Source organism: Hibiscus syriacus, unplaced genomic scaffold (genome assembly GCF_006381635.1).
Source record: "Hibiscus syriacus cultivar Baekdansim isolate YM2019G1 unplaced genomic scaffold, ASM638163v2 tig00110260_pilon, whole genome shotgun sequence".
NCBI classification, from domain to species: Eukaryota; Viridiplantae; Streptophyta; class Magnoliopsida; order Malvales; family Malvaceae; genus Hibiscus; species Hibiscus syriacus.
The window spans coordinates 1181070-1253158 of NW_024062651.1; the positions used below are offsets into that span (position 1 = coordinate 1181070).

The 72089-nt window shown below is 35.6% G+C and overlaps 1 long non-coding RNA gene and 3 pseudogenes across 1 annotated transcript; 1 reads left to right on the forward strand and 3 right to left on the reverse strand.

The window, feature by feature from the left end:
• Positions 1–1393: 1393 nt before the first annotated feature.
• Positions 1394–3379, reverse strand: LOC120115238 (annotated as a pseudogene).
• Positions 3380–29806: 26427 nt separating this feature from the next.
• On the reverse strand, positions 29807–47397 carry LOC120115289. The gene is made up of 3 exons (XR_005515465.1): positions 47387–47397; positions 33056–33060; positions 29807–29942 (listed from the first exon to the last, which is right to left on the reverse strand). It is a non-coding gene; the product is annotated as an uncharacterized LOC120115289 (long non-coding RNA).
• LOC120115287 lies at positions 44905–46987 on the forward strand (annotated as a pseudogene).
• Positions 47398–47759: 362 nt separating the features above from the next.
• On the reverse strand, positions 47760–51488 carry LOC120115288 (annotated as a pseudogene).
• Positions 51489–72089: the final 20601 nt, after the last annotated feature.

Genomic DNA, 72089 nt, shown 5'->3' on the forward strand with positions numbered 1-72089 from the left:
TACCGTGTTATTCATATCAAAACTCAACCGTCAGGCGACGACGATGATGACTGGAGATGGTCGAGTGGGTTAGAAAATTGAAATTGTGAATTATGGATTTAGATATTGGTGGATTTAGATATTGGTGGCTTTAGATTAAGGAATTTTGGGTGACAGTAAGGACGACGATTGATCAATAGGTGGTCGGTGGTGACGTGTGGGTGACCGTTCGACGATGACAATGGTGACTGGAGATGGTCAGCAACGGTTAACAACGGGATTGAAATGAGAGATTTTAGTTTTTAGGGTCTCTTTTATAATTTCAATGGAAATTTGAGATTTTTTATAAATAAATTAAATCTTTTTTTATTTCTTTAATTAAAACTAATATTGTTATTATTAAACAATTTAAAAATAAACGGTAGACACTTAAAAATATAACTAAAAAAACTTTAAACCTCTATTTTTAACGAAAAAATTCTTCAGATATTAAAACGTATTTCGAGGTAAAATTTTAACACTTATTTTTGTATTAATCCTTTTCTTAACTATCCAAGTCACTCGATAAATTTAAACTACTATTACGTGTATCAAAATAATAACATTATTGTATTAATATCAAGTTTTATTATCAGACTATCTATCAGCATAACCAAGGGTGGACCTTCATGAGGGTTAAAAGGAGCATTAGCCCCACTAATTATTTTCTTAAATATTAATTAATATTAAAAATATATTTTTTAAAAAATAAATTAAAAAATTTATTTGACCCCTCAATAAAAAATAATTACATTTGTAAAAAAATAAGACATTTTAATCCTACTAATAATAAATTTCTAATTTCTAATTTCTAATTCCATCCTTGAACGTACCAATTTTTTTATAAATTGTAGCATATTCTCTAATATTACCGACATAACGGGTAACAAGTTGGCTCGACGGAGCGTTTCATAATATTTATTTATTAATCTAAAGTGTTTATAAGTGGTAGTATTTATTTTAGGGACTCTTAAATAATTTAATAATGAACGTTTAAATATCAAATAGTCTTTGATGCTCAAACTTAATTTTTTTTTAAAAATAACAATTATTCTTTTAACTATTAAGATAACTTGATTCGTGTTATAACTATTTTTAACGAGGGTTGGTTAAATTATTTTTCTAATTTCGTCCCTGGTAACCTAAATTTTTCAATATTTGGCTTATCATTCATAAGCCACAATTACAAGTCGCATGTTCTTTTGCGACGTGGTCAAAAGAAGAGGAAGACCATGGCCACCCCAAACGTAGTAATGCGACGGGGTCAAAGGAAGAGAAAATAGAGGATCCGACAAGAATTCAGATACAAATCTATATCTAAAATTCACTTGGAACTTATGTTAACCGTTTTCATACATATATTTGGACATTAAGATCATTGCTCTTTTGCCCTCTTCCGTGCCAGAAAACGTTCTCTAGCTGCTGCAACTGCATCTTCACCTCTTTTATGATGGTTGCTTTTTGGTTGATCGGCAGACGGTTGCTTCTCGGAAGTGGTTTCTTGTATTGCAGTGTCTGGAAGTATATCTTTGGTTATTGGCTTCGAATCTCGAGACTCAAATGTTTCTCGAGATCCTGTTTCATCTCGAGTCTGGCTAGCCCCAGCAGAAGACTCGGGAGCAGCTGATTCAGGCAACGATTGAACTCTGTTGGATGCATCTTTCTCCTTCTCCTTCTCAGGTTTACCTAATTCATGCTTTCTTGAATCTGATTCACTTGACCCAAATGCAACATTTTTACCAAGATTGAAGTAAAAATCACTCAGGTCACTCTTCTTGGTAACCTTTACAACAGAAAAATGGTCATCAATTAGTCAAGGAAAACTAATCACTTATAGAAATGAGACAGAAGAGAATTGGGGAATTAAATGACAAACAAGAACAAACACCGTAATTATTCCACAACTAACAAATAAAAAATAAATGTAAATTATGTATTCCAACTTCATTTATTGTATTTAGCTAACTCTAATAACAATGTGAATGCAATTTTATTTTAAAAAAAAATTACCTTTTCATAAATGTTTATTTATCCCAGGTGACTAAATTTGAGACATAATGTTTCTAAACGCGCACACACAAATTAAAGATAAAATATAAAAAGATCAACTAAATGCAATGGTCCTAGCAGAGAGAGCAATATGAAGAATATGATGCTTTATGGCACTGAACCTATACCTCCTGCTACAGTATTTTCAATATATAATTCACCTTCCAGCAATGCTTCAAAATTTCCCGTCCAAGCAGATAAAAACAAAATTGATTTGTTCATTTAGGACACTCAAATCAACATATTAAGAACAACAACAGCATGCTAACCACCCTAGGAATTAGTAGCAATTCATTCAATCATAAATGTTGTAACATACAATAAAAGTAAAAAACCAAAATCATAAACAAAGGAGTCGAAAACAAACACAAGAAGCTGCAGAAAAGGCTACACTTACATCCTCTTTCTCCTCTCGGAGTTGTCGTAGGCGTTCCTCCTCCATCCATTTTGCCTGCTCAGCAAGCTTTTTCTTGTAAGCACTTGTCACAAATTTATCCTTGTCTGCATAAAGGTGATCCTCTTTACTTCTCTCTTTCACAAGCTTCCTCTCGTATACTATCTCCTGTTCCCATTTCCTTTGCTCTGCTTTTTTTATTAAATTATGAATATATTTTTGGCTGCTCAAAACAGTTAACATTATCACAAGTCAAATTGATAATTAATTTCAAGTTAGTTTTAAGTAATTGTTGATTTTTTTTAAAGTTCATTAGAAATTGTTAAGTGAATTTATACCTGCTGAATTGTATATACAGATTTATTTATTTTGATTTTGTTTTTTTGGGAAGGTGGACAGACAAAGGGGAATAATTAAGCTAATAACAAGCAAATAATCCTAGAAACCACAAAAAATGAAAAAAAAACCTTAAAATTATTAGAGAAAATATACCTTTCGCTCTTCGCGATCTTGAAGACGGGGGCGAACAACCTTCTCTTTCATCTCGTCGTAAACTCCATCGTAATCAAACACTGAAGGATCTTCCTTTAAAGCTTTCTTATGTTGCTCCTCTACCTTCGAAAAAGAAAATAAAACAGATAAATTTCAATTAAGTTTTTTTTTTTTAAAAAAAATGCTCGAAAGAAAGAGGAAAGGAAATCAATGTGAATCTTACATCCTTGAGAGCTTTGTTCTTGTGAGCTTGGCGGGAAATCTCTCTCTCTCCACATCATCGTCGTCGTCTTCCTGGAAGCCGTGAGGAGGAGGTAGCGGGGGTCTTGTCGCCGGCTTTTTCTGTTGGGGCGGCAGAACCCTAAGCTGTAAACCGTACTTCTTCATCTTTCTTAAGAACAATATTTTGATCCGATTCCTTGGCAATACTTTATCGAAGCGTTAGCCAATACAAGGGTATTTCAGTCTCTGTAGTCCTAATAAAATAAGATTCCATTCCCCACCCCAATTTGGAGGGTTTTTTTCATAAATATATAAGAAAACGACTGTGTTTCGTAGTCTACTATTTAAGGAATTTTATTCCGTTGATACCAACTAGGAGTAAATGGATGTTTTTTTTTCGAAAAATCACCGGTGATCGGTATATTTATCGATTTAATACCGGTCAAATTATATTTTCCGATCTAACATCCTTTGCAGTAAAACGTGCCCCTGTTTCGCGCTATATGTTGATTTGGCGCTACATGGGGTAAGGTGCTCCCCTGAACCGCGCTATATGCTGACATAGAATACACGTGGGTATAGCGCGGCCCCTGGAGCGCGCCTTACGCCATGTAGGGTATAGTATGGGTCAGGGCCGCGCCTTACCTTTAATTCTATGATATAATTATATATAGCGCGGGACAGTGGTCGCGCCATACCTTTAACGGATATAATTATATATAAGGCGCGGTGCAGGTATCACGCCTTGTATAATTATAGCAACTTTTCTCGGCTATAAATACCCTTCTCTCTGGTTAAGTTCCTCACATCTCTCCTCTCAACTTATAAATTAATACAACAATTCCGTCAACGAGTCAATAATTCTGACAATTGTCTCATATTTGATTCAGAAGTTCATGCGATTTTTTCGTTAAAAGATAATTTTGTGATAAATTTTTTATTATACTTATTGTTTATTACAATTATTTGAAAAAATATTATACTAATTGTTGTCAATTAATTTCCGTGTTTGTAAAATTAGAAAGCGAGAATATACGCCGAAATAGTTTTACGGTACAGGTAATAATATAAAATTATATTATTTAAATTATTTATGTTTATGTGTAAAAAATTTATTCTGTTATATTTTCGTTCATATATTATTTATTTAATCAACATTGTTTCAGTTGTTTTTTTTTTGCAGATATAATATTGCCGCACTTTTAAACTCAAAGAATGGTGCGACTTTCAGCTATTGTTTATTATGATGGTGAAATTCGAGAAGATGAAACTGACGTTGTAGTCGTATCAAATGAGCGTGTTAAAATATCATTGAAGAGAAACATAACTCTTGAGGAGCTGATAACGAATATTTCGAGGAAGATTCATGTTGGAAGTAGTAGAAGAATGTCGTCGTTGCAGTACAGATTTTCAACATCATTGTTGTCATTAACTTATACAGCGTTCGAACTTTTGAACAATGATAATGTTGAAATGATGGTTTGAAGCTCAAAGTAATTATTCAGACGCCGATATTGAGATGTATGCAAATTTTATTTAAGTGCGTACCGTTCGGGGTCAATCATTAAGCTCACACTATGGGCTGGCTGAACAAGTTGATCAAGTTGACAGCCTGATGACAATTATGTGTAATGATTTTAATGCCATAATAGGGAGACATTCATCCGCAACTCCTTACGATATGTACTGAGGTGGGTCGACGAACAATCTGTATGGAAACATCGCGTCCAGTTCAAGGGAAAGACATTCATCTGCAAATCCGTTTGACCTTAATATGGAGATGCCATCGACGCAACCATCTGTGCAGTTTCCATTTGACACGATGACTTCAAGCTCTAGGGGGAGGCATTCGACTGATAGCTTTTTCGATCTCAATTTCTGTTGAGTTAATCGATTGATGGAATCGACCAAGAGGGGGGTGAATTGGTAATTAAAATTTTGGTGGAAGCTTTTGCAGAAAATTGAAAGTAATTGCACGGCGATTTAGAGTGGTTCGACTTTATCAACCAAAGTCTACGTCCACTACCTTAGCTATCCACACTAAGGATTTTCCAACAAATTCACTAATTTGTTCTTTCTTTTGAGGAAAAAGAGTAACCTTACAACTCCATCAAGAATTATACCCCAAATTCTAGAGCACACTCTTGTTCAAAGAGAAATACACAAATTTGCAAACTTACAAGGAAAACCTCACAAGGTAAGATGTTTGCACAATTCTAGAACAAGAAAAGAACACTCACAAATAATTACAAATGAGCACAAATGGTGTTCTTTGAAAGCAAAATGAATATTGAAAGGAAAATTGACTTGATTTGCACAAACTTGGTGTTTGATGTTTTCTCTCTTGTTTCTCTATGATTTCTTATCGATCAAAGGCTTCAGAACTTGTTTAAATACACCTTGAATCACTTCTGAATGTTGGGGATGATTAGTGAAGATCATATAGCCGTTTTAGTGTGAAAACAATTAATAAAACAGCTTGGAGCGTGGGGGGAATCGGTACCCCCTATGGGGAATTGGTTCCCTAAGTGTAAAATTCAAATATTTCGACCGTTATACAAGGGGGAATCGGTACCCCCTGGGGGGGAATCTGTTCTCTCCGAGCATACTAGAATTCTCGGAGCCAAACCATTCAGGGGGAATCGGTTCCCTATGAGCAATCTGGAATTTTTGGCTTTGAAATGGTTTGAAATACTTTGTAAAATTATTTTGAGATTGTTTTAAGATTAAAACTTAATTTTACACTTGAGTAAGGATTAAAAATGATTTTTTGAAAGATTTGGAGTAATGTTTTGATATTCGAATAGTTATATCGAATATACTTAGAAAATCATTTACAAAATCTTAAAATTCATTTAACTTAATTTGTTATATCGAAATATCAAAATGTTTTCAACAATCTCCCCCTTTTTGATATAACAAAATTTTTTAGTAATTTTAAGATTTTGAAATCAAGTTTTGAAATTACTCCCCCTTACTTTAACACTTCTCCCATTTATCATTTAAATTTAAAACACATTTAACACTTCTCCCCCTTTTGTTAAATCAAAAAGACATTTTAAAGAATTTAAACAAGGTTTTGAATCATTTAGCCAATTGATTATATAATATAAGCTGCTAAGATCACAAGCAAGAGAAACGTTAGCCATTAGTTTCATAATCAATATTCATAATTAATGTGATATGGCAAAATTGGTCATATATCTAACATGAAGTAAATGATGCAATAATGAATAAATTTAATCACACCAAATAGATAAGTTTTCACCATTCATAAATCCAAACAAATTCAAAATCAATCAATCCACAAATTCAAACATTCCAAAATATTCAAAATGTTAAAACAATAAGTTTGGAGTTCAAAGCAAAACATAGAATCACATATCAGGATCAGGAGGAGGAAAACAAGCTCGCATAGCAGCCATTTCGTGAGTGAGTTCATTAATAAGTGTGTTGGTTGCTTCGTTGTTTGCACGCATCTCCCGAAGAATTTCTAATTGTTGAGCTCCCATTGTTGATAAATGAGACTCTATAGAAGTAAAGCGCGAATCCATGGTAGCATATCGGAAATCAAATGTCTCCATAAAGGATTAAAAATATAGAGGCATTTGATGCGTTTGTTGTGCTTGCTCCTCGGGCTGCTCCTCGGGCTGCTCAGGCTCATCTTCGGCTTCATCGATGTCTCGCATTAATTGCTCAAGCTCGAGATCGTCATCAGCTTCTGGTGGAGCTCGTGAAGAACTAGCTCCCGAAGTATTTGCATAGGATCGAATCCATTCACCGGTTTCCTTAATCCATCCCACTCTTCTTAAGGAAATAAGATTAATTTGTTTCTTAAGGGGAAAACGGCATCTAGACCGACTCTAAGCCCAGCTTTGGAAAACAGATTACTCAAAATGCAACCGTAAACTAGAGATGAACATAGTTTCTTGTTAGGAACAAGATTTACGGTTTCAACAATTTCAGCAAAAATAATCTGAGGTAGGTTTATTTTAATATTGTTTTCGAAACAATGTAACCACCAAAGATCTAAGGCTCTAAGAGTAGAATAACAACCTCCGGATGGTCGAAACCACCAAGAAATCATTAGATGATGAAAACATTCATGAAGGTCTAAGACACTTGCACTATCCCTTCTTTTATAACGAGATCTTAAGATTTGTTTTTCATTTGAAATACCATCATTATCTAATCCGAATGTATTGGCTATGTAAGCCGAGTCAATATATAAGAATTGTCCTAGGAGGTAGGAACGAATTCCTATGGTTTCGGTTTTAGTTTGGTTTTTAACACAAACGACATTAGAATAGAAAATATGAACAATTTGATGGTAGACAATGGGTTCAAGATCAAAAGTTTGTCAAATTTCCACTCTTGTAAAAGAGGAAGATATTTAAAATTAATATCTAACATAGCTTGACGAGAAGGAATGCGTTCTTCTCTAATTTTGTAAGAGTTGAAATATTGATAATACCAAAAACAATGATTTCTAGGACCAGGATGATTGAAGCACGAATTTTGGATAGTCAAATTAGGATCAATGGGATTAGGATTAAGAATTGGATTTTGAGGATTTGGAGGTGGATTTGGTTGACGGTGTGAGCTACTAGATGATGACCTAGCACATTTAGGATTGGACATGGTTTAGGAAATCGGAATAGAATGGATAACCTGCAATTTAGAAAACACATGTATGCAATTCAATCAATCCCAAAACTCAATTGAGTCCTCAATATTTCAAGGTTCTCTAAATCAATACTAATGGGCAAAGTTTTTGAAAACTTTTGAAAAATACGGTTTTGAGAAACAATATATGTATAGTTTTCATAACAACAACATAATTCAATCAAAACACAATTAATTTGAAAATCAACATTTTTTTATTTCAAAAATTTAAAAATTTTTGGAAAATTCTTGTGTTTTTGATGAAATTAGTTGTGATGTCTAGTTTCTAATCACTAAACACTCAATGCCCGATCTAAAGTTCATCCTAGAACTAATTAAAACTAGTTCTATGTTCATAAATTGATGAAATATAAGTTTTGGAAAAATACCTTGAAGGATTTCGGATTTGAGTGAGATTAGATGAAGTTTGCACGTTTTTGATGATTCCAACAGGTTTAGAAGATATTTGAAGTGAATTCCGATTAAGAACGTTGATTTGAGGCAAGAATGGAGATTTGAGAGAGTAGAGGAGTGATAGGCGGCAAGGAAAAAAAGAGAAGAGGGTTTAAAGTTTTTGAAGGGTTCTGCCCGTGTATATCCAGAACCCCAGGGGGGTATCGATTCCCCTGTGGGGGGAATCGGTTCCCCTTCAAATGGGGAATCGGTTACCTCATGGGGGGATCGATTCCCTCTGCACCAAAATGCTAAAATCCGATTTTAAACACCCAAAATGCTAAATTAATTTCCTCTAGTGGTATTAGAAACTCATATATTGAAAATTAATCATGTTCAAACAATTAAATTAATCTTTAAACGATATTTGAACATAAAATTAAATTTTCATCAAGAATCATAAACTCCCCCTAACTAATAGCAATGAATGCAATAAAAAATAAGCATTTTTCATTTATTCTTAAAAGTGCTAAAATTATTTTAAACACTAAGTGAAGATAGGTTGGTCAAACCTAATTCTCTCCTAAGTGTCCAAAATCTTTCCTTGTCTAAAGGTTTTGTGAAGATATCCGCTAATTGGTGCAAAGTATCAACAAATTCTAGAACTACATCTTCCTTAGTGACATGGTCTCTAATGAAGTGATGTCTTATTTCAATGTGCTTAGTTCTAGAGTGTTGGATGGGATTTTTAGTAAGACAAATATCACTAGTATTGTCACACATGATAGGAATGGTACCAACTTCAATTCCATAATCAAAAAGTTGTTGTTTCATCCATAAAACCTTGTGCACAACAACTACCAGCTGAAATGTATTCGGCTTCAGTAGTAGATAATGCAACACAATTTTGTTTCTTTGAAAACCAAGAAATCAACATATTTCCAAGGAATTGGCAAGTACCGGAGGTGCTTTTCCTATCTAATTTGCATCCTCCATAATCTGCATCAGAAAAAGCATGGAAGCTAAAGCTAGAGTCTCTAGGATACCAAAGTCCTAAACTAGGAGTGTCTTTAAGGTATCTAAAGATTCTCTTAACAGCTAGTAAATGTGATTCCTTAGGACATGATTGAAATCTAGCACATAAGCAAACACTAAACATAATGTCCAGTCTACTTGGCAAAGAACATTATTAGTAGAACCCATCTAGTACCTACAGTAGATTTATTACTAGGCCTTTCAACTAATGTCCATACTTTACTTCTCTCAAATTGATTTAACTCTTTTTGCATAGCCATAATCCAATGTTCATCATGTAATGCTTCTTTAATATTCTTAGGCTCTATGCATGAGATAAATGCAACATAATTACAAATATTTCTAAGAGAAGATCGAGTTGTTACCCCTTTGGATAGATCACCTATAATTTCACCATCCTTGACATAGTTGTACTCTCTTGGATAAGATACTTCCCTTTCTTCAATGGTTATATTCTCAAAAGGATCATGAGTTTCTCATTTTTTTGTTTCTTCATTTGATGATGGTTCTCCAACGTCATGTCTAACGTCATTTATATTTATAACACCTACATCATCATTCATACAAGAGTCCTTTCTCGGAAGGGGATTATCATCGAAAACAACATGTATAGACTCTTCTACAACTAAAGTTCTTTTATTAAATACTCGATAAGCTTTAGAATTTAAGGAATAACCCAGAAAAATTCCTTCATCACTTTTAGCATCAAATTTGCCAAGGTTCTCTTTACCATTGTTTAAAACAAAACATTTACATCCAAAATGATGAAAATAGCTAATGTTAGGCTTTTTATTTTTGAAAATTTCATATGGAGTTTTCTTTAAATTTTGCCTAATCATTACTCGATTTATAACATAACAAGCGGTATTTGTGGCTTCCGCCCAAAAATATTTTGGCAAATTATTTTCACAAAGCATGGTTCTAGCCATTTCTTAAAGTCGATTTTTCCTCTCACAACTCCATTTTGTTGAGGGGTTCTAGGTGCTGAAAAATTATGGCTAATACCGTTAGAGTTACAAAATTCAGTAAATCCAAGATTTTCAAATTCAGTTCCATGATCACTCCAACACTAGTTATAGAGTAACCTTTTCATTTTGGATTACTTTTGAAAACGTGATGAATTGTTCTAATGCTTCATCTTTAGTACTTAAAAATATAACCCAAGTATATCTAGAATAGTCATCTACCAAGACAAATGCATATTGTTTTCCACCCAAGCTAGTAGTCCTAGTTGGCCCAAAAAGATCTATATGGATCAATTGTAATACTCTACTAGTTGATACGTCATTAATGGATTTAAAAGAAATTCGCTTTTGTTTTCCTTTAGCACAAACATCACAGATTTTATCATTATCAAATTTAAGCTTAGGCAACCCTCGAACTAAATCACCTTGAATTAGCCGTTGCAAAACACTCATACTAGCATGTCCTAGTCTCCTATGCCATAACCAACTATCATATTCATCCTTAGCTACTAGGCACAAATTAGTCATATCAATAGAATCTAAATGCACCATGTATATGTTTCCTATTCTATGACCAACAAGCATAATCTGATTAGATGCAATGTCAATAACTTTACAACCATTAATATCAAACATGACATTGAATCCTTTATCACAAAATTGACTAATACTCAATAGATTATGCTTTAATCCACTCAAATATAAAACATTCTTAATTTGTTTGGAAGAAGTATTACCGATAGTACCAATACCTTCAATATGACCTTTTGAATCATCACCAAAAGTCACTTCTCCTCCATTTTTGGCGTTAAGCTTAATGAACCGGCTTTTGTCTCCGGTCATGTGTCTCGAGCATCCACTATCAAGGTACCATGAGTTTGAATTTGTTTCTCGTGCCTTGTAGCAATGCTTCTTTTCCTACAAACATAGATTAATTTCTAATTTTTGGTACCCAAATTCTTTTGGGTCCATATTCATTAGTTTACAAAATCCTAGTCCCCTTAGGTATCCATTTGTGTAGGATATCCTTATCTTTAGTAGTAATGAGCTCCTTAGGAACCCATATACTTCTAACGATTTTTCCATTAGAGGTTCTTTGGGGACCTCTATGATTGTAGTTTTTAAAACTTTTTCTAACAAAGTTGGATTTTGAATTTTCTCCACTTTCAAAATGTTTTGTTCCAACTTTATCAAAAGAAGCTTTAAGATCATCAATTTTCTTTTGATGATCATCATTGACCTTTGAAAGTAAATTTTGCAAATCTAAATTTTTCTTTTCAAACTCTTCCAGTTTGATTTGCAAATCTTTGATTTTACTTTCAAGATCATTGTTGGTTTTGGATATGAGTTTATTTTCATTTTTCAATTTTGAAACATCATTTTATATTTTAAAAACAAATTCTCATAATCCGAAGCCAACCCATTATATTACTCTAATAGCTCATCATAGGATAAATCATCAAAATCAGATGAGTTAGAGGTTACCTTAGAATCTTCCCCGAATGCCATCAAGCACAAGTTTGCTACTTCTTGTTCCTGTTCATCCGAACCTTCTTCATCAGTCCATGTAGCCACATAAGCCTTGTGCTTATTCTTTGATTGACCCTTCCTCTTTAATTGTGGGCAATCATATTTGACATGCCCTGGCTTTTTGTATTCATAGCAAATAATCGGGTCCTTTTCTTTTGATTCATTTTTGAGGCCTTCATTTCGTTTGAATTTTCTTCCTCGGTAAGGTCTCATCATTTTTCTGAACCATTTGGAAAATAATGCCATTTCCTCATCATCGTCATCTTTATCCGAATCACTCTCATTTTTTGTGGATTTGAGAGCAACTCCAATATTTTTCTTCTTCTCCTTCTCCTTTGGTGTCTCTTCAATCTTATCAAGGTCTACCTCATCTTCAAGCATCATTTCATGAGTGAGGAGTGAACCGATTAGCTCTTCAAGAGTTAAGGATGTTAGATCCTTAGACTCGATGATTGCCGTCTTCTTTGATTACCACGATTTTGGGAGGGAGTAGACTAACTTCCTCACAAGCTTTTCATTTGAAATGATCTCTCCATATGATTTGAGACCATTGATAATCGTTGAAAATATATCCGTCATAGCTTTGATATCTTCATTTGGTTTCATCCTGAAATTTTCATAGCTATGCGTTAGAATACTAATTTTAGATTTCTTTACCTCATCGGTACCTTCATGAGTGACTTGAAGTTTGTCCCATATTTCTTTGGCGGTTGTACAAGATGAAACTATTCCGTATTTATCTGGTCCAAGAGCACAAAATATGATATGGATGGCTTTGGAGTTGAGCTGGAATATTTTTGTCTCTCCTTCACTCCATAATCTTGGATGAGTGAGAGGCTTGAAATATCCTTCTTCTACGACATTCCATGCTCCTATGTCACTTGCTTGAATGAATTACATCATTCTATTCTTCCAATAGGCATAGTTAGCCCCATTGAAGAAAGAAGGCTTATTGACGGGCATCGAATCGAGACCGGAGTCGAAGTTTGAAGCGGAGGCCATTGATGACTTTGATTATCGATATAACTCTTCCCGAATCGACTCAAGAGGCGATTAAACCTTCAAATGAGTTAGGCTCTGATGCCAATTGTTGAGTTAATCGATTGACAGAACCGGCCAAGAGGGAGGTGAATTGGAAATTAAAATTTTGGTGGAAGCTTTTGCAGAAAATTGGAAGTAATTGCACAGCGATTTAGAGTGGTTCGACTTTATCAACCAAAGTCTACGTCCACTACCTTAGCTATCCACACTAAGGATTTTCCAACAAATTCACTAATTTGTTCTTTCTTTTGAGGAAAAAGAGTAACCTTACAGCTCACTCAAGAATTATACCCCAAATTCTTGAGCACACTCTTGTTCAAAGAGAAATACACAAATTTGCAAACTTACAAGGAAAACCTCACAAGGTAAGATGTTTGCACAATTCTAGAACAAGAAAAGAACACTCACAAATAATTACAAATGAGCACAAATGGTGTTCTTTGAAAGCAAAATGAATATTGAAAGGAAAATTGGCTTGATTTGCACAAACTTTGTGTTTGATGCTTTCTCTCTTGTTTCTCTATGATTTCTTATCAATCAAAGGCTTCATAACTTGTTTAAATACACCTTGAATCACTTCTGAATGTTGGGGATGATTAGTGAAGATCATATAGTTGTTTTAGTGTGAAAACAATTAATAAAACAGCTTGGAGCGTGGGGGAATCGATACCCCCTTGGTTCCCTAAGTGTAAAATTAAAATATTTCGACCGTTATACAAGGGGGAATCGGTACCCCCTGGGGGGAATCTGTTCCCTCCGAGTATACTGGAATTCTCGGAGCCAAACCATTCAGGGGAGAATCGGTTCCCTCTGAGCAATCTGGAATTTTTGGATTTGAAATGGTTCGAAATACTTTGTAAAATTATTTTGAGATTGTTTTAAGATTAAAACTTAATTTTACACTTGAGTAAGGATTAAAAATGATTTTTTGAAAGATTTGGAGTAATGTTTTGATATTCGAATAGTTATATCGAATATACTTAGAAAATCATTTACAAAATCTTAAAATTCATTTAACTTAATTTGTTATATCGAAATATCAAAATGCTTTCAACAATGTCGATATGACTTCTAGTTCAAGGGGAAGGCGTGCAAGTAGTAGGTTCTTCGACCTAAATGTGGAGCGCATGGAGGAACCATCATCTTCACTAGAAGAACCACTTCGTGAGCCTGGTACGGATGGTGCTGAGACTGGACTATTCATTCACCCAGAATCATCGTAATTCAACTCCGATGATGATGATGTTCCAGGAAATGTGGCACAAACTGACCCTCCTTCACACATGTATGAAGCTGATTATGGTGCAATGTACGGGCCAGAATTTGTGGATATGTCTCATCTCGGTGACTATGGATATTACTCATCAATAAATAATGATGAGTTATATTTAGGCATGGAGTTTTCAAGCAAAGAATAAGCGATGATGGCTATAAAAAATTACAATTTCCGTAATTTTGTTCAATCAAGAGTCGACCGCTCCACGACAGAAAATATGTATGCTAGTGTGCCCGACGCGAAAACGGATGCAATTGGATGGTTCGCGTATCGAAGAGGAAGAGGAAAAACAACAGATGTGAACTAACAGTATGCAACGGTCCTCACACATGTTGTGTTGGAGGAGTCAACCATGATCATCCCAACTTGGACTCGGAAGTGATATGCCAAGCCATCATGCCCATGGTAAAAGCAAGCTCTCATATAGCTGTTGTTGTGTTGATTTCAGCTATACAATCGCAGTATGGATACACTGTCTCCTATAAAAAAGCTTAGTTGGCAAAACAAAATGTCATTATCAAACTTCATGACGAATGGGATGCATCTTACAACGAACTTCCAGGCTGGTTTAGGCTGGTGCGGAGGTTGAATCATGGGACAATTGTGGACTTCGAAACCTCCTATGCATACCATAATGATCGAGTTCTCCGCGATAGATGCCAATTCTACCAGGTTTTTTGGACTTACCCTTTGTACGTTAATGCTGTCAAATACATCAAACTTGTGGTCCAGATCGACGGGACTTTCTTGTATGGAAAATACAAACAAGTTTTATTATTGGCAGTTGTCCAAGATTACAATCGCAACATTCTTCCAGTTGCTTTTGCTCTTGTCGAAGGAGAAGATACATATTCTTGGGATTTTTTCCTCTAAAATTTACGTGCACATGTTATCACGAGGGAAAACATCTGTGTCATTTCAGATCACGGAGCTGGGATAAAAGCAGCAATGGAGTCTTTGGGTCCAATGTGGCAACCACCATTTGTCCAATATAGGTATTGTCTTCGACACATTGTTGCAAACTACCATGGAAGGTACAAGAAGAATGATGAGCGTCAATTAATTGTGTGTATGGGTAAGTGAAACTGATGTAGTTTGTTTTCTTTCGATCGTTTTAATTTTGCAAAGAAAGCAAGTTAGTAAGTTATACATTTTTTGATCAGGTTACGAACTACTTCCTCGAACGTTTGAATCAATGCTTCAAGATTTGTGGGCGAAGAATGAGGAAAAATACGATTACATCAGCCTCATCGATAAAGAAATGTGGACGAACGCATATAATAGTGGATATCGATATGGACACATGACGACCAACTTGGCAGAGACAATCAATTCAACCTTAAAGGGTGCATGTCACTTACCAGTAGCGGCTTTGGTAAAGACTATATATTTTTGTTTGGGGGCGCTTTTTGTGAAGCTCGGGGGGACAAGCTCAAACCTGGATGCAAGGCGGTCATGTCTATCACCCTAGATTAGTTGCAGATCTACAGAAAAAAAAATTCTCCATCAAATGTGTTGAGTTAATCGATTGACGGAATCGGCCAAGAGGGGGTGATTTGGCAATAAAAATTTTGGTGGAAGCTTTGCAGAAAATTGAAAGAAATTGCACAGCGATTTAGAGTGGTTCGACTTTATCAACCAAAGTCTACATCCACTACCTTAGCTATCCACACTAAGGATTTTTCAACAAATTCACTAGTTTGTTCTTTCTTTTGAGGCCAAAGAGATAACCTTACAACTCCCTCAAGAATATACCCCAATTCTTGAGAACACTCTTTTCTCAAAGAGAAATACAAATTTGCAAACTTACAAGAAAAACCTCACAAGGAAAATATGTTTGCACAATTCTAGAACAAAGAAAGAACACTCAAGAATAAATACAATTGAGCACAATAAGTGTTCTTGAAAGCAAAATGAATATTGAATGAAAAATAGGCTTGAAATTCTTCAAACTTGAGGTTTGATGCTTTCTCTTTGATTCTCTCTTGATTCTAATTGCTTGATGTTTCTTGTTATTGATCAATGGCTTCTAAGCTTGCTTAAATACACCTTGAATCACTTCTGAACGTTGGGGATGATTAGAGAAAATAATATAGATGTTTTAGTGTGAAAACAATTAATAAAACATTTTGGAGCGTGAGGGGGATCGGTTCCCTAAGTGTAAAATTCAAATATTTCGATCATTATACAAGGGAGAATCGGTACCCCCTGGGGGGAATCGGTTCCCTCCGAGCATACTGGAATTCTCAGAGTCAACCCATTCAGGGGGAATCGGTACCCCCTTGGGGGGGAATCGGTTCCCTCTGAGTAATCTAGAATTTTTGGCTTTGAAATGGATCGAAATACTTTGTAAAATTATTTTGAAATTGTTTTAAGATTAAAACTTAATTTTACACTTTGAGTAAGGATTAAAAATGATCTTTGAAAGATTTGGAGTAATGTTTTGATATTCGAATAATTCTATCGAATATACTTAGAAAATCATTTGGAAAAACTTAAAATTCATTTAACTTAATTTGTTATATCAAAATATCAAAATGTTTTCAACAATCTCCCCCTTTTTGATATAACAAAACATTTTAGTAATTTTAAGATTTTGAAATTAAGTTTTGAAATTACTCCCCCTTACTTTAACACTAACACTTCTCCCATTTATCATTTAAAACACATTTAACTTCTCCCCCTTTTTGTTAAATCAAAAAAACATTTTAAAGAATTTAAACAAGGTTTTGAAATCATTTAGCCAATTGATTATATATAATATAAGCTGCTAAGATCACAAGCAAGAGAAACGTTAGCCATTAGTTTCATAATCAATATTCATAATTAATGTGAAATGGCAAAATTGGTCATATATCTAATCATGAAGTAAATGATGCAATAATGAATAAATTTAATCACACCAAATAGATAATTTCTAACCATTCATAAATCCAAACAAATTCAAAGTCAATCAATCCACAAATTCAAACATTCCAAAATATTCAAAATGTTAAAGCAATAAGTTTGGAGTTCAAAGCAAAATATAGAATCACATATCAGGATCAGGAGGAGGAAAACGAGCGGCCATTTCGTGAGTGAGGTCATTAATACGCGCGTTGGTTGCTTCATTGTTTGCACGCATATCCCGAAGAATTTCTAATTGTTGAGCTCTCATTGTGGATAAGTGGGACTCTATAGAAGAAAAGCGTGAATCCATGGTAGCGTATCGGAAATCGAATGTCTCCATAAAGGATTGGAAATATGGAGGCATTTGATACGTTTGTTGTGATTGCTCTTCGGGCTACTCAGGCTCATCTTCGGCTTCATCGATGTCTCGCATTAATTGCTCAAGCTCGAGAACTTCGTCAGCTTCGGGTGGAGCTTGTGATGAACTAGCTCTCGGAGTATTTGCAGAAGATCGAACCCATTCACCGGTTTCCTTATCCTTAATCCATCCCGCTCTCGTTAAGGAAAGAAGATTAATTTGTTTCTTAAGGGGAAAAACGGCATCTAGACCGACTCTAAGCCCAGCTTTGGAAAACATATTACTTAAAATGCAACTGTAAACAAGATATGAACAGAGTTTCTTGTTAGGAACAAGATTTACGGTTTCAACAATTTCAGCAAAAATAATCTGAGGTAGGTTAATTTTAATATTATTTTCGAAACAATGTAACCACCAAAGATCTAAGGCTCTAAGAGTAGAATAATGACCTCCGGATGGTCGAAACCACCAAGAAATCATTAGATGAAGAAAATGTTCATGAAGGTCTAAGACACTTGCACTATCTCTTCTTTTATAACGAGATCCTAAAACCTGTTTTTCATTTGAAATACCATCATTATCTAATCCGAATGTATTGGCTATGTAAGCCGAGTCAATATATAAGAATTGTCCTAGGAGGTAGGAACGAAATCCTATGGTTTCGGTTTCAGTTTGGTTTTTAAACACAAACGACATTAGAATAGAAAATACGAACAAGTTGATGGTAAACGATGGGTTCAAGATCAAAGATTTTATCAAATTTTTCACTCTTGTAAAAGAGGAAGATATTTAAAATTAATAGCTAACATAGCTTGACGAGAAGGAATACGTTCTTCCCGGATTTTGTAAGAGTCGAAATATTGATAATACCAAAAACAATGATTTCTAGGACCAGGATGATTGAAGCACGAATTTTGGATAGTCAAATTAGGATCAATGGGATTAGGATTAGGAATTGGATTTTGAGGATTTGGAGGTGGATTTGGTTGACGGTGTGAGCGACTAGATGATGACCTAGCACGTTTAGGATTGGACATGGTTTAGGAAATTAGAATAGAATGGATAACCTGCAATTTAGAAAACACATATATGCAATTCAATCAATCCAAAACTCAATTGAGTCCTCAATATTTCAAGGTTCTCTAAATCAATCCTAATGGGAAAAGTTTTTGAAAACTTTTGAAAAATACGGTTTTGAGAAACAATATAGTTTTCATAACAACAACATAATTCAATCAAAACACAATAATTTGAAAATCAACATTTTTTTTAAATTTAAAATTTTTTGGAAAAAATCTTGTGTTTTTGATGAAATTAGTTGTGATATCTAGTTTCTAATCACTAAACAATCAATGCCCGATCTAAAGTTCATCCTAGAACTAATTAAAACTAGTTCTATGTTCATAAATTGATGAAATAGAAGTTTTGGAAAAATACCTTGAAGGATTTCAGATTTGAGTGAGATTAGATAAAGTTTGCACGTTTTTGATGATTCCAACAGGTTTAGAAGATGATATTTGAAGTGAATTCCGATTAAGAACGTTGATTTGAGGCAAGAATGGAGATAGAGAGAGAGTTTAGAGGAAACGACAGCAAGGAAGAAAAGGGTTTTGAACAAAAATAAGGGTTCTGCTCGTGTATAACCAGAACCCCAGGGGGGTATCGATTCCCCTGTGGGGGGAATCAGTTCCCCTTCAAAGGGGGAATCGGTTCCCTCAAGGGGGGTCGATTCCCTCTGCACCAAAATGCTAAAATCCGATTTTAAACACCCAAAATGCTAAATTAATTTCCTCTAGTGGTATTGGCAACTCATATATTGAAAATTAATCATGTTCAAACAATTCAATTAATCTTTAAACGATATTTGAACATAAAATTAATTTTTTATCAAGAATCATAAACTCCCCCTAACTAATAGCAATGAATGCAATCAAAAATTACTATTATAAGCATTTTTCATTTATTATTAAAAGTGCTAAAATTATTTTAAACACTAAGTGAAGATAGGTTGGTCAAACCTAATTCTCTCCTAAGTGTCCAAAATCATTCCTTGTCTAAAGGTTTTGTAAAGATATCCGCTAATTGGTGCAAAGTATCAACAAATACTAGAACTACATCTTCCTTAGTGACATGGTCTCTAATGAAGTGATGTCTTATTTCAATGTGCTTAGTTCTAGAGTGTTGGATGGGATTTTTAGCGAGACAAATAGAACTAGTATTGTCACACATGATAGGAATGGTACCAACTTCAATTCCATAATCAAAAAGTTGTTGTTTCATCCATAAAACTTGTGCACAGCAACAACCATCTGAAATGTATTCGACTTCAGTGGTAGATAATGCAACACAATTTTGTTTCTTTGAAAACCAAGAAATTAGCATATTTCCAAGGAATTGGCAAGTACCGGAGGTGCTTTTCCTATCTAATTTGCATCCTCCATAATCCGTATCAGAAAAACATGTAATCTAAAGCTAGAGTCTCTAGGATACCAAAGTCCTAAAATAGGAGTGTCCTTAAGGTATCTAAAGATTCTCTTAACAGCTAATAAATGTGATTCCTTAGGACATGATTGAAATCTAGCACATAAGCAAACACTAAACATAATGTCTGGTCTACTTGCAGTTAGATAAAGTAGAGATCCAATCATTGACCTATATAATTTAACATCTACACATTTACCTCCTTCATCTAAATCAAGCTTTGTTGAAGAGCTCATTGGAGTGTCATGCGGTTTGCCATTTTCCAGTCCAAACTTCTTGAGCATATCTTTGACGTACTTAGCTTGATTGATGAAGATGCCATCTTTTCTTTGCTTGATTTGGAGTCCCAAGAAAAATGAGAGCTCCCCCATCATGCTCATCTCAAACTCACTTTGCATTAGCTTAGAAAATTCTTGGCAAAGAACATCATTAGTAGAACCAAATATTATATCATCAACATAAATTTGAACTACTAATAAATCTTTACCTTTATGCTTCAAAAACAATGTAGTGTCAACCTTCCCTTTTGAAAAACCTTTTTCAATTAAAAAATTTGACAATCTTTCATACCAAGCTCTAGGAGCTTGTTTTAAACCATAAAGAGCTTTTGTCAATTTTAAAACATGATCCGAAAATTTTGAATCTTCAAAACCTGGAGGTTGTTCCACATACACTTCTTCTTTTATAAAACCATTTAAAATACACTTTTAACATCCATTTGATATGATTTAAATTCATTGAAACATGCAAATGCTAATAACATTCTAATTGCTTCCATCCTAGCTACGGGAGCGTATGTTTCATCATAGTCTATGCCCTCTTCTTGAGTATACCCTTGAACAACAAGTCTAGCCTTGTTTCTCACTATATTACCAATCTCATCAAGCTTATTCCTAAATACCCATCTAGTACCTACAATAGATTTATTATTAGGCCTTTTAACTAATGTCCATACTTTACTTCTCTCAAATTGATTTAATTCATCTTGCATAGCCATAATCCAATGTTCATCTTTTAATGCTTCTTTGATGTTCTTAGGCTCTATGCTTGAAATAAGTGCAACATAATTACAAATATTTCTAAGAGAAGATCGAGTTGTTACCCCTTTGGATGGATTACCTATAATTTCACCATCCTTGACATAGTTGTACTCTCTTGGATAAGATACTTCCCTTTCTTCAATGGTTGGATTCTCAAGAGGATCATGAGTTTCCTCATTTTTTGTTTCTTCCTTTGATGATGGTTCTCCAACGTCATGTCTAACGTCATTTGTATTTATAACACCTACATCATGATTCACACAATAATCCTTCCTCGGAAGGGGATTATCAGCGAAAACAACATGTATAGACTCTTCTACAACTAAAGTTCTTTTATTAAATACTCGATAAGCTTTAGAATTTAAGGAATAACCCAGAAAAATTCCTTCATCACTTTTAGCATCAAATTTTCCAAGGTTCTCTTTACCGTTGTTTAAAACAAAACATTTACATCCAAAAGGATGAAAATAACTAATGTTAGGCTTTTTATTTTTGAAAATTTCATATGGAGTTTTCTTTAAAATTGGCCTAATCATTACTCGATTTACAACATAACAAGCGGTATTTGTGGCTTCCGCCCAAAAATATTTTGGCAAATTATTTTCACAAAGCATGGTTCTAGCAAAGTTCGATTTTTCCTCTCAACAACTCCATTTTGTTGAGGGGTTCTAGGTGCTGAAAAATTATGGATAATACCATTAGAATTACAAAATTCAATAAATCCAAGATTTTTAAATTCAGTTCCATGATCACTTCTAACACTAGTGATAGAGTAACCTTTTTCGTTTTGGATAATTTTTGAAAATGTGATGAAATGTTCTAATGCTTCATATTTTGTACTTAAGAATAGAACCCAAGTATATCTAGAATAGTCATCTACCAAGACAAATGCATATTGTTTTCCACCCAAGCTAGTAGTTCTAGTTGGCCCAAAAAGATCTAAATGGATCAATTGTAAAACTCTACTAGTTGATACATCATTAAAGAATTTAAAAGAAACTCGCTTTTGTTTTCCTTTAGCACAAGCATCACAGATTTTATCATTATCAAATTTAAGCTTAGGCAACCCTCGAACTAAATCACCTTGAATTAGCCGTTGCAAAACACTCATACTAGCATGTCCTAGTCTCCTATGCCATAACAAATCATCATGCTCATCCCTAGCAACTAGGCACAAAATAGTCATATTAATAAAATCTAAATGCATCATGTATATATATATATCCCTATTTTATGACCAACAAGCATAATTGAAAATAGATGCAATGTTAATCAATTTTGCAATCATTTAAAATAAAACATTGTATCTTTTATCAAATTTATTTTTCAAAAGATTATGTTTTTAACCCATTCATATATAAAACATTATGCAATGTTGATTATAGAGATTAAGAGAAGATGCATAAAGTTTTTGAAAATGTTATGCATTAAAACTTTATAATATTTAAACAAAAAATCTATGCATAAACATTAAGAAAAAATTTCAGGTCAAAATTTTGCAAAACCAAAGTTCTTGAAAAATCGATATCAATTGTTAAAGAGATATCAATTACTTTTAAAAAAACAATTTTGACCAAAAATTAATATGATGAACTAGTTTATAAAACATTACCAAAAATTACCATGTTCATCATACAATATTTTTTAACATACATGAGATAAAACATAATTCAACATTTTAAAACCTCATGCATGCATAAACTAAATGAGCAACCAAATAATAAAAATATTAAGTTTAGAGGTTACCCATTCCCTTTTTATGTGTGGCTTAGAGCATCTTGAATATCATCATCTTTATCACAATTGCTCTCACACACCTACAAGAGACATTTAAGTAGATTTTGGTATCCAAATTGCTTTGGATCCTTGAACATTAGTTTTAATGCCTCTTGTTCCTTTTGGAACCCATACTTGTCTAATTTTAAATCGTTTTCCTTTCTTTAAAGGACAAGTATGTTCCTTATGACCATGATAATGACAATGTGAACATATTGTCATTATTGAACTAGATGAATTATTTAGAATGATCTCTTTTTCTCTTGTTAAACATTTAAGCTTATCTTTCAAATTGAAATTTTCTTTTTAAATACTTTCAAATTTCATTTTTGAGAGTTCTAAATCCTTCTTCAAGATTTCATTTTGATTTTCAAAATCCATTTTCATTTCTAGAAGAAGTTTGTTTAATTTGAAATTTTCTTTTTCAAAGTTTTCAGATTTTATTTTTGAAAGCTCTAACTCCTTTCTCAACATTTCATTTTGATTTTCCAAGTCTGTTTTAGCTTTCAAAAGAAGATCATTTTTAGCAATAAATATAGAAATCAATTTATTGTATTTGGAGTTCATGATCTCAAACTCCGAAAATAATTTATCATAAGCATCTTGTAACTCATTAAAAGATTTTGAATTTGATATATTTGAGTTAAAAGATACCTTTGGCTCTGTGAGAGCTAATAGAGACATCACTTTTATTGGTTCTTCTTCTTTCTTGTCTCTATAGATCTCCTTAAGCTTATCCCACATTTACTTGGCACTTGAACAAGAAGAAACTCCTTTATATACATTAGGATCAATTGCACAACACAACATGTGCATAGCCTTTGAGTTTTGTTGAGCTTCCTTCCATTCTTGAACACTCCACTTCTTTGCCTTCTTAGTAGGAGAGGAATATCCTTTCTTGATTATCATCCAAGCTTCCATATCAAATGCTTTGATGAATATCATCATACACCTCTTCCAATGACGATAATTTGTTCCATTGAAGTGTGGAGGCACGTCAATAGGTCTGGATTCTTCCATGGAGAATGAACCAGAAGTAGACGCCATCTTTATCAATTTAACTCTTCCCAGATTGACTCAAGAGGCGATTAAACCTTCAAATGAGTGAGACTCTGATGCCAATTGTTGATTTAATCGATTGACGGAATCGGCCAAGAGGGGGGTGAATTGGCAATAAAAATTTTGGTGGAAGTTTTTGCAGAAAATTGAAAGAACTTGCACAGCGATTTAGAGTGGTTCGACTTTATCAACCAAAGTCTACGCCCACTACCTTAGCTATCCACACTAAGGATTTTCCAACAAATTCACTAATTTGTTTTTTCTTTTGAGGCCAAAGAGATAACCTTACAACTCCCTCAAGAATATACCCCAATTCTTGAGAACACTCTTTTCTCAAAGAGAAATACAAATTTGCAAACTTACAAGAAAAACCTCACAAGGCAAATATGTTTGCACAATTCTAGAACAAAGAAAGAACACTCAAGAATAAATACAATTGAGCACAATAAGTGTTCTTGAAAGCAAAATGAATATTGAATGAAAAATAGGCTTGAAATGCTTCAAACTTGAGGTTTTATGCTTTCTCTTTGATTCTCGCTTGATTCTAATTGCTTGATGTTTCTTGTTATTGATCAATGGCTTCTAAGCTTGCTTAAATACACCTTGAATAACTTCTGAACATTGGGGATGATTAGAGAAAATAATATAGCCGTTTTAGTGTGAAAACAATTAATAAAACAGTTTGGAGCGTGGAGGGAATCGGTACCCCCTATGGGGAATCGGTTCCCTAAGTGTAAAATTCAAATATTTCGACCGTTATACAAGGGGGGAATCGGTACCCCCTGGGGGGGAATCGGTTCCCTCCGAGCATATTGGAATTCTCGGAGCCAAACCATTCAGGGGGAATCGGTACCCCCTTGGGGGGGAATCGGTTCCCTCTGAGCAATATGGAATTTTTGGCTTTGAAATGGTTCGAAATACTTTGTAAAATTATTTTGAAATTGTTTTAAGATTAAAACTTAATTTTACACTTTGAGTAAGGATTAAAAATGATCTTTGAAAGATTTGGAGTAATGTTTTGATATTCGAATAATTCTATCGAATATACTTAGAAAATCATTTGGAAAATCTTAAAATTCATTTAACTTAATTTGTTATATCGAAATATCAAAATGTTTTCAACAAAATGGAATGTCTGTAACAAGCTTCTCTAGAAGGCATGAAATGTTTCGTATCACAGAGTTGCTACGACCTCTTCAAGGGATTAAAGCTATGTCGTTAAGAGTAAATCTAAGGGATAGAACGTGCAACTGTGGGTTTTTTCAAGATCTGAAGTATCCATGCTCTCATGTGATAGCAACTTGCTCGCATACACGTCAAGACTATAACCATTTTATGGATCTTGTATACCTACTATATGAAGTTTTTAAGGTATACGAGGTTCAAGATTGGCTTCCGATTGTACCAAATCCGAGTTTATTGAAGGAGCGTGGTCGTCCAAAATCCAATCGAATTCATTGCGATATGGATATTCGAGAAAGATCTAGACAAGACAGAAGATGTGGGGCATTGTAGAAACCCAGAACACACTAGAAAAACATGTTCACTTCTGTTGCCATAAAGTAACAATTGATGAGGAAATGATGTATTTGTTTATCAAATAATAATTCTTGTACTTTAATTTGCATTTACTTCAAGTTAATATCATTCGATAATCGCTGATGAAGATTAAAAAAACGATACAATAATACGAGATTGGACGTTTGCGTTATATGTTATTATAATAAAAGAGATAATAAGTGACAAACTTAAGAAAGTTATCGAACACAATCATTAAATTTTATCAAACTAATAACAATTTGGTATTTCAAAATAATTTTAAATACAACAAACTTACAATAAGTATTAAATGGTAAATGATAACCAAATTACAATAACTGATATTAAATGGTAATAAACAAATTAACTGAAATACATTAAAAAATCCAACAAATTTAAAAAAATAAAGTAAGTATTAAATAAGAAATAATAAAAAATTACAATTAAAAAATCTAATAAACTAAATACAAATATAATAAAAAACAAAATCTATCGATTCTTGTGACGCGAATGTGTTCCGCAGGGCGGTGGCTGTCGATCTCGAGGAGGATTTCTTCGTATCACTGGTTGTGACTCCTCGCTATCATCATCATCATCACCATCATCATCGTCGTCGTCGTCCTCCCCCTGAGTAGGTACATTAGGCTGATGAGGAGCTGATGACGATGAAGCACTTCCATAGAATAAGGACCCTGGAGGTGTATGACTGACTATCCCACCGGTCTGCGAAAACTGGGAAACCTCATAAAACCCAGACATCGTTGAGTGTGAAAACTGTACAGGAGGTGTCTGTGTTGTGGCCATGGGTGATAAGGTTGAACCTGCCAAATATCCAGTATATGAACCCCAAGTCGGATATACAAACATAGACTCATAATAACCTCCAAGAGGGGTCATCTGTGACGGTGGCGGCGGCGGGGTAATAAAACTAGGTGAAGGCGGCGACATCGATATCTGTTAATGGAAAGGCGGTGGCGGCATCATATATGGCTAAGGTATGTAAGTCGCTGGATACGGTGGCTGCTGTGAAGGTCATGCTGGTGCAGCTGAGGATGAACCGAAAGCACTTGCTCTCCGTTCACGAGTCGGGGGACGATGGTGCTGTGTCGATGAACGTCTCTGTCGACGTCGCTGAAAGGTCTGCCCTCGTGCATCCTCGGGAAGCATAAATGGTTTCCCGTTACTGTTGAATCAATCATAATATCCATCAGCAACCATCAAGAGGTCATCAAAAATGGGCTCTCTACAGGGAAGGCGCCGATGTCGATCCTCCCACAACATGACCCACTCATGATGCCTCACCAGCCAATCTGTATCTGTCTTGCTGCGTCGATCTATGCTATGCAACTCGTCCATATTACGAGGTGCTTCCAGAATTGGTTGAAAACAACCAAATTGCTGGAGCACGCTATCAGTGGAGTGCCACTCGACGGTCGCATAACAGATCAAGGGGATCATCGCCATCCAAACATCTGATGGGCCCCTCAACTCAGGTGGGATCACCGCCCTCACATCATCAGTAGAATATGACACCCATTCAAACTAAAATAAATACATATAATTTTTATCAAAAGAATAATCTAATTATATAACTATAATCTAAAATCGATTTTTAAACATTAAAATTCATACCTATGTGCCAGCCTTCTGATCGATTAGCACCTTAATTTTTTCTAAATCATTAGGTAGCTCTTGATGATTTTTCCTGTCAGTAGACCACCTATTCAAGGAAAAATATTTATTATACACTTTATAAAATTATTAATATACGAAATCAGTTTTATAATTACCTCAGGAGTAGTGAAAATACGAATGTGTTCTTCACAACGGGATATAAAAAGGGCAATCGATACCATGCCCAAGACTGCAGCAGCAGGAGACATCCGCCGATAACATTATGCCTGTAGTCAAAGGCTCGACACATCTCCCTGTACAGCAAAGCCAAAACTGCCAAGCCCCAACTGAATGATCCGACTAGATGAAAGTCGCTCAGATGTCGCAACCACATGCAGTGAACTTGGTTGTGCGATTTGTCCGACATCAGCAACCCTCCTATTAGCTGCAGTATGCATGCCCGTGCATACATTTTAACTTCATCCTCAGACGCTTCATCGCTCAACTCCCGAAAATTGGCATCTAACCAATTTAACGGTATCCGACAACTGTTAAAACTTTCTGGGACACGTCCTAGATTTTCCCTGCACAAAGTAGTCCAAGAACCCTGCGCGATCCCTGATATAACATCCCTATCCATTGGAAGCCCCAGGTGCATAACAACATCCTTAAGTGTAATCGTGCACTCTCCGCACGGAAGATGGAATGTGTGGGTCTCCAGCCTCCACCGCTCTACTAAGGCAGAGATAAGGTATGGTTGTATCTTACAGTGACCCTGATATCTACCTATGTAACCAAATCCAGCTCCTACTAAATACGGTAAGACACGGCTAGGTATCACTAACTTAAGGTTCCTAATAAAATGATCTAATACACAGTCCTTCTCCTTAAAAAAATAATTACAAAAATTAATTCTTAATCTAATAGTCATGCATTAAATAAATCAAAAAATTATTACTAATAATTTAAATTAAATTAAAACGTTAAAATGTTACCGTATCAGCAAAGTGTCGAGATATATGATTTTCATCCAAGCGAAGTAGACCGCCTTCCATTATATATATGCAAAAAAAATTATATAAGAAAAATATTAAATAAATTAAAATACTTAAATAAATTAAATACAAAATATTAAAAATATAATAAAATATACCTTAAATAGAGAATATAAGAGTATTTGAGAGAAGTTGAGAGAATTTGAGAGAATTTGGTGTGATGAAAGTGATTCAGGATGGGGGTATTTATATAGAGGATTGGGGAGTGAAGCGTCGGGGTAGGGGGTAATTAAACATATAGCGCGGGGTAGGGGGCGCGCCTTTTTGACGCGTGGCAGATGCACAGGTAAGGCGTGGCCCCTGATCCGCGCTATACCCACGTGTATCCCATGTCAGCATATAGCACGGTGCAGGGGGCGCGCCTTACCCCACGTGGCACCAAATCAACATATAGCGCGGTATAGGGGGCACTTTACTGCTAAAAGTGTTAGATTGGGAAATATAGTCTGATCGGTATTAGATCGGTAAATATACCGGTCACCGATGATTTTTCGAGAAAAACGCCGAGTAAATGTGAAAGTTCTCTAAATAAGTCCCCTCATTTTTTTTTAAAAAAATATTAAACTAAATTCTTTAAAATTTTGAAAAATATTAATTTAAATCTATTAATTTTTAATGTTTAAGTTTGGTCAATTTAGATTTAAAACTCATTATTCATTAGATTTTCAAACCCATTTATTAGACCTACTTAGTATTTTTATATTTCTAAACCACATTTTATTCAGGTCCTTTAATAACTCTAATATAATAAAATTAAAATATGAAATATATTAATCAATAAATGATAAAATAAATATTTACCTACTTAATATTTTTAATTGAAAAATTCTAATTCAAAGATATACGATGAATCTCAGTGCGATAAAACGATGACGTTTGGAAAGGATTTTCTTTTTCCTTTTCCAGCGGATCCCCTCATCTCCGCTTTATCTCATTCCTCAGCTGGTTGCAACTGAGATTATAGAAACTCCATCGATAAGTCATCTTATCTCCTCGAATAATCAAAACTCGACATTTCATTTCATCTCCTTTACTGTAATCGATTTATTGTTGGGTTTATTGAGGACAGTTCAAAATTCTTCTTGTTGATCCTTTTACTTTTGATGTTATTTTCATGGGAATCAGAGGATTTCTCTAGAATCTGGAAGACAAGTTATGGGCATTGTATTCTTCCGAGCACGGTGTTAATATTTATTTGAATTTGAATGATGAAGATAAATCCATGCATGTTCTTAGTTGCAGGACAGACAGAAGGTTTGATGGTAGAGGTGAATTTATAAAATTTTATGGATGATAATAGTTTAAACATAGAAAATACACAGAAATTATCTAATATATATATATATGAGAATATGAAATTTTCAGGGGAACGCCCCCACCGCCCTCCCTCGTCAATCACTGCTTAGTTGTTCACTTAGTTTAAATAACAAAGGATTGTATTGGCTATGGTACAGGGATTCTTCAATCTTCACTAAAACATTTATGAGCTAACACGTGTTTCACATATTAAATTTCAATATACCCATGTTGGATGCATATCCATCATTCACTCGTATCCCAAACTAGCTCTTGTTCGAGGAACATATGTATTTGGCCTATAGGGTAATATGCCAGATTCAACTGCAACTCTACCGATTGTGTGTTAAAAAGACTTCTACTTCTGTTGTTCTAATGCAACAGAAGGAATAGTGGCAACATGATTTTTTTGCATGAATGGTCCGAGAGAAGAGTTATGTCCAAATCCGTGTAGTTAGTTGAATTGCTTTCAAATTCCATGAATGTCGATTGATATCTTCACTCTGAACTTCAATATCAAAGGATCTAAAAAATTTACCCCCTATCGAGGTTAATGATATGTCCAGCATGCTTTTGTTATAACCAACCGGTTCTTCTGTGGTCTGAGTACTAATTTATGATTTCAAATATATAAAATTACCATATCAATGCATTACCTTTGATCTTTATAATTCCTTGATATGCTTTGTCTTGTTTTTCCCCAAGTTTCAGTCATTCATTTAGCTATAAAGAAACCTCTTGTTATTCTAGTATCACTGTAGAGCTGTAGATATGAAGACATGCATTCATTCACTGTTCAATACTAATTTACTTTCATGTTCGCTCTGGCTGAATCTGGGCAGGATCTTTTATCACGGGAAACAAGCCTGCGAAGCAAGAACGACGAAAAGAGATCATCTTGAAAATTGTACCACCATTGGACCAAGCTTATGTTCGATGGCTTGCTCGGGACATAGAGAGGATTCACGGTTTTACTCCGAGAAACCCCCGTGCAGTAAAAACCCCAGATCACTATATTGTGTACATGCGTTTGAATGGCGGGTTAGATGTAGACTTGGATGATCCAGATTTGGCCCATTTGTTAAAGTAAGCAGGAAAACTTTTGCCATAAAAGGTTATGAAACGAGCTTTGAATTGGAAGGTATGTTGAAGGAATTACTGGCTTTTTGAACCATGTTGCTGTTGTAAATGCTTAAAACAGCTTTGTGTTTTGCAAAAATCATGGAAGTTCTTTCATCGTTTATGCAGTGACGATTTCATGTTTTTCTTTTGATTTGTTGGATTGATTCTTTAGCAAATCCAATTTTTCTTTTCTATTTTATTGAGAAATATTGAAAAGAAAAAATAATTAATGGATGAAACACACACACATTTAAAAAAATGTAGAAAGAATTGATACATCAACTTTAAAGTTTTCTTTATAAAAATTGTTTAGTAGCTAGTTATAGGGGTGTGGACGAGATAGATGTGCATTACCCTTTTTTTTTTGTCTGGTCTACTTTATTTTTTTCAGGGCTCGCTCGAACATTTTTATTGAAGCTGAATTTGAAGTATGAGACATCAGTTGATTTGCAATAAATATTCAAGTAGAATTCAAATGTTTCCAAGGCATGATGTCTTTTTGAAATAGTAGTGACTTTCAGTTAGCTTTTCACACATTTTAAAACGCTTCAAACGGACATCGAAAATTCAAGATATGCTTAACAAATATAACACGTATAAAAATTTAAATATTGATTTAATATGAGAATTTTAATTTATTACAAACTTTTAAATATTTTATTGATTATTTATAATTAAATTTAGTTTTATGTTTTTCATTATTTATTTAGATTTTTTTAATAAGTGTATCTAGCATTTATGAAAAGATGTAGAGGTTTTTTTTTCTTTTATGATTTTTGGGATGAGCACTCTTATTTTGGGAGGAAAAAAAAAAGAGAAAAAAGAATAGAAGATCAATAAAAAATTTAACTTTTCCAAAGTTTTATTAAGAGAATTTTTTCTTTGTTAAGTTTCTTCTATTTCAGTCTTATTTTGGATCCACGTCTTATTCAATTATTTGAATTAATTACTACATCAAATCTCGAAAATTTATTTTGTTTTAATCTTAATTGATTAATATTGATTCTTCTTCCCATTCTCATTCATTTTGATTTTTTTCTTACATTACATATATATTGTACTATTAATATTATTTATATTATATTTATAGGTATAATCCTTATTTATATTATATTTATAGGTATAATCCTTATTTATATTATATTTATAGGTATAATCCTTATTTATATTATATTTATAGGTATAATCCTTATTTATATAATTATATAGATATATTTCTAAGTTTATAAATATGTTTTTAAAGTATTATACTATGTTATATTATATCTATAAGTATTTAATTTTATGTGAAAATTTTATCTAGTATTATTTATTATTCATATTTTTTCCTATGTACATATATTATTTTTTTTTCTTTTTATTATTTTATTAATTTATATATTTACTATTTTTTACTAATTTCGATATTTTTTTTGTATTTTTTGCATTTAATTTTTATATCTTTTAGATTCACAATTTATATTCAAGCTTTTAATTATTTATTTATTCTATTTATGCCTTTAAAATTTAACATTAATTCTTTTTATTATTTCTTTATTTTGGCACCCGTAATCTTTTTATTTCACTTTTGTATATTAGACATAAATCGTTCTTTTTTTAATTTTAATTTATTTTAATTTACAGTAACAAAACTCAAAGATAAATAATTTGAATTTTTCTTTAAAAATGTATTTTACAGTAACAAAACTTTTATTTCGTAACTGTGTTGGTACCTAATGAACGAAGTTTAGGTGCTCATTCTTCCCCACACATAATTGAATCTCAAACCCTTACTTAATCCAAAAAGGTTGGTGGCAACTCAAAAAAGGTAAAATTCACTCTAATTCGAAATGTGATTTCAGGTCACCCGAAGGATCGTTATGACAACTAGGTGACTCTACTAGGGATCGTAGAGAGTCAAGCCAAAATTGATTATTGGTTATCATTTTAAGTGAAAGTTGTAAGTTTAGGCCTTAAGTTATCTTTTTGATCCTCTTTACTTATATTTGAGTTTTTTTTTCAAATTAGTAGTTGTACTGACATGTGATTTCAATGGTTTTTTTTTTAAAAGCTCTATACTTGAGCTTTGTCTATTTAAGTAGTGTGAAAGTGATGTCTACATGGGAATTTATTCTCCTAAAGGTCTAACAAGTAACTTTTAGGGTACATATGTCTTATATTATTGTGGGAATTTATTTTCTATATGGGTATAAGGAAATGCATCATCTCGATTTTAATGCAATCCATATGAGTCTGTGATGGGTTTAGTAAAGCCCAATGGGACACAAACAAGGAGAATTCGATACCTCTTTAGAACCAAACTGTGTTGTAGTGAAATTAGAGTCCACTATAAAGCCTTTTTGTAACCCTAGGATGCTCGAATTCTCTTACCTTGCCTCTTTATTTATTGCTCAAAGCATACGAATTAAAAATGCACACGATTAGGATTTATTATTCTGCCAAAAAGCATGCATGATATAAATCATGTTCGGGTAAAAATAAAAGCATGTGGGGTAGGAATTATTATGATTTTGATTTTATTTATCAACTTACCGTTACTAACATATTCTTTTGTTTTGTCTATTTGTTTTAGTTTTCCATCATTTGCATAATCATAACATAGATGTGTTGATTTGCAAGGTAGTTATCAAATCATAATAGTGTAATCATTATTTTTTGTGATATATTATTATTATTATTATTAAAATTCAAAATCAGAACGGGCCCAAACAACCCAAGCCCAATACAAACCCAATACAAATCGGACGAAACCTAAAAACTCTAGCTACCTCAGCTGTCAACGTCGCCTCTCCTCTACCGCCACCATCGTTACTGTCGTCAGCCACGTCTTCGGTAACCAAACCACCACTGTTCCAAGAAACCAACCACAAAATCAAATCAAAACATAAAAAAAAATCAAATCAAATCTGACAAATCCAAACTACCAACCGAGCCTCCTACAATCCTCACCCACTCTGCCAGTAACCCTATCAAACCCATCAGACCAAGTCACCATTTATATAACAAGGGGAGCATTTGAAAAAAATGGAGAAGGGGGTCACGAAAAAAAACAGAAAAAAATAAGAAAGGTGAAGTTACCATTCGGCCGAACCTTCCACCAGCGTTAAGGACCTCCGTGGCTAATCAGAACGGTGAGGAGGTTCATCGTGCCCTGGGGAGTGACATACTCCAACCTCGACATGATTCAACGGTGGAGAAGACAGATCGACGATATTGAAGTTGAAACGTTTACAACTTATTTCACGACGTTGAAGGTTGTTTTGTGCGAAACAGAGTTATGATCTGTGACCATGATGTCGAAGAGAGCCAACTTGAAATTTTTGGGCCCGAACAGCCACTGGAGATGGCAATGATAGGGCGACTGACAGTGGCCAACACAGTCGGAAGGCGTCCACAATTTAGAGAGAAGAGAGAGCTTCTCTCTCTAAAAAAAGAACGAGATAAGAATGAAAAAGAATCTCTAAAAAGGGAAATTTATACCCGTTTTAAAACGATGTCGTTTTGCCCTCTAGGAACCGCGTATTTTGGATTTTTGGGGTAACTACTATTTCAGTTCTTTTTCGTTTGTAATTTATTATTTTGGTCATGAAACATAAGGGGTTAATTATGTTTTCTAGTCCTTTGATGTTGCCATGCTTACATTTCTGTCACTACTTCAATTAACATGGTTTGTTAGGAGTTATTTACGTTCCTAGCCTTAAAATTTTACGCGTGTCACATTTTAGTCCCCTTTTATAATTTTATCGACTATTTTCATGTTTAGACCTTGTAACTTTAATTTCTTTTAAATTAGCCCTAAACTAAAATGTATAATCAACTAGTTGGCCATTGTATTTTTTATTTGTTCATTTTTTATACTACTACTACTATTATTATTATTAGAGAAAATAACCTCAGTGACCAAAAATGCCTTATAATATACGATTTTAACCAACTTTTTTTTGATTTGCCAAAATGACCAACTAAATCACAATGCGATCGATAATTCGCAACGCGATCTCTGGCATCGCAAATCAGTTTCCAGATTCGCAACGCGAACATCGACTATCGCAACGCGAACTTCGACTATCGCAATGCGATTTTCCAAATTCGTTGCGATAGTCCAAGTTCGCGTTGCGATTTATTCCAAATGCGTTGCGATAGTCCAAGTTCGCGTTGCGATAGTCGAAGTTCGCGTTGCGATAGTCGAAGTTCGTTGCGATAGTCGAAGTTCGCGTTGCGATTTATTCCAAGTTCGTTGCGATAGTCGAAGTTCGCGTTGCGATTTATTCCAAATTCGTTGCGATAGTCCAAAATCGCAACGACTGGCGGTATTGCATTTGTTTCTTAAGAATTTTCTCTAAAAAGATAGTATTCGCGCAGACGTATCGAAGACACGTATTACCACGACCACAACCACGACCACGACCCGAGACGAGACGAGACGAGATGGACGGCGGCGGCGGCGGCACGCGAGAGTCCCCCTTGTTCTCTATCATTCAACAAGGAAGTGGGAAAGCCAAGCCTTAAATACCATTCCCAATTGTGTTTCCAATACTATGTGGAATTGAGCATTACCAACACTTGTTCCCAATACTATGTGGGATTGAGCCTTAAATAGTGATATATTTGTGAATTATAGTTAATGACTTTAGTATTTGTATAAAGTGTTTGTGGTTCGTTTAGTTTTCATGCAATTCTAATTTATTTTCAATTGATTGTAATTGCACGATAACAATTTTTTTTATTCTCGCGAGTGATGCAATTTTTTTGAATGTTTTGCTTAAAATTGCAATAATCGCGATTGATTGTAGATTGACTTTTAATTATGACATATTTAATCGTATAATACTAATGCAATTGGTTGATGATTCAGTTGTTTTAAGGTGCATGATTGTTAATTGTTTCCTGAATAATCACATAGTATTGGAAACAAGTGTTGGTAATGCTCAATCTCACATAGTATTGGAAACACTATTGGGAATGGTATTTAAGGCTTGGCTTTCCCACTTCCTTGTTGAGTGATAGAGAACAAGGGGGACTCTCACGCGCCGCCACCGCCGCCGTCCGTCTCGTCTCGTCTCGGGTCGTGGTCGTAGTAATACGTGTCTTCGACACGTCCGCGCGAATACTATCTTTTTAGAGAAAATTCTTAAGAAACAAATGCAATACCACCAGTCGTTGCAATTTTGGACTATCGCAACGAATTTGGAATAAATCGCAACGCGAACTTGGACTATCGCAATGCAAATATGTAAATCGGAATGCGATAGTCGAAGTTCGCGTTGCGAATCTGGAAACTGATTTGCGATACCGGAGATCGCGTTGCGAATTATCGATTGCATTGCGATTTAGTTGGTCATTTTGGCAAATCCAAAAAAAAATGGTTAAAATCGTATATTATAAGGCATTTTTGGTCACTGAGGTTATTTTTCAATTATTATTATGTACATATGTATCTCATATCTCTATTTAAATATATAATATATAAAATTATATTTTTGTTAATTATGCATTTTTATCTACACATGCACTTGTATATCACCAATTTGGTTTTATTATGATTGTTATAAGTATATATATATATATAATTAAAGATAATATTTATTTTATTATTTATGTATTTTTAAATATAAATGTTTGTTTAATGCTTTGATATCTTTAAAGTTTGTTAGTTATTCGACTATCTATGGAAGACCCTCAAACACTTGGGTGCTCTTCCGAGGGCTATTCAAATAAAATTTTAATGTTATTATTTATATGATTGAACTATTGGTTTTTAAATGATGACTATGAGTATTGATTTTAAAAAATGGTTAGTCATTTTGGTGGTTCCGTGTGACATTCAAATGCTCTAGTCTTCAGGTCGGATTGGATTAGGGTGTTACAATTAGTTTGATCGTTTTGATTTTGTTGTTTTGGTTTTAGAAATCCATTTTTGACTGATATATGAAGATCAGAAGTTGTCCACGTTCACTACACCAATTGTTTATGAGAATAAGTTAGGTTGCGTCAACTGACGATTCATCTTGTTATGTTTAGGCGAAGAATCGTAGGTGGTGCAAGAACAATCATTGGCCGATGATTCTTTGGTGAAAAAATGAGAACGAATCAGACATGAGAGAGAAAATGAATAATTGAGATGAGAAGATGAGACAGAGCCCATTGTCAATCTTGGATAAAGGATATTTATAATGACCTTAGTTTGTGTTGTCAATCATAGGGTAATCATGGCTATGTGTAGATTAATGGGCTAAACATATTTGATAGTCAGATCTTGGATTTTATTTTGGTATATCATGTGAACCTGAAAGATGTCTTCTCTAAGTCTTATAGTGGACTCAGAGTCTTATACTTAAAAGATTGGGCTCCTAGGAGGCTCCGATAAATAGAGGAGTTAGTACGAAAGTTTTTCCTAGTGAAAAATTGACAGTTTTTGAAGATTATTCTCCGAATGTATAATAACTATTTAGTTTTATAATAATAAAAAATTGGTTTATATTTTAACCCATGACATATTCTAAAATCTAAATCATTTATTCTAAATATAGAATTTAAAAATCTAATTTTTTATAATTTAAAGATAAATTTTAAAATTAAAAAACAAAAAACAAAATTTCATTAGTTACATAAAAAAAATACATGCAAACACAATTTTAAAAATTCAATTAAAGTTTTTTTTATAGTTCATATAATTTAGAGAAAAAATCATATAAACAAACATAAAGTTTAAAAGTTTAAATTTCATTAAAAAAATGTGTACGTATAAGTAAATATTTTTATTATAGATATATTTGAAAGAAAAAATCATTTCAATAATCAAGATTTAAATCATCCAGAACAACAGTGCGAGAAATACAATTAGAATGTTCATAAAAGAACCTAACATGTGAGGCACAAGTTAGGTCCTGTTTCGCTAACTCGTGGGCAGTCCTATTTGCTGATCGAGGGATATGACGAACAGTGAAGGATGCCTCATTCCTGAGATAAGCACGAGCCTGCTGGAGATTAAAGCTAGTAAATGAGAGGTCCATATTCGGTGTGTGCACCTTGTTCACCACAGCGTAAGAGTCACTCTCCACGTCAACCAAAGGCAACCCGTTCTTATGAGCCAATTCGATCCCATAATTCAAGGCGATTGCTTCCACCAGTTCAGCGGAAGAAATGCCCTACAATCTCCTTGCATGGCCACCAACAACCATTCCATGTTCATTCCTGGCGATAACACCGGTTGTTGCAGAAATTGAGTCTGATAAAAAGGCTCCGTCCACATTGACCTTGACCCTATTAGCAGCCAATTTGGTCCATTTAGAGGGATTCTTCATGATTCTATCCTAGATTGGCACTTTAGTTTCACGCTGTGCTTCAAGGAAATCAACACCAAAAGCCAAGCAAAATTGATAACAACACGAGCAGGTTAAAGAACACCTTCACGTATCCATTTATTGCGCCGACTACAGAGGTTCCAAATCTGCAACAGGAACTTTACAAACTTATCATCTTGGAGAAATGAGGCAACCTTCTCCATGCATTCTTTGCTAAACTGAAAATCTCCCTCGAAACATCGATTGTCAAGGTGCGAGAGCTGGAGAACTTCTTTTGCAAAATAACAGTCTTTTAGGGCAAAATATTGATATTTAAGAGTTATAAGTCACGAAAATCGATCCCGTGACCTCTCTTAGGCCTGCAAACTCTATTCCATGCGATGAGAGCCCATCTTTTCTTATCCTTCCTGGACCACTAGTAAGGATAAAGTTTTGAGATAATGGAGTCAAGAATACCCTGTGAGATTAGGAAACATGTCATTGTATAGGTTGGAAGTGTCTGCGCCACAATTTTGATAAAAACTTCCCAACCACCGGTTGACAACAGATTCTTGGTCTATCCCCTAATGCGCCTAGAGACTTTGTCTCAAAGGAAACCAAAATATTTGTCTTGTTTTTTCCAATGAGCAAAGGAAGTCCAAGAAAAAGGCCTGGGTCGTTTCCTTCTTGCACTCCCAGAATAGTCGAAATAATGCTTTTGTCGTCTATCATTGTCTTCAACCTGAAGTAAACAAGTGATTTCCCAAGATTCACTTTCTGTCCCGAGGCCTTTTCATAATCCTCAGCACCCTATTAGAGGTATATACATGCACGTATGAGTATGTATGTGTGCAAGCTGTGTAAGTAACAGTTTGCTGAGTCAGCAGCTGTTAGGAGTTTGTTAGCAGTTAGTTAGGTTGTTAGTGAGGAAGTAATTGCATCCAATTCATGTATAAAGAACCTGCATAACAAGCAGTTCATTGTATTCCTTGTGAGATGAATATACTTGTATTCTTTTGAAAAGCAGTAACTCAATATAGTATCAATCGCCGGCAGTTCTGGGTAATTCTTGAAGAGTTTTCCTTCCGCTACTCGTGCAGATCATGTTACTATGGATCCTACGATTGGAATGTGTAAACGAAAGCTATGAAGAGTTTGTTGCACAAGATAGTGTTGTTGCTTCTTGGCTGCTTTCAACCATCAGCCCTCACCTTCTTCCTCAGTTCGTGGGAGCAGAAACCGCTGCAACAATTTGGCGAATAGTGCTGCAGTTCTTTGCAAATAGGTCGACAACAGCATTGATGAACATGCATTATAAGCTTCACTCATTGAAGAAAGGCGGGGACAACATGTGCGTTTATCTTACACGAGTGAAAGAGGTGTGATGCACTTGCCTCTTGTGGGAGTGTTATTTCCCATATTGAACATATTGTTACGATCTGAAAGGGTTGCCTCGTGAACACCAACTATTCATGGCGATTATAACGACCATGAAAGAAACTTTGTCATTAGATAGCATTTATACAATGCTAATAGATGCTGAGTCACAACTAGCAGGTTTTGATGAATAAACTGATTTACTGCCAGTGAGTGCAAATGTAGCTCAGGGTAGTACAGATCGAGGGTACTTCATGCTTCTAATCGCCAAGATTACAGGCCAAGAAAGTCTGCGAATGGATCTGGTACGAGCAGCTATGGCGGGGGCGTGGATGAACCAAATCACAATGCCAACTCTGTGGCAAACTTGGTCATTTAGTCGATCGATGCTGGCACCGATATGATGAACGATTCACATGTGTAGCAACTGATAGTTATGGTTCAACCAAAGAAGGCTCAAGGAACTTGCGTTATAATTCTGGGAAAACTAGTTCAAGTTGTGAAAATTGCTCTAAAGTGTGTGTGGATGGTCCTTCTTCCAGCATACAACCTCAGGCAAACGTGGTTACTATAGCAGCCGATCGATGGGTGGTGGACTCGGGGGCTACGCACCATGTTACTCCTGATGCGTCTAATATGATAAATCAGTCTGAATTCCTTGGGCCAGGTAAGCTTACTGTTGGTAATGGAGTAGCTCTTGGTATTGATAACATTGACAAAGTTGCGTTATCTACTACTTCTCGTGTACTGTTGTTAAATGATCTCTTACATGTCCCACAAATAACCGAAAACCTTCTCTCGATCTCTAAGCTTGCCATGGATAATAGTGTATTCCTTGAATTCCATGCAAAGAAATGCTATGTTCATGATGAAGCGACCGGACATGTTCTGTTGAGCGGTGAAGAAGTTGATGGGTTGTACTCCTTTGAGAAAGTTTGTACAGGTATCAAAGGTGATGTCAATATAGCTTCAAATTCTCTGTCAGCTACTAAGTTGTGGCACAGGCGACTAGGTCACCCCTCGTTTGACACTCTCAACAAAATAGCAAAGGTTATTGATATAAAGCTCTTTTTGATGTAAATAAAGCTTGTGATGTCTGTCATGTAGGCAAAAGTCACAAACTACCATTTGTTCAATCTATTGCTGAATACAATTCTCCTTTTCAACTTGTACATATTTCTTCAAATGGTTTTCGCTATTACATATCATTTGTTGATGTCTATACTCGGCATACATGGCTTTATCTACTTCGTGCAAAATCCCAAGTTGTTGTAGCCTTTTAGTTATTTCATAAAATGATACACACACAATTTGGGATGTCCATCAAAGCAGTCCAAAGCGACTGGGGTGGGGAGTTTCAGTCCTTCACTGATGTTTTAGCCAAGGCTAGCATTGTTCACAGGTTAACATGCCCATACGTCTGAGCAGAATGGCAAGGTTGAGAGGAGACATCGCCACCTAGTTGAATTGGCTCTTGTGTTGTTGTCGCAAGCCTCAATTCCTATAAAGTTTTGGTCATATGCTATGGTTACTGTCGTCAGTCTTATCAACAAACTTCCAATTAAAGTTCTTCAATGAGTCTTTCCCTTTGAGAAACTATATGGTAAGCAACCCGATTACAAAATGCTCAAAGTCTTTGGTTGTCTATGTTTTCCCCACCTTCGACCGTTCCAGAAGCACAAGCTCAACTTTCAATCTCAGCCCTACACATACTTGGGTGTGAGTCCACAACATAAAGGGTATCAATGCCTAGCCCTAGATGGTCGTATATGCATATCGAGGCATGTGGTGTTCAATGAATGGGCATTCCCTTTTAAAGAAAAATCCAGCTCTCCAACCGATTCTGATAATAACATGTACTGCCCCCAAGACCTTGAAATTGTTTCGAATATCAAACTGCTTCAGAATGTGCAAGGTGATAGCAATCAGAATGTTAGTAAGTCCCTGAGGAGTACGTCATCAGCATATGAGGAGAATGTTAACACACATGGAGAGCATGATTTTCACGTAGGGAACAATGCTGACTTACAAGTTAGCAGCAGTGGACACATTGAACAACATTCTGATAATGAAGTAGAGAATGTTCAAGAAGAAGATATTGTTGATCCCCCCGATAATACAAGAAGCTGTGGACAAGCAGAAGTGCAGGAATCTAGTGAACCAGCTAAAACACATCAGCTGCAGAATGTCCACCCGATGTTGACAAGGAGCAAATGCGGTGTTTTTAAACCAAAGGCATTCTCAAGTCACTTTGACAATGCAATACCTACAAGTATAAAGGAAGCAATGCAGTCTTCAGAATGGAAGAATGTTGTCCAGGATGAAATTAATGCGTTACAAAAGAATGAGACGTGGTCACTAGTTAAGCTTCCACCTGGGCGAACTGCACTTGGCTGCAAGTGGCTGTTTAAACTTAAACATAACCCTGATGGCTCAATCCTTCGGTACAAGGCTCGGTTAGTAGCTAAGGGATTCACACAAGTCCCAGGACATAACTTTTGTGATACCTTCAGTCCAGTGGTTAAATTTACCACATTAAATGTCATTCTCACCATGGCAGTGTCTAATGCATGGGAGCTACGACACATAGACATAAAAAATGCCTTCCTCAACGGAGATCTTAAGGAGGATGCATTTATGCAACAACCCTTAGCTTCGAGCATCTGTCTGATGATGGTTCTCCCATGGTGTGCAAACTGCATAAGGCCATATATGGATTAAAACAGCCACCTCGCAATTGACATTCTAAGTTAAAAGAAGCTTTGCTAGGAATAGGATTTCAAGTATCACGGGCAGACTCGTCCTTGTTCTTTAAAGGCAGCGGCAGTGGTCGAGTATATTTGTTAGTGTATGTAGATGACATTTTGATTACGGGAAGGTCATCACATGGGATCAAAATCGTTGTTAATATGCTGCAAGGTAAATTTTCTCTCAAGGACTTGGGTGCACTGAGCTACTTTCTTGGCATTGAAGTGTTAAGGACCAACAAGTCGATTGTCCTTAGTCAGAGGAAGTTTGCGTTAGAATTACTGGAAAAAACTGGCATGAAAACAGCTGCTCCATGCTCTACACCTATGACGTTGGCTTGCAAATTATCTCGTGAAGAAGGAGATTTTTTAGAGGATGCGAGTGAATATAGAAGTATAGTGGGTTCACTTCTATATCTTTGTCACACTCGGCCTGACTTGTCCTTGAGCGTGGGTAAAGTAGCCCAATTTATGCATGCACCCCGAGTAACACACTTTACTGCAGTGAAAAGAATTCTTAGGTACCTAGCAGGTACTGTAAACTATGGGTTACAATTCTCCCAATTGATAACATAACGTTGATCTCAGCATTTGCAGATGCAGACTGGGGTGCTAATCTGGATGATCGAAGGTCAGTGTCGGGTTACGGAGTGTTCTTAGGCAAATGTCTTGTTGCGTGGAGTTTGAAGAAGCAACGCTCAGTATCTAGAAGCACTATGGAAGCGGATTACAAAAGTGTGGCTGATGCTACAGCTGAAGTCACATGGATCAGCACACTGTTAACCGATTTAGGTATTCAGCAGCAAGGAAAGTCTGTGATTTGGTGTGACAACACCAGTGTAGTGGCTATGAGTGCTAATCCGATATCATGCACAATCCAAGCATGTATAATTGGATGTGCATTTTGTGAGGGAAAAAGTGGCTGCTGGACATATCTGTGTTAATTATGTACCAGTTGCCCATCAAGTGGCTGATGGATTCACCAAACCGTTGTCAAAAGAAACATTTGAAGAATTTCGTGAGAAGGTGTGCGTTGTGCAGCGATGAAGGAAGGAAGGTGAAGATGTAGGGGGAATATTAGAGGTATATACATGTACGTATGAGTATATATGTATGTGTGCAAGCTGTGTCAGTAATAATTTGCTGAGTCAGCAACTGTTAGGAGTTTGTTAGCAGTTAGTTAGGCTGTTAGTGAGGAAGTAACTGCATCCAATTCATGTATAAAGAACCTGCATAACGAACAGTTCATTGTATTCCTTGTGAGATGAATATACTTGTATTCTTTTGAAAAGCAGTAACTCAATACACCCTATTCAAATGTCTAGCTTCACTTTCAGAATTCTTTATGAAAGTGAGGCAATTATTGGCATAAAGAAGGTGGTTGATTCAAGGTTCTCTCAAGCTGGCATGAACCCCTTTAATGTTGCCTTTATTCTGTTCCGAAAGAAGGACAGCCGAAAGACCTTGAGAGCAGAACAGGAAAAGGTATGAGGAGAGATGGTCACCTTGTCTCAGTCCCCGCTCCGTTTGAAAAAAACTGAAACTTGGCCATTTATGCACAAACAATATGTGACAGTGGAAATGCATTTCATGATCTGGTTAATAAAACGAGGGTCAAAGCCAAGATGGTTCATAACATCATAAATAAAACTCAACACAACCTGTCGTAGGCTTTGTCCGTATCAAGTTTGATAGTTACACCTTTATTAGGGTCATTTTTGGAACCCCTTAAATAATGGAAAAGCTCGTGAGCAACAATAAAATTATCCTAAATCAAGCGACCAGGAACAAAGTCACATTGGTTTTCTAAAATACAAGAGTGCATTAGAGATTTAAGACGGTTAGCAATAGATTTTTTACACAATCTTGTAGATAACTGTGCATAAACTGATCGACCTAAAGTTTTTCATTAAAGTAGGAGGGGGATAGGTACAATAACGGTTCGGTTAACATCCTCAAAATTTGTCGTTCCATTCAACAGAGACTCTCTTTAGTGAACTCAGCACAGAGCTTCTAATTTTCTTCAGGGGTTTTGCACTTGTCGATGGCGTGTAAGATCGAATCCGAATTCCCGTTTTTTTGGAAGATGTGAAGAGCCCAGTAAAAAAGTCCGTGGCCACGTCGCAAACATCCTCAAAGTCTTCGTTCCACTCACCGACAGTGTTGTAGATACCTTTAACCCTTTTTTTTTGTCTCCCGTTCGCCTTAGATATTTGAATTAATAAATCGATTAATTCTATAAACATATTTAAATATAAAATTAAATACATAAATATAAAATAATTTAATCTAACTACTTGATTAAAAAATTAAGAAACCAAAATTTTGGATATCTGACTTGAGCTCAGACTGAACCCTTGAACTCGTGTAATTCAACGGACCAGATTTACGACCTACAATTTTCAATATTCTTTTTTAAAGATAACTGATTTTTTCCCCTATCAAATCAATATTAGATCAAGTGATCGACTAACTAACAAACTAAATGTTACATATAGAATATTTTTTAACATTTTAATTATAGGTTATAAATGCTAAATGTTTTTGTAATTTTTTATTTCGAATATAATTTTTTTATTAATAGATAGATTATAATAATATTTATTTTAAATATTTCAATTATTTGACAATGAACGTTCAAACACTACTACAGACGTAGTACTCGAATCTGAGACTTTTAAAAATAAAATAATCTCTTTAACAACTGAGATCACTTGGTTCGTACATTACAGAATAGAATTTTTTTCGATTAATCTAATGATTATAAATGATAATTTCTAAATCATTTGAGAATAAATACTAAACTAAAAGGGGAGCAAATTGATAATAATAATAATAAATTAAAAAAACTGCGGGCGTGAGATAGCTCCTTTAAGTGTAGCCTAACTTAGGTGTAACGTCAAGATCATCCTCATATATGGATGCAGTCTAGATTAATTCAAACTCTTTGATTGCAAGCGCACGCCAAATGTTGTAAAAGGCGTGCCCTCAACCTGGAACACTCCGCCTACATGCACTCCACTATCCTATTCCTCACCACGTACCCCGCCCCTTTTGCCTCAAATAAATAACTACTATATTCCTACATTCTTTTCAATTTCCATATAAACCACGCGTCACTCTCTTCTCCTTCCCATTACCCGCAACTTTTCATGTTAATAGCTCTGTGGTTTTAAATACTTGTTGTTATGGCCGACATATGCTGCGGAGTGATGAGCGAAGGCGAAGAACCAGCACCGTGCCAACCGACTTCTCGTCAAGCTAGGAGTCGTAGAATCACATTTAGACGGTTTAAATTCGTTGGTTTCACTTCATCCGAGGCCGAGAATCGCCGGAAACGCCGCAATCTCCAAGCAAACGAAGCCGCGTGTGCTCTAGACCGTTAAAACGTTGGAGATAATAATTCTTCCATCTCCGATGTGGACAAGAAAAATGGAAGATCAAAAACCAAAGGAACGGTAGTTAAAAGTCATACAATTCCATCGCCTTTAATGCCTGCAATCACAATTGATTCAGAGTCATATCCGAAATTTGGCGTTGCTTCGGCCTGCGGACGTCGAAGAGACATGGAAGACGCCGTATTTATTCATCCGTCGTTTCACTGCAAAGGCCAGGACTCTACCGCCATTGGCTTCCGCCTTCCACTATTTTGGCGTCTACGATGGCCACGGTTGCTCTCACGTACGGGTCTCAAAATTTTCAAATTTGTAAATAAATATAAGCTTTATTTTCTTTTACTTGAAGATACTGAAATTCTTTTATTTTTCCGTTCCGGTTACTGCTTATTAGGTGGCGATGCGGTGCAGAGAGCGTTTGCATGAACTAATGAAGAAGAGTTAGAGAGTGAAGACGAAGAGTGGAAAGGAGCGATGGAGCGTAGCTTCACGCGCATGGATAGGGAAGTGATCAAATTGAATAAGAATACGGATGGAGCTAACTGCCGATGTGAGTTACAGTCACCGGAGTGTGATGCTGTTGGATCTACCGCGGTTGTTACCGTGGTAACGCCTGATAAGATCGTTGTTTCTAACTGCGGCGATTCCAGAGCTGTTTGTGTCGTAACGGCGTACCCGTTCTTTTAACGTCCGATCACAAGGTTAGCATTTGTAGTTAACTTAGCTTTCACTCTCTCCTTTGTTTTTTAGAAGCGGAAGATTTGGTTATCGGCCGGTTTCTGTTTGGCTCCCGAGAAAATGCCGCTAACCTAAAAGAAATTGTTCGTTCCTTATGATATATAAAACAATGTGTAAGTATAGTGCTTTGTGTACGAAATGTTAACAGCCTGATCGTCCGGATGAGCTGAACCGGATACAAGAAGCCGGGGGTCGGGTCATTTGCTGGGACGGTCCTCGTGTCCTTGGAGTCCTCGCAATGTCCAGAGCCATAGGTAAATAATCCTTCCTCTCTGTTGACCTAAACTTTTTAGATTAAATTAATTATTTAATCATGCACCTATTAGTTAATTTTATTTTGGTCACTTAATAATTATTTTTTTAATCATACTAATATTACGTTTTAGTTATATTTGATAGTCTGATATTAGAAATGATAATATTAATATTATTATAAATAATTTCACATCAATTTAAAAATAAAGAATATTAAAATAATTTAAAAAATATCACGTTAACAATACTACATCAATATTGAAAATTAACTTAAAAAATAATACAATAAATTAAAAAAATACCATGTCAACATTAATGTTAATTTGACTAAAATAGTTAAAATTTATCATTACAAATGATTTTAAAAAATAATAATTAAATAATCAAAACATAATTAAACAATATTTTAATATATTGTTTAGTTTTTAATATTGAAGGATTAAAATAGAATTAAAATATGATTTTGAAAAAAAATATAATTGAATAAAAATATAAATTAAGTAATAAGTGAATCACAAAATAGGTAATGTAGCCAACTTCTTAAACAAAATTGTGTGGCACAGGGGATAACTACTTGAAACCTTATGTGAGCTGTGAGCCGGAGGTTACGAAGGGATCGGACGGCGGAAGATGAATGCTGATTCTAGCGAGTGACGGCTTATGGGACGTGGTGTCGAATGAAACAGCATGCAGCGTGGCGCGCATGTGTTTGAAGGGTCGGACGCAGGCGGAGGGAGGAGTAGGGTCCTCGATGGAAGGAGGAGGAGGGATCTGGGACAAGGCGTGCAATGACGCCTCCATGTTGCTCACAAAGCTGGCCTTGGCAAGGCATACTACCGACAATGTTAGTGTTGTCGTGGTTGATTTAAGGACACCCACCTAGCCATTGGGAGTTTCAATATTTTCAATTCTTCTAAATATTTTCCTCAGATATGGAATACCTTTTTCATAAAAATCATGATTGGTTGTTTTTCCACTTGTCGGTTGATAATAGAAAACTTTGGGATTTCAGTCGCATAACACTTAAATTTAAGGGTCAACATCAATCCACGAGAATATTTGAGGCGATAAATTCTATTTTATAGCTTAAATTTTCTTTCAAATCTTTTTAATTAAATTAAATTTATAAGATTTAAATTAAATCTAATTATCCAAATTTTTGTTTAAATTTATTATAAATATTTATAATATCATAATATTATTTTAAGTTAATTTAAAATTTGTTATAATTATATATAATACATATAGTTATTTCCACACGTGTGATAAACATATATCTTACTGATATGAAGAATTCAACACAAACTAAAATTAAATCAATGAATTAGTTATTAATATCTTGAGTTATTTAAATTCTATTTTATAATTTAAGTAAATTTATAAAATTATAAGTAGAACCGAAAATTTTGACTTTTGAAGTAGGGTTAGAGTTTTGTTCGGCCTCACTTAAATGAAGGACGAAAAAACAAGGGAACCGAACATAGTTTGCTTTGTCACATTCATGCTAGGCGTCGATGAGGATTTCAGTGCTGACGGTAAACGGACAATTGACACCATTTTTTTTAAAGCAAACCACCAGAGAAGGGAATCTGGATGGCAATTGGCAATAGATTACAAGTCCGATAAAAAAGGGGGGAAGAAAAACCAAGGTCCCATAGGTCAATCATGTCTCGTCTTTTGATTTCATATGGTTATAAATAGTTTAAACAGATAAGCTGTGTACCCTTTGACATGGGAGAGGATATGGTCAGATCTTCAAGTTGCTCCAACACCAACACCACCTAATCCTTTGAGATTTCTTCTTAAATCACACGTGAGACTGCAACAAATGACAATATCAGCATAGACTAAATTATAAATTAGGTTCACAAGCCACAAACACAATGAAACGTTTGCAATCAATCTTTCAAACCACTCTGTGATTGGATTAGTTCAACACTGTAAAATGATTTATAGAAATGTAATTCATTATAAGGAAATCGTTTTCAATGAAACAATTGAAAACACACCCTAAATATTTCGTTTCCGGAATATGTTTTCAATGAAACAAGCTAAATATTTCATTTCCAAATCTGCTTTCTATGAAACAAACGAACCTAAATATTCCATGCTTATTAAAAACATGGATACGTATAGAATTCCATGAGAATTCCAAGAAAAAATAACATGCTATAAAACACAAGAAATTATAGCTAATAACAACAAATCAAAATACACAATAGCTATGTGCCTACTGACAAGTTCTATTTGAGTAGGAGTTGCATATATAATAGTAAATTACCTAAAGGAATATAGAATTCAGGTATATAAATATCACTTGCTATAACTAGAAGAGCTCCCACCATGTCAATAATTTAAAAAATGATTCTAAACCAATCAGCTATTAACAGTTCTCCTTAGATTTGTTGTTTAACTCCAACAGATTGGTTCTTACAAATTGGAGCAAAGAGACCAAAATTAAATAAAAATCATATGACATGCTACAAACGATGACAAGCAGCAAACACAAACATAAGAAAAACTTCTCGAACTCCAGAAATAGAAAATTATCTTCAAGGATTTGTATAACTGCCACAACACAGTAACCAGGTTTGTGTAATAAAAAAAATTAACTTACACCAGCTACTATTCATAGGAACGGAGACAGCGGTCATTATGTCCCTCAAATGAACCTGGACCTTTTATCTGCAGGCTTAAGAATTTGGAATGAACACATTAGGCTTTCATCAACACTCATCATTGCACCAGCATTATCAAATTCTCCGCAATAATTGGGAGCGGAAAATATAGTAACGAGCTGCCGTCAGCAAAGAACTCGTATCCATCTTCAACAACCTGAACGAAGCATTAGGATCAGCTACTTAGCTTACACTCAGAAGCACAAGAATGAAGTAAAGAGTAACACCTCAAACCTGATGAGCACGGCAAACAAGGTCCATATCATTTTTCATTAAGAAGTCGGAGACTCTATCTGCGCCGTATGTGAATGAGACTCCTCTATCATTCATACCCCAGCCTTTGATATCCCTACCAGGATCCGACCAAAGTAAATCACAAAGCAAACCAGAATCGGGAACATCAGTTGGTCGGGGTATACTCCTAATTTGATCCAAATTTGTTAGATCAGGAGAAAGACCACCATGCATGCAATATTTTGTCTTCTATTAGAGCAGCCACTGGAAGACAGTTGAAACATTCAGTAAATGTTTTCCAAACTCTCACATTGAACCTTTGTTGCATTCATCGTAAAATCCATAAATCCGATTAATAGAGGCACATTCATTGATTCCCTCTCAAAGAAAGAAGTTCTCAGGATATTTGATCTTATAGGCTAGCAAAAGGCATATTGTTTCTAGACTCTGCTTCCCACGATCAACAGTCCCCGAGGAATAAATAATTACCATTTGGAGGAAAACCCCCATATTCAAAAAGCCGCAGAAGATCAGCATACTGCCCATGAATCCCCTGAAAGAAGAAATTTGAAAAAAAAAACAGATAGTTATAATTTCTATGAATTAGGAAGACATAATTCCAGAAGTGATGTTCAAAGTAACATGTCAAATATTAATCTTCTGTTCTAGTTCTTTACCTCTAACATTTTGAAATTGATGCCACCTCCACATAAATTGAAAGTAAAGTTAGTTCAATAACAACTCTAAATTGGGAACTAATAGGCAATATTTCTTATACTTCTTCAGGCTACTTGGCCCTATCTCTTCATGATGGAATCACCAAGTAAAACCACAGTATTATTTCATCTGCTTTTGGTACTATCCTTCAAAAGTTACTATTGAAATAAAGGATGAGCTTGTTTTATATGTATTTATAGGGAATCTCCAACGGTATAAATAATTCTTTACCATTGAATTTAATAAACATCTTATTTAGCTTTCAATATATAAGAACTTTGAGTTTGGTCAATCAAGCCCCAACATTAACTTTCCTGTAGAAGCCATCAGAAAAAACCCATGAATATAACATAGAGAAATGAATTGCACTAGACTGAAACAGAAAAATCTAATGCTTGCAAGGGAAATATTCCTATATTACATAGACTTGCAATATCCAAAACTTAGAAATTGTAAAAGGAAAAGGTAATAAACAAAGATGTTTATTTCCATGTAGTTATTTTAACTCATTAAAGGGCATATATTAATGATCAATCCATTCTATTCTCCTAAAAAGGTCAACCTGATATCATCATTTTAATCATCTAATCAAATCAATAAAATCAGAAAAATATCATGTTTGTTGAAGAGTTCTTGCAACAATCTTCTCAAACCCTCCTAGATTCCAGCAATGATAACATAATTTTTACCTCATTTTCTTTTCTTATACATCATCATTGTCTAAGTCAAAGATAAACATCTATACATAATGCAATTCTTATGCTTTATTTATAGTGAACACTTCCTTAATGCTATGTCTCCTTACTAATCATGTGACTCTATCATTTATAGAGTTTTCTATTAGTCCATCTTGTAAAAAGCCACCAATAAATGGTTTCCTGCAATCTTTTAAGAATGCAACCAGCGCATTATCAAGTAAGATAAAGAAAAGCAGCAAACCCATTTTAAGCATCCTTTTCTAGATTGTAGCCCTAGCCATCCCCCTCAAGCATTAAAACGCTATGAAAATCCAAAAGAAGCAATTTATCAAGAGGGTTAAATTTTCACATGGACCATCAATATCATCTAATTCAGAAGATATGCATAGCAGAGTTAATCCATAGCTAATGAAGTACGTATTCAACCTCATTTGCAATCTATCCTAGACCACAATTTCAAAAAGGAATCAGGATAAGAAACCAATCATACCAAGAACAAAGGCATAACATCAATTTTAAATTAATGAAATTTAGGCAAAAACCTCAATGCACCAGCTCCTATGACTACAGACCTACATCATTAAAAAAATCAATAAACTTTTCCATTACCAAATCAATTCCTAAAAGCGGGGGGGATTCTTTCAACTTCCTTCATACAATCAAAATTCAAACACCCGAAGCAAAAAAACTAAATATCCAAAGACCTAAAACATGAATTTCGATCATCATTCAAACGGAAAAGAAAAAAATGTAAGAAAATCGTACCACAGATCTTGATGGGAGCTTCAACTTCAAGAAGATTAGGTTGTTGAAGAAAGATTTCTCTTGCAACGGTGCAGAGCTGACGGATCTCAGCTTCCATCAGCTGGACTTGCTTCCCTGGCCTCGCATGCTTAAACTCCAATAACGACATATGATATCATCCAAAAGTGCAGGGTCAATGGAAGCAGATCCCATGATATGAGCAATCTCTAACAAAGGAGTCCGTGCTTTTTCTCTTCTCGGATTGTTGAACTGAGTTCTCCTTCGGAAAAGAAAAGAAAGTGGCCGGACGTTTCTTTTCTTTCCTTTTAATTAATTAATATTTTCTTGGGTGGTATTTAAAAAGATTTTTAAAATAAAGACGGTGACAGCTATTCCGACAAACCTATTGATTTTAGTCACTTTCTTAGTAATTACGGTTAAATAAGCATGAAAAATCCAAATAATCTGTGACACTATGAATCAAATATTCGCCGGTCGATTAATCCGCTCTCTTCCCTTGTTTCTATATTAACACGTCATTTGTTTCTTGATATAAAATCAAGCCTTTAAATTATACTTAAAATCAATTTTAAATGTTTTTGTAGATCAATATTTCTAACGTAACAACAGCTCAAGTTTATATAATTTTAAAAAATTAAAAATATTTCCACTTCTATAAAAAGACAAAAAAAAATTAATATCACAAAAAATTCCTAAAGTTTTAAATTTCATTTTCAACTGTCATCCTCGATCATCGCCTCATCATTAATAACCATCTTTTATCACCGTTCGCCCACCGACAAATCATTACTCTTGTGATTATCTAAATCCCTAAACCGTTAAAGTTGCTAACATTTTCTTACAATGAAGACGAAGAAGGGGGATTTTCTCGGGTCTTGAAGAAGAAGGGTAGGATGGAGGCAAAGTTGATAATTGTGGGGTTATTTTGTTTGTTTTGTTGGCCGAGTATTTTCCTTTTCAAGCTGAGAATCTTATGGAAATGTATAGGAAAGTTTTCAACGTGGAGTATGAGTTTCCCCAAACGATGCGAGGAGATTAATGTCAAAGCTGCTCGTTCGGTCGTTCTTGAACACTTAAATAAGGATTGTGATTTTGGGGATCATTGCAAATCTATGGTTTCTATAGAGATTTTCAAGGCCAGTTCCAGTTCAAAGGTCAAATGCAAGGGAAAGTGGAAGGACGGAAAGGGAAATTAGTGGCGACCAATACCGGGTTTTCGCCGCGGTGGGTGGGTGATTTGTTGACCGCGACGGCGGCAACTGCGATGATGACCATGGCTGCTAGTGGACTATAAAATTATTATTTTTAATTAATTAAAAAAAATATAAAGTAATATTTTTTTAAATACTCTTAATTATTTGGTTCATCACTTTACTACAATTTTTGATATTCGAATTCTTAATTTTAATAACATCAACGATTCATTAATCATTAACATAAATTAATTAATAACTTCTAATACTCGAATTCGAAATATTTAAGAACAACAATAATTTATTAATTATTAAAATAAATTAATTCGTGCGGGAGTATAGAATTTAAGGAGGAATTTTGTTTATTTTATGATTTTAGATAAACTTAGGATTTATATATATAATTTAATGTTTTATAAAAATAAAATTTTAAAAAAAATTATAAAACTGACACGAGTTGTGACAGCTTTTTTTCACTGTAGGACATAAAGTGTTTAATGCATTTTTAGTGTCTAAATTATATATCTAATTATGTTTTAGTGTCTAAAGATTTTTTTGTTAAAATAAGGCTAACCTTTCTAACGTTAAATTTTTAGGTTTCTGGATCGTAATAGCCGTTAAATTTGATTGTTATCTGACACATGTCACGGATATAAAATTTAAAAAATTATTTTATTTTTAAAAATTTTAATATTATAATTTAAAAAATTAAAAAATCTTTAAATTTTACATCTTCCGTCGACAATCGCCATCGTTTGTTTGTAGTCATCATTGTTGATACCATATTAGTCTCGATGTCCATTCATCACCAACAAACACAAACAGATTGCATTAGTGTTTTTATTCGGTTGTAAATACCTAAAAATAGGATTTTTATTCCTATAAATATATGTAATCAGAACCCATTGGGGGGGGAGGAAAAAAAAGCGGTCATTTCGAGCACGATTTATAACAGTGGATACACGAGATACATACTGAAATTTGAGAGAAATACCAGGGGAATCATCCAAAAAAACTCAAAACAGTCGAAGAGTTTTTACTATATTTCGAAAAGAAGTAAAGGTAAAAATCTCTTACCTTTGTCGTTTTTGCATGCGTAGGGATCTTGTTTCGTTGTTTGGTTATACATCAACCCCAAAAAATCATTTCTTAGCCGATGAATTGGGGGCGTTTTTCAAGATCTACTTACGTAGATCTAGCCCCCGAGGCGTGTGTTTTTTGAAAAGTTATTCGGATTTTTAAAACAAGGAAGGGAAGGGGTTCAAAAAAAAATTGAAACTTTTTTTTTGACGTCGGCGAGCGACAGTAGGCGCCAGCAACGGTGGCCGGAATCTGGGAACTACGGCGGCGTTCATGTGTTCATCAAGAACACATGAACCGGGTAGAGAAAAAGAGAGAAATAGAGAATGGGTCTGCTGAGGAAATGAGAACAAATGAATGTTTTAAATTTTTTTTTTTTAACCTTTATAGCAGACCCGTTTGGACCGTAACCCAATCCATAATTGCCCAGGATCCGCGTGTTTCTTTACTGGGAGAGAGAAAATTTGGTTTTAGTCCCCCTGAGTTGTAACTTATTCGTTTTGACCCCAAATCAATTTTTAAACACGAATTCCTATTGAATTTGGCCCTTGAATTTATTTTTTATTTCGATTTAATCCTTTTAATTATTATTTATTATTTTATTATGTATATATATATTTTTCTTTTTACATTATTTACAAGCTACTATATATATATATTGATATAACCTTTTTTTACTATTAACATATACATGTATATATATTTTTATCATTGTTATTTTTCCTTAATTCAGTTTCGTAATTATTTTATGTGTTTGTTCTCTATTCTCCTTTACTATCATCCATTTGTCACAAATCTTATATGATATATATATATATATATATTATACGGGCCCCTTTAATTTGTTTTGTCTGACCAAAGTCCCGATGAAGTGATGGGAGTAGGATGCATATTTGTTTTGTAGTTATGTTGTTTTATATGTATATTTTATACATTTTTTTTATCTTTAGTTATTTTTATATTTATTATTTTATTTGTATTTCATTTTTACTGTATTGTTACTCATTTTTTTTATCTTTATTGTTTATATATGTTTTATTATTATTATTATCATTATTATATATTTTGTATATTCTGTTTTATTTTATTTTATTTCATTTTTTTTCTCTCTCATTTTACATTTTCAGTTTCTTTTCTATTTATTATTATTAGTCTCTTTATTTTATTTCTAGGTATATTTATTTTATTTAATTGCTTACTTATTTTCTTTTTTTATATATATATATACCCTTTTTTACTACCTTTTTATTTCATTTATTTTCCCTTTATGGCACCTGATTTTTATTTTATTGATTTTATCTAGTTGCACCATTCTTTTATCTAACTCATTTTTTGACTTCTTAAGGGTACGCTTTTAAACCAATCAGAGGTAAAGTTTTGAATCGTTATTTTACCTTTTTAATTTAAAAGTACAATTTTCTTAATCAAAGACAACTGGAAATTATATAGTACCGAAAGGGCAGTTCAAGGGTGCTAACCATTCCTTGACTGTAACCGACTCCCGAATCTGACACATCTTTGGTAAGACGCATATCAGGTAAGAAATAGGGTATCCGATCAACCCATTTGTTCTAAAATAAATGATCGGTGGCGACTCCAATCCACATTTTCCAAGTTGAAGCCCAATTTCGGGGCCCAACCGAAAGACGGTTATGACAGCTTGGCGACTCCGCTGGGGACCCAGGTAAGTGAGTCAAGCGAAGGTAATTTCCAGTTATCTTTTTAACGAAAAGGGTAAGTTTAAATTTTAAGGTAATATTTCGATCCTTATTACTTATTTTTTATTATATTTTTCCGAGTAAATAGTTGGACTGACCGTTTTCTAATGATTTCAGTTTTCCAAACATTTTTCATCTAAGGCTCTAAATCCGAGCTCCGAACCCGTTTTAAGTGGGGGTGAAAGCGACGCCTTCGTGTGAATTTATTCACCGTATGGGCCTAGCAAGTAGCCTTCGGGATTCATATACCTTATGCCTTCGTGTGAATTTATTCTCCGTATGGGCATAAGGGAATGTGTCCTCTCGAGTTTAACTTAGTCCACACAAGCCTGTGATGGGTTTCGGACTAAGGGTCTGGTCGGCCCAAGGGGGCGCCAGCAAGGAGAACTCGAGTATCGTTTTTAGAACCTAAACCGGGAGACTTTGAATAAATAGAGCCTACCCCAAAACCACATTCCAAAACCGAGGACATTTCTTTCCTAACCTTTTTTTTGTCCTTATGTTTTTTCCTTTACCATTTATTTTTATTTATTTTCATTTTACTAACTTTTTTGCCTTTGTGTTTGTTTTTAGCATTTGCATCATAACAAGAGGTCATTGATCCACTAAAACGTGTTTGTTAAAACTCGAATAGTCTGAATCCATGGACAAATGTGTTGTAATACAAGAGATGAAAATACAGAGGATAGTCTACAAGGCGACTATGTGTCACATTCAATCCAAAAGATGTGGTGCCCACAATTGAAGAGTATATCACTCTGTTGCATTATAAAGAACTCAGAATGAACCGGGTCTACATCAAGCACAATGAAAGCTTATCTTTGAAGAACTGAGTGACAGAGGTTGCAGGGGCAATGAAGGTTATGTATCGGAAGTCCCTTTGAACACAACAATGTCAAATGATAGCTGAAATTGGAGACCATTGCTGGCGAATTCAAGAAACAGATTAATGAACTTCACATAGTTCCTATCAAGGGCTCCAATGACGAATTCGTTGGGAACAGGCTCAACAGAAGTAAATGCTCGAGATGCGATCATTCGAGACTTCTTGGACCAGTACAAAAAACAACTCATTATTCATAATAACAATCATATTTCTTGGATCAATGCCTCGAACATTTCATGCATTCTTGCATTTTTTGCATCTTCATCTACATTTTTAAGCATTTTCATAAACATGAAATTAAATCACGGAGGATTCGATGAAGTGGTCTTAACCACATTACACCACATGGAAGAAAGATTTTAATAATTAAAGAAAAACTGAAATCAGTACAGGGGGAGCTGGATCAGCTGATTGTAGGACTAAGTCTGCCAGGATGATCTGAGAAAAGAGTACCCATCTCCTAAGGGCTACGATGTTGAAGCTGTTGCCACATAAGGATTCCCAAACATTCTTCTGGAAAACTGTAAGGCACTTGTCGAAGAAGGGGGCATGGCATATACCATTTGCACTTAGAGGACTGTTTTGTTTGAACACATCTTTTAAACGATTGAATTCATGTTACTTTCTAAGGTGGAGCAATTGAACAAATTTTAATCTTTAGTTCTTTGAATATTAAATGAATTAAGGATTCTTTTAATTCTTCAAGAATTATAGATTTTTGACATATGGCAAGATTAGACCTTTCTTACCCTGTCCTCAAACCTAGAAAACACATTGATTTTACCCAAAATAACTCATGGTCATTACCAAAAAGACCAAATTTTGACATTACATCCCTTTAAAATTCTTGAACATTACCTTTATCTTTTTGATACACTCACACCTTTCTTTGAGTCAATAAGATCACACAACTGTCTTTAACCTTTTTTTTACCATTAAAACCCAAGGCATTGAGTTGTTCATTTGAACATGAGCATTCTTCCAAGACAAAATTTGGGGCATCTCGCCGGGAGCCTGAACATTGAGACATGTTGGGAGCAAGGAGCAGAAAAAACAATTCATTCGAAATAATTCTATCATGCATTAATTGCACTGTTTTCATGTGAATATAATTAATCCTGAAAATCTATCCCCATGGGGATACCTCTTCTGTGAAGATTTCCATGTATTAGATGATGAACGGCTTTCTTTCTTTATCCCTTCACAACAGGAGAAAATATATATCTCTTGTGTCCTCTTTTGAGCCTATAGTATTTTTCTTCTGATTCAACCCTAACTAAGGATCACCCTCCACACTGGGGGGCAAGGTGGAGAAAACATGCTCGCATGAGTGAAGACATTGATTTAGATGAGATACCGAAAGGTGAACCAAATGCCAAGTGCGAATATTCAATAAGAAGCAAAAAAGGAAAAAACAAAAAACAAAAAACAAAAAACAAAAAAGGAAAAAAACAAAAGGAAAAAGAAAGAACAAAGATCAAAAAGAAAAAGGGAAAAAAGTACATGCAAAGATTCCCTAAAGACAAATGGCACATCAAGCCTCAAACTCTGAGATTGATCAAGCACAATCATTCCCGAATCACTGAATCACTTCACTCGAAGATCATAGAGCATCAAGAAAGAGAAACATTTTGAGCAAGATTGAAGGCATCAGAATGAATTGATCATTGGTTCAACACCCTGAAACACTTGTTTGATCCGATTTATCCTTTTCTTTCATAACCATGAACCCTGGCCTACATTACGTGCCTTAAAAGTCCCTTCTAATCATACATGGATTTCTAAACAGAATAGGCTATTTTCAGATTTCATCCCGCCCATCAGGATTAATCTTTGTTTGCAAAAAACAATGTAATTAATGCATGGTAGAGAAAAATAACAAAGGGGGGTTCAAGACGTAAATCCTGAATAACGTCTTGAAACCAAAGGAGGGTTCGAGTTGAAAACCTAAAAAGGCGGCTCGAATATAAAATTGTGCAAACTGAGGCGTTCACGCTAATTCCTTGATAAGGCATCGTACAATCCGAGTGTGACAACGAAGGTTGGGAGTTAGAGAACACTTCCAGCAGAGAAGAAAAGCAAATACTACCACATGAGGAGGCGATCGAAATCTTAAATTTGGGCACTGAAGAAGATCGAAATGAGGTTAAAATCGGCACAACTCTTTCGACTGAAGCAAGATAAAACCTGATAGCCTTACTTCAGGAGTACAGAGATGTGTTCGCTTGGTCGTATCAAGACATGCCGGGACTAGACACAGATATGGTAGTTCACAAATTGCCAATCAAACCAGAATTCAAACCTGTGCAACAAAAACTGAGAAGAATGCGACCAGAAATGCTCCTTAAGATCAAGGAAGAAGTCAAGAAACAATTTGATGCCGGTTTTCTTCAAGTGGCCAAATATCCGGAGTGGGTGGCCAACATAGTGCCTGTGCCGAAGAAGGACGGGAAAGTACGCATGCATGTTGATTACCGGGACCTTAACAAGGCAAGTCCCAAGGACAATTTTCCTCTGCCACACATAGACACTCTGGTGGACAATACAGCCAGGAACGCCTACTTTTCATTCATGGACGGATTTTCGGGGTACAATTAGATCAAGATGCATCCTGAAGACATGGAGAAGACCACTTTCGTCACAATGTGGGGAACTTTCTGTTACAAAGTGATGCCTTTCGGATTAAAGAATACTGGGGCAACATATAAGAGAGCTATGGTGACCCTGTTCCATGACATGATGCACAAAGAAATCGAGGTTTATGTCGACGACATGATTGTCAAGGCACAGACTGAGAATGAACATGTCGAGAATTTGAGAAAGCTCTTCCAGAGATTGAGAAAATTTCAGTTACGGCTGAACCCTAGCAAGTGTACCTTCGGGGTGACATCCGGGAAGCTATTAGGCTTTGTAGTCAGCAGAAAATGCATTGAGGTTGATCCTGATAAAGTCAAGGCTATCCAGAGTCTACCTCCACCACGAACGCAAAAGGAGGTCCGAGGTTTTTTAGGAAGATTGAATTACATAGCTCGGTTTATATCTCAGTTAACCGACAAGTGTGATCCAATATTTTGCCTTCTTCGAAAAAATAGCCCTGGAGCATGGGATGAAAGCTGTCAGATTGCATTCAAGAAGGTAAAAGAGTACTTATCTCACACTCCTATCCTGATGTCCCCTATCCCAGGCAAACCTCTGTTCTTGTATCTCTCCATATTCGAGAACTCTATGGGATGTGTCTTGGGTCAACATGACGAGTCCGGGAAGAAGGAAAGAGCCATCTATTATCTAAGCAAGAAATTCACCGATGGCGAGATCCGATATCCTCCTAATGAGAAGGTTTGTTGTGCTCTGGTCTGGGCAACAAAAAGACTCCGGCAATACATGCTGTATCACACTACTTGGCTGATTTCCAAGTTAGATCCATTAAAATACATGATGGGTGTACCTGCTCTATCTGGAAGGTTAGCCCGATGGCAGATGCTTTTGTCTGAATTCGACATCGAATATGTGAGCCAAAAAGCGGTAAAAGGCAGTGCCATATCCGATTTTTTGGCAAGCAGAACTGATGAGAGCTATGAGCCACTGGACTTTGATTTCCCAGACGAAGACTTAATGGCCATATCTTTAGAAGAAGCAAGCATTTCAGCGGACAGTTCCTGGAGAATGCACTTCGATGGGGCATCAAATGCACTAGGACATGGCATTGGGGCAATCCTACTCTCCCCAGAAGGGAATCACTACCCATTTGCCAGCAGACTAAACTTCGATTGCACCAATAACATGGCAGAATATGAAGCCTGTGTCTTGGGAATTCGGGCTGCACTGGGGCAAAATATAAAGACTTTGCGGGTGTATGGAGACTCAGCCTTAGTAATCTATCAGCTCCGAGGAGAGTGGGAAACCAAGGATATAAAGCTGTTAGAATACCGAAAACTAGTGTTGGATCTGCTCGAAGAGTTCAACGAAGTCACCTTCCACTACGTGCCTAGAGAAGAAAATCAAATGGCTGACGCTTTAGCTACCTTGGCAGCCACATTCAAGGCTGGCGGGGAGTCTGAAATAATGCCAATTAACATGCAGTCATATGAGTACCCAGCTCATTGTTACCAAATTGAAGAAGTGAAAGACACTAAGCCTTGGTACTACGACATTCTGCAGTATATCAAGCATCGGAGTTATCCAGAAAAAACCACTGAAATCGAGAAGAGAACCCTTAGAAGGTTGGCAGCTGGATACGTCCTTGACGGAGAGGTTTTATACAAGAAAAGCCATAACCAAGTTCTGTTAAGGTGCTCGATGCTGAAGAGGCAAAAATGATAGTGGAAGAAGTACATGATGGAGTTTGTGGAGCACATGCAAATGGGCATATGATGTCAAGACAAATAATGAGATGCAGATATTTTTGGTCCACACTGGAAAGTGATTGCATCAACTATGCTAGGAGATGTCATAAATGTCAGATTTATGGAGACAAGATAAATGTTCCACCCCCATCCGCTTCATGTAATGATGTCACCATGGCCTTTCTCTGTGTGGGGCATGGACGTTATCGGGCAAATCTATCCGAAGGCTTCGAATGGTCACCGTTTCATTCTCGTAGCAATTGACTATTTCACGAAATGGGTAGAGGCTGCGTCATATGCCAGTGTCACTCAATCCACTATTTGCAAGTTTCTGAAGAAAGAAATTATATGTCGGTATGGTCTACCTGAAAGGATTATCACCGATAACGTAACAAACTTGAACAACAAGATGATGAGTGCTGCTTGCGAACAGTTCAACATAAAACATCACAATTCCACTGCTTACAGACCAAATATGAACGGAGCAGTAGAAGCAGCAAACAAAAACATTAAGAAGATAGTGGAGAAAACGACTGAAACTTACAAAGACTGGCATGAGAAGTTGCCTTTTGCTTTGTTCGCTTATCGAACCTCGGTACGAACTTCGAGTGAGGCAACTCCATTTTCACTAGCCTATGGAATGGAAGCAGTGCTACCCATTGAAGTCGAGATTCCGTCTCTCCGGGTCTTGACAGAAGTCAAACTGGATGATGCAGAGTGGGCACAATCCAGATATGATCAGCTTAATCTGATAGATGAAAAAAGACTGAAAGCCATTCATCATGGTCAAATCTATCAGAAACGAATGATCCGAGCACATGACAAAAAGATGCGCCCGAGAATATTCCGCCAGGGAGATCTGGTGCTAAAAAGAATTTTGGCCAGTCCAAAAGGATTTCCGAGGAAAATGGACGCCAAATTTGGAAGGACCTTATGTCGTGAAAAAGGCTTTCTCCGGAGGAGCCCTCGTCCTGGCTGAAATGGACGGACCTGAACTGCCACATCCCATCAACTCGGACGCAGTCAAGAAATACTTCGCATAGGATGAAAACCCGAGAGGGCATCCTAAGTTGGAAAAAAAAACAAAAAAAAAACAAAAAGAGAAAAACGTTTAGGGTGAAAACCCGAAAAGGCGCCCTAAGTTGAAAAAGAAAAATAGAACAAAAGAGAACAAAAGAAGAGAAAATAAGGGGGGTTCAAGATGAAAACCCGCAAAGGGCGTCTTGCAACCAAGGATGGGTCCAAGTTGAAAACCCGGAAAGGGCGATTTGGATATTAACAGTGGAAACATCCCGGCACATGAATCTTCTACGAACTCAACAAATTGGAGAAATGTTGCACTCTCCCAAACGTTATCGCATTTTCAAGGATCCTTTCGCAAAGGCTGCATTCAAGGTCATCAAACGGCTTTTCAGCTTAGAAGTGCCCACATTATTGAGATCTAAGACATTCATTTACACATCACCGTGTATTCGTTTTCTAGAATGTTTGCCATGTATTGTTTGTTCTTTTCCTCCCTTATAAATAAAGACCATATTTCCTCTAATTCCTTTTGAGCATCTTGAATTAGATTTAAACCTAATGATTTATTTATTTTTATGAAAGATAATCGCATATTACTGTACAAAGATTCATTGAAAAGTACAGGTACCCAAAAGCCGATCAAGGCTCATGCACATACTTGAGATAGTTGAGGAGTATCTCCCAAATCAAGAAAAAACAGAATGTGCACATCAGATTTAAATATTTGAAGAATTCAAGATCAGAGATCGGAACTTCAAGCTTTCAAAATCAAGAGTCAACAACGACAGGCCACCGGAGATCAAGATTTATCTCCAGAGCCCGAATAACTATGTTCCTATACATTTAGGCATACCTAAGAGCACTAACATCGCATATATGCATATCTTTGCAGGTTTACCAGAGTCAATTTCAACTTCACAACGAAGGATATTGGACTCCAGACAACGCAAGTTCAACTTCACGACGAAGGGACCGCTGGTTGTCAACAAACATTTCTCAAATTCAGAGCCAATTTCAACTTCACAACGAAGGATATTGGACTCCAGACAACGCAAGTTCAACTTCACGACGAAGAGACCGTTGGTTGTCAACAAACATTTCTTAATTTCAGAGCCAATTTCAACTTCACAACGAAGGATATTGGACTCCAGACAACGCAAGTTCAACTTCACGACGAAGGGACCGCTGGTTGTCAACAAACATTTCTCAATTTCAGAGCCAATTTCAACTTCACAACGAAGGATATTGGACTCCAGACAACGCAAGTTCAACTTCACGACTAAGGGACCACTGGTTGTCAACAAATATTTCTCAGTTTCAGAGCCAATTTCAACTTCACAACGAAGGATATTGGACTCCAGACAATGCAAGTTCAACTTCACGACGAAGGGACCGCTGGTTGTCAACAAACATTTCTCAAATTCAGAGCCAATTTTAACTTCACAACGAAGGATATTGGACTCCAGACAACGCAAGTTCAACTTCACGACGAAGGGACTGCTGGTTGTCAACAAGCATTTCTCAAATTCAGAGCCAATTTCAACTTCACAACGAAGGATATTGGACTCCAGACAACGCAAGTTCACTTCACGACGAAGGACCGCTGGTTGTCAACAACATTTCTCAATTTCAGAGCCAATTCAACTTCACAACGAAGGATATTGGACTCGGAACAATACTTGGATTTCAACTTCACGACGAAGGATATCCAATTCTCAGGCTCAACTTCACGACGAAGGGGCCATATACATATACAACTGCACAACGAAGGGTATCGTACCCTAACAGGTTGACCTTACTTCACAACGAATAAGTCATCTGTAACATATCAACACTAAAGTTTTCAGGTCAAGTTCCACATTCACGGCGAAGTATCTTGAGCCAGAAGACGATTCAGAGGCCACTTGTCAAAAGCTTTGAGCTCGTTTTCAACTTCAAGAGGAGGGATTTCGTGCTAAGAGTTTCCCAGTTTAAACTTAACCTCACGGAGAGGGAGTCATTTCGACAAATCAGTTTCAATATCAGATTTCAACTCCGCATAGAAGGACATTCGACATGAACAAAATTTATGTCTTTTAATCTTTGCTCTATTTTCGTTACACGATAATGAACAAAGAGGGGCAGCTGAAGACACCAAATTTTATCCTTTAACGTTATATAATATATTTACATTATAATTTATATTATATAATATATTTTTTACATATGGTGCATACGTATTTACACACAAATCTGTTACATTTGCAGGCCTGTTACACGAGGCCCAGCTGTACACAACCCAAACACGTGAGTCCAAACGTGTAGGGTTTCCAGAAACCCTAAACCTATGCTCCCAACCGCCAATAACTGTGACCGTTGGATCTAGATGAGATCCAACGGTCCACAACAAAAGATGCCTAGGGTTGTCTCAAACCCTAGCCTCGTCAGCGTCGCATGGCCGAGAGTCCCACGCCTCACGACTCTCCCTCCGAGTTTCACGGTGCACGTCTCTCACCTCCAACAGCTCCGAAGCGTCCTGTGAACGAAACCCATTCATCACCAACAAACACAAACAGATTGCATTAGTGTTTTATTCGGTTGTAAATACCTAAAAATAGGATTTTTATTCCTATAAATATATGTAATCAGAACCCATTGGGGGGAGGAAATAAAAGCGGTCATTTCGAGCACGATTTACAACAGTGGATACACGAGATACATACTGAAATTTGAGAGAAATACCAGGGGAATCATCCAAAAAAACTCAAAACAGTCGAAGAGTTTTTACTATATTTCGAAAAGAAGTAAAGGTAAAAATCTCTTACCTTTGTCGTTTCTGCATGCGTAGGGATCTTGTTTCGTTGTTTGGTTACACATCAACCCCAAAAAATCATTTCTTAGCCGATGAACTGGGGGCGTTTTTCAAGATCTACTTACGTAGATCTAGCCCCCGAGGCGTGTGTTTTTTGAAAAGTTATTCGGATTTTTAAAACAAGGAAGGGAAGGGGTTCAAAAAAAATTGAAACTTTTTTTTTTGACGCCGGCGAGCGACGGTCGGCGCCAGCAACGGTGGCAGGAATCTGGGAACTACGGCGGCGTTCATGTGTTCATCAAGAACACATGAACCGGGCAGAGAAAAAGAGAGAAATAAAGAATGGGTCTGCTGAGGAAATGAGAACAAATGAATGTTTAAATTTTTTTTTTAACCTTTATAGCAGACCCGTTTGGACCGTAACCCGACCCATAATTGCCCAGGATCCACGTGTTTCTTTACTGGGAGAGAGAAAATTCGGTTTTAGTCCCCCTGAGTTGTAACTTATTCGTTTTGACCCCAAATCAATTTTTAAACACAAATTCCTATTGAATTTGGCCCTTGAATTTATTTTTTATTTCGATTTAGTCCTTTTATTATTATTTATTATTTTATTATGTATATATATATTTTTCCTTTTACATTATTTACAAGCTACTATATATATATATATATATATATATATATATATATATATTGATATAACCGTTTTTTACTATTAACATATACATGTATATATTTTTATCATTGTTATTTTTCCTTAATTCAGTTTCGTAATTATTTTATGTGTTTGTTCTCTATCTCCTTTACTATCATCCATCTGTCACAAATTTATATGATATATATATATATATATATACGGGCCCCTTTAATTGTTTTGTCTGACCAAAGTCCCGATGAAGTGATGGGAGTAGGATGCATATTTGTTTTGTAGTTATGTTGTTTATATGTATATTTTATACATTTTTTATCTTTAGTTATTTTATATTCATTATTTATTTGTATTCATTTTTACTGTATTGTTACTCTTTTTTTTATCTTATTGTTTATATATGTTTTATTATTATTATTATCATTATATATTTGTATATTCTGTTTTATTTTATTTTATTTCATTTTTTTCTCTCTCATTTTAAATTTTCAGTTTCTTTCTATTTATTATTATTAGTCTCTTTATTTATTCTAGGTATATTTATTTATTTATTTGCTTACTTATTTTCTTTATATATATATATATATATATATATATATATATATATATATATATATATATATATACCCTTTTTACTACCTTTTATTTCATTTATTTCCCTTTATGGCACCTGATTTTATTTTATTGATTTATCTAGTTGCACCATTCTTTTATCTAACTCATTTTTTGACTTCTTAAGGGGTACGATTTTAAACCAATCAGAGGTAAAGTTTTGAATCGTTATTTTACCTTTTTAATTTAAAAGTACAAATTTTTTAATCAAAGACAACTGGAAATTATATAGTACCGAAAGGGCAGTTCAATGGTGCTAACCCTTCCTTGACTGTAACCGACTCCCGAATCCGACACATCTTTGGTAAGACGCAGATCAGGTAAGAAATAGAGTATCCGATTAACCCATTTGTTCTAAAATAAATGATCGGTGGCGACTCCAATCCATATTTTCCAAGTCGAAGCCCAATTCCGGGGCCCAACCGAAAGACGGTTACGACAGAATTTAAGGAGGAATTTTGTGTTTATTTTATGATTTTAGATAAACTTAGGATTTATTATATATATAATTTTAATGTTTTATAAAAATAAAATTTTAAAAAAAATTATAAAACTGACACGAGTTGTTGACAGCTTTTTTTTACTAGGAACATAAAGTATGTTTAATGCATTTTTAGTGTCTAAATTATATATCTAATTATGTTTTGGTGTCTATAGATTTTTTTTGTTAAAATAAGGGTCTAACCTTTCTAACGTTAAATTTTTAGGTTTCTGGATCGTAATAGCCGTTAAATTTGATTGTTATCTGGCACATGTCACGAATATAAAATTTAAAAAATTATTTTATTTTAAAAAATTTAATATTATAATTTAAAAAAATTAAAAAATCTTTAAATTTTACATCTTCCGTCGACAATCGGCCATCGTTTGTTTGTAGTCATCATTGTTGATACCATCATATTAGTCTCGATGTCGTGACCAAAACCCAGCCTTCCACCCATATGAAATTACGTCGTTCGTTGTAAAAAAAGCCACGAAGGGTCATCGGATTTTTAGGTTTTTCGTCATTTTTTTCTGGCGATTTCGACGGCTACAATCATCTGTGCATTATACAACCTCCACCATTGAGTTCTTCGTTCTACTCTGAACAATACCCAACTGGTGGTGACTTCGCCGTCGGAGGTGGGGATGTGAGGGAGAGGGACGACGCGAGGGTTGATTTTTTATTTTATTTTTTCTTTTTAAAAAATAATAATAAAAGATTAAAAAACTAAAAAGATGATAGACACCTAAAAGAGAAAACGTTATACACCTATTTTTAACAAAAAATTATATAGGCACCAAAACGTATTTTGAGTTATAGTTTAGGCACTTAAAAATATATTAAGCCATAAAAATATAACCTTAGAAACGTTAGACACTTATTTTTTAAAAAAATACTTTAGACACTTAAAGTCAAATATGGATATAGTTTGGGCATTTATTTTCATATTAAGCCAAATTCGAAAACAACATTTCCATTTTTCCATTATTTCTAATGTAAACCGTAGTTTAGTATATAAACTATCACTTTGATTTTTCTATCTAAATTTTATTTTTTAAATCATAATTAACGTTTAGTTTAAGTTTCAATTTAGTATCAGTCGTTAAAAAATTAGCAGAATCGCTTACACGACATTTTTTTAATTTTTTCAATGATCATGTGACATTATTTTATGGTGATACGTCAACATCAACATTAAGTCTTTAACGGTAGGGTACCAAAATGAAACTTAAACTAAACGTTAGACATGATTTTTAAAATAAAATAAAATTTAGGTATCAAAATGGAACAAAAGTAATAGTTTAGATACTAAATGTATAATTTATCCTTATTTCTGGTACAAGTTTTTTTTTTTGTTATCTCCCTACTAAATATTAAATCCTTAATTTTTTTTATAATTGCACCACAAATTTAGGAATTTAAAAACTTGCATCACGATGGAAGCAAGATTTTATGTTAAGATATGAATTTATAAAATTTTAATAAGAGTGAACTTATAAAATTTTAGGAGGTAAAACAGATTATGAATAAAATATTGACATAAAAAATGTAAAATACAGGATAATAAACAGATTACGAATATAATGCTTTTGTAAGTCCTCTTGAAGGTTTTGATTCAGATAAGAATGCTCCTCCGGTGGACACTGGTGAAGTAAATTGTGTGGTAGGACCAAGTTGAGTGATAGCAAACACAATTTGGCACCCAAATTCAGGAGCCACGCATCCTGTGATGAATGAACCTGACAATGTTGCATGCTGCTCGCAGTCGTACTGGTTCGGGTAAGGTTCATATGGGAGATGATTTCAACTTTGACAATGGATCATATTGATCAATCATCAATAGCGTGTTCAACTAAGGTAGTTGCTATTAATGATATCACACGGAGTAAGGTTGGTGTATTTAAGCCCAAAGTTTATATTGCTCGTCATATTGATGAGATACCAACTACTATTCATGAAGGCTTGCAGAATGATAAGTGGAGAACAGTTGTTTTAGTGCTAATTACTAAATTACTAATGGTACATGGGAAATTAGGAATTATAGAATTACTGCCTGATAGGAAATCAGTTAAATGTAAGTGCATCTTTTAAGGTAAAAGAGAATATTGACCGGTCGATGGATCGTTTCGAAGCAAGGTTGGTAACCAGGGGGTGCTCTTAAGTTCTCGAGCATGATTTTATGGATACTTTTAGTTCGATAGCTAGGACATACACCGTCAATGTTCTTCTTTCTTATGCAACCGAGTGTTCCGGCACTTGTATCCTTCTCCGGTGAAGGCTGGAGTGGAGATCTTGATGAAAGCCGATCAGTTTCTGGCTCTGTGTTTCCTGGGGAGAACACCTGCTATCCTGGAGCTCGAAGAAGCATTGGGAAGTTTTTGCACTCTACAGTCAAAGCGAAATATAGAAGCTCGGTTGATGCAGCATCCGAGGTAATCGGAATATGAGGGTGCAACTTCTTGATATTTCCAAAATATGGTATGACAACATGAGTAGGGTAGCTATGGCAGCAAATCCGGTTCTATATGCAAAGACCAAATATGTTGATTTGGACTTCCATTTTGTAGCAAGAGTAGCATCTAAGCTGTTACAAGTTAGTTCCAGCCGAATGTCATGTAACTGATGTGTTAACCAAATTAATCACTGCATGTGCAGTCTTTTGAAGTCTGAAGATGCAAATTATGTGTCCTTAATCAACAAGAAGTTGAAGATTAAAGAAGCAAGGAGAATGTCAGAAATTAACTGAATGAAGTCTGTTGTTATTTGTTTGTTAAAGTTACCATTAGAGGTTAGTTTCTAGGCAATCATTATGTTATATGAAGCCTATATGACAAAATAATACACATGGACTAAACATGTAATTTGGGCTTGTTAGGTATGGCTCATAAATATACCAGTAAAGAGGACAGAAGATGGAGCGAAGCGAACATCAACTGTCCTTACAAAGAAAGTCTCGTTGTGGGGTTACAAATTATGTGGGTTGGGGGTGCGGGGGCGTAGCCCCGCGGTACGGTACAGGGTTGATTTTGTAATTATGTACCAGTGTTTTCTATTATAAATAGAGATGTAACCTAGACCTAAAATATCATTGAATAAAATTCTAGCGCCGCCTAGGCACCGAGGACGTAAGCACATTGCCGAACCTCGTAAAATTCTCGTGTTCTTTCGTTTTCTTTACCCGTTTTCGTCAACAATTGGTATCAGATGTCAAGAGCAAAATTCGAAGTCGCGAAATTCGATGGTTAGGGTAACTTCGGATTATGGCAAACGAGGGTGAAGGATCTATTGGCGCAGCAAGGGATCTTGAAGGCTTTGCGACCTATAAAGCCGACGTCGATGGATGAGGAAGATTGGGAAGAATTGCAGCAGCGAGCGGCAGGAACCATACGATTATGCTTGGCGGACGAGGTCATGTATCACGTCATGCATCTATCGTCTCCAGACGAAATTTGGAGGAAGTTGGAAAGTCAGTTTATGTCCAAATCCTTAACGACAAAACTGTATCTGAAGCAACGGCTGTATGGGCTGAAGATGCAGGACGATCACGATTTGGCGCAACACGTGAATGTCTTCAATCAAATCGTTTCTGATCTGGCTCGGCTTGATGTGAAAATTGAGGATGAAGACAGAGCGATGATTCTGTTGTGTTCGTTACCTTCCTCTTACGAACACATGGTGACTACTCTTACATATGGGAAAGAGACTATCAACGTTGAGGAGATTACTGCAGCCTTGTTGGCTCACAACCAGCGGAAGCAGAATGCAGGGGAAAGCTCTCAAGCCGATAGCTTATATGTCAAGGGTAATCGAGATCGTGGACGGAAGCCAGAGAAGGCAGGGTCCGAGAAGCGGAATTCCAGATCCAAATCCAGGGATAAGAAGACGATTCACTGTTACAAGTGCAAGGAGGCGGGACATATGAAGCGAGACTGTCCGAAGTTGAAAAAGCAGACTGATGAGAAGCGTGATGGCTCATCCAAGTCTGTGAACGTGGTCGAGGATGATACTTCTGATTGCAGTGAGGGTGATATGCTTTCTATTTCAACGACACAATTGACGGATGCTTGGATTCTTGATTCTGGATGTTCTTATCACCTCACGCCAAATAGGGAATGGTTTTCGACATACAGGCCGGTTAATTCTGGTTCGTTTATTTGGGTGATGATCGATGTTGCAATATTGTTGGTATTGGTGATGTCAGAATTAAGATGCACGATGGCTCCGTTCGGACGTTGAGTGGTGTTCGACATATCCCAGACTTGAAGAAGAATTTGATTTCCTTGGGCACTTTGCACAAGAATGGTTTTATCCCTAAGGCTGACGAGGATAGGGAAACCATTCGGATTGTTAAAGGAGCATTGACTGTGATGAAAGGCAAGATGACTGCAGGGAATATCTACAGATTGTTAGGGAGTACCGTTGCAGGTGGAGTTCACTCTGTTGAGTCCTGTGATGATACGACAAAATTGTGGCATATGCGCCTTGCTCATCTTAGTGAACGTGGTATGGCAGAATTACACAAGAGAAACTTGTTGCATGGTGTCAAAAGCTGTAAGCTCCATTTTTGCAAGTATTGTGTCCTTGGTAAACAGACTAAAGTCCGTTTCAAGACTGCGAAGCACACAACTCAAGGGATTCTTGATTATGTGCATTCTGATGTATGGGGGCCTTCCACGACATCGTCTTTGGGTGGATCTAGGTACTATGTTACTTTATTGATGATTTTTCACGGAAAGTTTGGGTGTATTTTTGAAACAGAAATCTGAAGTTTTTGAGAAGTTCAAGCTGTGGAAAGCTGAGGTAGAAAACCAAACAGGACGAAAAATCAAGTGTTTGCGGTCTGACAATGGTACGGAGTACACAGATTCACAGTTCCTACAATTCTGTAAGGAGCATGGGATTCAGAGGCATTTTACAGTGCGCAAGACACCACAACAGAATGGTGTTGCGGAACGAATGAACAGGTCGTTGAATGAAAGAGCCAGATGTTTGCGGTTGAATGCGGGGCTTCCCAAACACTTCTGGGCTGAGGCTGTTAACATGGCGTGTTACCTTATCAACAGATCGCCAAGGGCATCGCTGGCTGGGAAAGTTGCAGAAGAGGTATGGACTGGTCATGATGTTAGTTTTGATAACTTACGGATTTTTGGTTGTCCTGCTTATGTGCATGTACCTGCTGATGAGAGATCCAAACTTGATGCAAAATCGAAGGAGTGCATTTTCTGGGTTACAAGAAAGGTGTCAAAGGATTCAAGTTCTGGGATCCAGTTGCGAAGAAAGTTGTGATTAGTAGAGATGTCGTTTTGATGAACAGTCTATGTTGCAGCAGAAGCAAGACACGACAGTGGTAGATTTCGAGCAGTTTCCAGTTGAGAAACCAGAAACTTCTCAACCGACTTCTGGTGGTTCCACTACGGATGATTTGCAGGATTATAGTCTCGCCAGAGACAGGGTGAGACGGACGAATATAAGCCTCCGAACAGATTGGGTTTTGAAGACTTGGTATATTTGCACTTACTGTTAGCAGTGATGATCCAGTTACTTTTCATGATGCCGTTACTAGTCAGGAAAACGACAAGTGGATGGCAGCCATGGTTGAGGAGATGGAGTCTTTGAATCACAATCGCACATGGGAGCTAGTTCCCCTTCCTGAGGGTAAGAAGCCGATTGGTTGCAAATGGGTGTATAAGAAGAAACCAGCAGTAACAGAAAAAGAGGGGGAGAAGTTCAAGGCTCGTTTGGTAGCGAAGGGTTTTTCACAGCAGAAAGGAGTTGATTATGATGAAATCTTTTCTCCTGTGGTCAGGCACACTTCAATCCGAGCAATACTTGCATTGGTGGCTAGTTGGGATTTGCATTTAGAGCAGATGGATGTTAAAACTGCTTTTTTGCATGGTGATTTAGAGGAGCAGATCTACATGCGGCAACCTGAAGGTTTCACTCAACCTGGAAACGAGCATTTAGTTTGCAGATTGAAGAAATCTTTGTACGGGTTGAAACAGTCTCCGAGACAGTGGTATAAACGGTTTGACTCCTATATGATCAAGATTGGCTACAACCGATGTGAGTATGATTATTGTGTCTATGTTAAGAGCCTTGATGATGGTTCTT